Genomic DNA, 68,621 nt, shown 5'->3' on the forward strand with positions numbered 1-68,621 from the left:
TCTTCTCCCCCCAAATAAAAGCAAAAGGTTGAACGACATCTGACCGATTTCAGCATCTTATCTCGTCCTTGGGATCGTAACGAAACCTCCCCCGACACTGGATTGGGACACGTGGTTTAACAGTGGCACGGGGGAGGGAGGAGACGCCTCCACGCACCCCTTCCCCACCTCGTATGGGTACCACTCTGGGGACTGCCAGTCCTGACCCCTGTGGCCCTGACCGCTGTCGCCCTGACCCCTGTGACCCCTTCCTGTATGTGGAAGCCCTGGCATCCAAGCGGCACCTTCTTTTCTTGCAGCAAAGAGAGGGAAGGCCTGCTGCGCCAGTACCTCTGGCCCCGCATCTGTACCGTCTTCCGTCTTGCTGCAGCACAGAAGATGGACAGCCAACATGCTTCACTCAGTGCTCAGGTAAGTGCGAGGTGAGCTACGGAGAGCCTGCCAGTCAGTCCCTGTGCACGGTGTCCTAGTTGGCTTTGGCTGCTGGAAGACGATAGGAGCAGAAGGCAGACCAGGGAGACCCTGAGGCCTCTCCTGGGCACCAGAGGGCAGCTGAAGCCCACCTCAGGTGGAAGGCATTCAAGCCAGCTTCCTGCAAGGAGGAAGGGCCAGGGCAAGTGTGCCACCTGCTGAATCCCCTTACAGATCCTGAAAACTCTGGACAGTGTGCTGGAGGTGCTGGTGCGTGGTGCTTCGCCGATGTCCAGCATCCAGACAGTGGAGAAAATCTTGCAGGTCAGGCATTTGCTGAGAGCAGGGCTCACGGGGTCTCTTCCTTGCCTTACGCTAAGGAGACGTGACCTTCTGGAGCGTGCACGCCCCAGCCCAGAGCCAAAGCAATGGAAGGAGTCCGCGTGTCCTTGCCAGGCCCCCCTGCTCTGGCAGCTGGCACTGCTGAGCCGCTGCCCTCACCACCCACCCCATTCAACGCTCTCCTCCCAGATCGCAGCAGGGCGGAGATCTGCTGCGATGTGGCCATGGTGCAAGGGGAGACCAGCCCTGAAGCGCTCTTCCTGTGGCCTCCCCGTGGGCCGTAGCCCAGCCTCCGTGGTGCAGGGCCCCCTGGAGGTTCCTGCCCTCCTGGAGAGACGTGTGGCCGTTTTTGGAGGAGCGCGTGGAAAGGGGCAGAGGTGGCTGCGGGGGCAGGAGCTGGCTACCTGCCTGACTGCAGCACGTCACCAACTGTCAGCAACGGTCCGCGAGGTCACGAGGCGGCCAGACCCCGTTCCAGGCCTCCCTCCTGAGCGGGGGAAGCCTTGGCGGCACGTTGCGTAAACCCCGCCAAGCGCTTGGCAGAGCCACCGCTCCGGGAGCTGCTGTCGTATCCCAAGGCAGACCAGCATTTTTTCCCTTCTCAGGCCCTGCTGCCCTTCACGGCATCCCAGGAAGTGGCTAGGCGACGGAGGGCTGTGGGGAGGATTGTCAGCCTGAGCCAGTTCTTGAGGCCCTCTGCGATGCTGGAGGTAAGGGGCCTGCGGTGTGTAAGGCGACCTCTTGGCACCCCTTGCCCCTTCCTGCTGCCCCAGAGTAGCCGGTAGCTCTGGGCTCCCTGCGAGAGAAGCCCGGGCGCAGGGCAGGGGATTCAGCAGGGCTCAGCCCTGGGCAGGGTCTTTGCGCCTCTCTCTGGGAGCTGCTCTCTCCCATGCCTTTTCTCTCGGGAGCCAGCTCCGTCCCAGGGCATGGGAGGAAGCATTTTGCAGGCTGGGCTCCGGCAGCCCTCCCTGCCTCCCTCCCCTGGGTTGCTGCCCAGCTGCTTCAGTGTTGAGGGCCTGTGGGGCTCTCAGGCCCTTCCCCTCCCCACTGCCACTGCCTGCTCCTGGCCCCTTCCCCAGCCCACTGGCCCCTTCCCCAGCTGCAGCCCCGCAGGCCCTCCCTTCCCGTGCCACGGAGAGCTGGGCAGGGCAGTGCCAGGCCTTGGGACAGACTGCCAGCAGGATCTGGCAGGAGGAGAGGGCGCATGGCTGCAGCCTTGTGTGGAGATGGGGAGTCCCACAGGTGCGGAAGGAGGGCTCCGTCAGCTGAATGTGGTGTGAAGGACCAGCAGACCCAGGGTCTCAAGCCTCCTTCAGGCACCCCAGTCCCGCGGGCTCACGGGGAAGGAAGGCAAAACCTTTCCAGGGCTCCCTTCACGGGGAGGCAGCACGCTCCTCGCCTTGAGGCAGCTGCCGCAGGCTGGGTCTCCACAGGGTGCAGCGCAGGGCAGAGCCCTCCAGAGCTCTGGCTCACGCAGCACTCAGCCCGGGGCCCGCTCTCGGTGGTTAGTGCTTTTGTCCCATCTGATGCAGCTGGGTCCTGCTACTGCTCCTTCCTCTCTCCCACAGGCCTTGTGCCTCAGAAAAGGCAACCCCTTCGTCTTCAGTGAGATGCCTCTGCCATTCCTGGGGCAGGTGATGGGGTACCTCACCCTGTCCTGTGCCGAGCAGGACGAGGAGATCAGCCGCGGGGCTGTGGAGGCACTGCGTCCCTACCGCGCATTCATTCTGCTGCGATGGGGTAAGAGATGCTGGGGCGGGCTGGGGCCTTCCACCCACAAGGGCCCAGGCAAGGCGCCGCACCGCCTCGGCCCGCCTCCTCTGCTAGAGGAAGGAGCAGCAAACTCCTCCAGGGCTGGAGCAGGGGAGCAGCCGTGCCACGCCAAGCCTGGGACCCACGCAGCCCGCCTCGGAGGTCGGCGTGGGGCCCGTCCCAAGAACCCTTGGGCTGGAGAGCCTGCGGCAGCAACATCCTGGGGCTCCTCTCCTCCTCCCAGGCAGAAAGCCAGACCGAGCTCTCCTGCCCTTCCCCCCTGCAAATGGGCCCACTGCCACCCCGGTATGTCTCTGGCTCCCCACAGAACGGGCAGCCAGGCACAGAGCTCTCCTTGATGCCCGTGCCTGCTGTCTCCAGCTCTCCGTGGTTCCTGCCGCTCACTGTGTGTTTTCCCTCCTGCCCAGCCCACCAGGCAGCACGTCAGGCTCCCAAGCCAGGAGTGGATCGGGAATGCATTAGCACCTTCTTGTCCAAGAAGCCCACTGACGAGTGGATGGTAACAAGCTCCTCCCTTGCTGGGAGTCTTGGCCACGAGGCTGGCCAGAGACTCTGACGAACCAGCCCATCAGCCACTGGGGGGGGGGCACGGCCTCTTCCCCAGCCGATCAGGCTGCAGGGTCCCGCCACCTCTGCGCAGGGAGTAGCCAAAGGCTTTAACCCAGCATCAGTGCAGCAGCTCCGGCTGTCCTGGCCACCGGCCAGCTCTGGTTGCCAGCAGCAGGAGCGCACCGTGACCCCGCCCCCAGGCCCCCCCTCCTTCAGCCCACAGGGCAGCTGCCTCTCCACACCCCGCCTGGCTGCGATCACCCCAGACCAGCCCCTGCTGCCCGCACTTGTCCTGCAGCAGGGGGCCAGCGCTGTCCCGGGCTTCTCACTCCAGAGCCATCCCCGCTGCTCAGCCGTGCCCCGCCACCAGGGCACTCAGTGCGACACCTCTTCCCTCCCTCTCTCCCTCAGACATTTGGGAGCTTCCTCCTCCCGACTGAGAGGGGCGACTTCATCCACACGGTCTTGAGAGGCATGCTGCACCCAAGGGTCTCGGACACCCAGATGGTTGCCAACGTGCTGGAGGCAGTCTTGAGAGAGCCGTCCTCGGAGCTGACCAAGGTAGGCAGCGTGCAGCCGGATTGCCCCGGGTGCGTGCGACTGTTCTCCCCGCCCCAAGTCCAGGGCTTGGCAGCACCCAACGGGCGGCCTTTGAGGCCAGCCAAGAGCAACGGGAGGGAAGCAGTTCCTGGTGGCAGCTGGGGCCGTGGCTGCGCTCCACCCCACTCCACCCCCCTGCCTCCACCAGGTGTGCGGGATCGTGCAGACCATCCATGGGCTGCTGGCAGGTGTCAGCCAGACCCCGCTCTCCGACATCCTGAGGAGGACCTTTCTCCAAGTGGCCCAGTTGTACCCTCAGAGGGTGACCATTGGCCTGCTGCAGGCTTCCCAGCGCTGTGACAGGTACGTGGCCCGTCAGCCTCGGGGGCAGCTCAGGACCTCCAGGGCCTGCCCAGGCAGAAGGGGTGGTGGCCGAGGTGGCCCCACTGACAGCGTGCTCTGGCTCTGCAGCAGTGCCAGTGCCATGTGGAACATGTTGGCCTCCAAGCCCTGCCAGCTGGACGACGTGCTGAAGACGCTGCTGCTGGTCCAGCGGAAAGCCACCCGGCGGGGCAGCTACATGGGACAATGCAGCTGCTACTGTTTCCTGACTGTGAGCGTCTGGATGAGGCGTGCTCCACCCGGCCCGCGCCTGTGCATCCCTCTCCAGCCCCTCCTCCACTCTCCATCTGCCCCCAAACCCGGACCTCCCCAGGGACGCCTGGGCCAGGGGCCTCAGGGCCACAGCCAGGCAGGGCAGCGCATGCTGCTCGGCCCCGCGGCTCGCAGGCAGGCAGCCTGCCCCTGCCCCTGCCCTGCTGCCCTCAGCGGTCTTCCTCCCTCCCCGCCACCTCCTCCTGCCTGCTCGGCAGCTGGGAAGCCCGGGGCAGGGCGGCAGCCCAGCCAGAGCAGGCTGCGGGGCCGGGGAGGGGGAGCCCAGGGCAGCTGGCAGGGCCCACGGGGCCGGCTGGGCTGTTCCCTCTGGACCGGGTGGGCTCCAGGCCAGGCAGCTGGGCCAGGCTTTGCTCTGGCATCTCCCTCAGCTCAGCGCAGCCCCTGACCACCCCTGCCCCCAGCCCCGGGCAGCGCCACAGGGACAGCTCTGCAGTGACAGCGGTTCCTGGGTGTTTTCTGCAGTTAGCCAGTGCCATGCATCAGATCTTCCTGGTGCCCAGCAGCCGATGCTGTGTGCAGTTACTTTTAGAGGAGCTCTTCATGGCAGTGGTCTTCCAGATCTCCTTCGGCTTGAAGGGCCCGGAGCAGAAGTGGTGCAGGCATCCTCCAGTCTGCTCCCTCAGGTGCTCTGTCCCTGCTCCCTGCCTTCTGCCCTGGGCCCAGAGCCGGGGCCAGGGCTCCACCTGTGACCACGCTTTGCTCTGCATGCAGGAGCGCCGTGAGCACCATGCAAGCTCTGTTCCATTGCCTGGGCGGTGCCTCCCTGGATGAAGACATCAGGAGGCAGGGTGCCTGGGACATGGTCAGGAGCTCCGAGACCTACCACACCGGTATTGCCGTGCTGACTAGGTGAGAGCTTCGTTGGTCGTCCTTGTCTCCCCCGGCGTTTCTTTCCTGGGGCAGAAGGTGGAGGCGGCCAAGAACTACAGACAAAGAAAGTGAAAATACCCCCTTAGAAAATGGCCCAAAGAGAAACATTTGATTCTCCTTCTCTTCCACCAGACAAGGGTGAGAAATATTATGTCATTCATCTACTGTAACTCATTTATAGTGCAGATTCATTAATCTGAACTTCTCAGGACACAATGAGAGACTCAGACAAGAGCAATTTCCTTTTTTTCTTGCAAATCCTTCATCTGTGTTTTGTCAATTAACTTGTCATTTATGAACGTATTTATGCAGAGGGCCAAAGACAGAGGAACACGCCCAGCTAGGTGGACCTATTAAATTTCAAAATTAAATGTTCTTCATTTTCATGGCTTCTCTATTCTGCTCCGTTCAAGCTAGCAGCAAGTATGCCGTAACTGCTATTTGACCTGCTAATTGCTTTGTTAAAAACTGGATTAATAATCAGCTCATGAATATCAGTCTGTCAAAGATGGAACGTCTCCTCTGTCGGTCTTTTAAAAGAGAAGACAACACAAGGCCTCTCCAGAACAGAAGTTGCAGCTTCTGAATAAGAGGAAAAGATGCATAGTTAGTGTTACTGAAAAACTCAAAATGATTCAGCCAGCTTTTTAGCTAAGAACACTTGCATTGGCTTAAGAAACCGGAAAGTGCATATTTCAAATATAAAATTAAGATGGTCTGCATATTTCCTGCGGTCAAATATTTTTCCTGAGGGATGAAAGGAATACTTTTTTCACTGTTATCATCTTGCTTAGTACAGAGGAATAGATTTTAAATCTGAACCACTAAGTTCTTGCCAAGGGTTCTTAAGGGAGGAGATACGCAGTTAGCCACAAAACCCAAAGAAACCAGAAAAGCCCTGCTGCAGTTGACTGCTGTGGTCTACTTCATCTGCCTCTACACAGATCTCCTGTGGTCTTGGTTCACCACTCACGTGTGGTGATGGTGCGCTCCATACAAACTTCCGCCACATGGGTCATGTGCATTGGACTTGGTCTGAATCTTTGGATAACTGCTCATTGTCCAGGTCATTATAAATCACCTCCAGCACAGCTAATTCCCTCAGGCACTGGATACCTCTCTCCATGGTGGTCCACTTGCCTGCGTGACATGTAACATCCTCCTTGAGGCTGAGGGCTTTTTCCCCTTTTTCAATCGCTTTGTCAATGCCCCCTTCCCTGGAAAGGGATCCCAGCTGCTTGGCTTCCCTACCCTCTAATTCCAGGCTACTGGCCCCATTATCCCAGCATCGGAGCAGCCAGGTGATGATGGGCTCTCCTGGACGATGACCGAAATCTTTTTGCGTATCTCGCAGCTCTCTCAGGGACAGAGATCAGGTGGTTACCATCTCATTTATGGGTTCTGCCTCTTCCTCCGCCTGTTCTCTTGATGGCCCTGGCTCATCGTCAGCCCTTACTAAACGAGCTGATTTCCTTGTGTATTTTGTCTTCTGTATAGGGGCAAGTGATACTGGCACGGGTTGGTTCTCTGGTTCAGCCGCAGCGCCTGTCACAGGGGCTGGGGGCTGGTGCAGCCACGGGGGCCGGCGCGGGGGCTGGCGCAGCCGCAGTGCCTGTGGCAGGGGCTGGCACAGCCACGGGGGCCGTCATTTTGTCGTCCGATCCAAAGACCTTCTCTTTCCCTTGAGGGTACTGAATACTGTTGAATAGGGCTCGGGCTCGGTAGGCATGGGCCAGGCCCCAGCACGTTGCAGTGATCTGTGTCTCTCTGGAGTTGCCAGGGTGACAACATACATTTTCCAAATACTTTACTAGTTTTTCAGGATTCTGCACGTGTTAGGGGGTGCAGTTCCAAAACACTGGAGGTGCCCATTGTCCTAGGTACTTGCCCATACGCTGCCACACACCCTGCCACTCCTAACTATCCAGACTTGGAGGAGATCTCTGGATGATATTCTTAAGCTGCTTATCAACCTTAGATAAAACCAAAACAAAATTCCCAAGAACTACCAATGGATATATCTTAACTACCCAACGATGCCCCAGATAATGAAAAGGTGTTGTAATGAAGGACGAAACATCATAGAAGAAAGCAACAAAGGTGCCATTCTGTATTTGCTCCAAAAAAAAACTCTCAGAAGAAGAGGTATAATTGCTAATTGTCTCCAGGAGGTGGTACCTGAAGTACAGTAGTGGCTTCACTACAGAACCCAAATACCAGATAGCACTCCAGGTCAGTGTTTTAATAACCAATCTTCCAGGCAAAACATCACTCATTATAGCAAAGCACAGCAAACTGAAAAAACCCACACCAATCTTCAACGTGCACAGCAAAAACAAGAGCATGGTACAGATCAGGTAGACTAGTACCGAAACAGATGAATCAGTATTACGACTGATAACTGCTAACAGATACAAATTACTTAATACACTCTAGTTAATCTGTTATTATCTCAAACCCTTCGTGCCCCACGTTGGGCGCCAAAAAGGACTGTCGTGGTTTAACCCCAGCTGGCAACTAAGCACCACGCAGCCGCTCGCTCACTCCCCCACTGGTGGATGGGCTGGGGGAGAGAATCGGAAGGGCAAGAGGGGAAAACTCGTGGGTTGAGATAAGAACAGTTTAAGAACTAAAGTAAAATAAAAATAGAACAGTAGTAATAGTAATAACAACAATAATAATAAAACCAAGGAATAATAGTACAACAGTAATACAAAGCAAGCAACTGATGCCCAGCATGTCCCCCAAGCAGCGATCGTTGTGTCCCCCCCCCGCCCTGGCCAACTCCCCCCGCTCATATACTGAGCATGATGCCATACCGTATGGAATAGCCCCTTGGCCAGTCTGGGTCAGCTGTCCTGGCTGTGCCCCCTCCCAGCTTCTTGTGCACCCTGCAGAGCATGGGAAGCTGGAAAGTCCTTGCCCAGTGTGAGCACCACTTAGCAACTACTTAGCACTACTCAGCAAGAACCAGAACATGGACATTGTTCTCATCTTAGACCCCAAACACAGCCCCATACTGGCTACCAAAAAGAAAATTAACTCTCTCCCAACTGAAACCAGGACAGTATCCCCCCCTTATTCCATAACATTTACGTCATGCCCAGGTCCCACGTTATCCAACACTTCCTCATTAATCATCACCCCCTTCCTTTCCTTTGATACAATACACGGGTATCATTCCCTTAGTCTATATGCTATCCCTCTAGAACGTTTGTTGAGTTCATTTAGTTTATGACTTTGGGATTCATCTGTCATAACGGTCTTTCTGGGCAGGAGGGGTAGCGTGTGGTGTTGGATTGTAGCATGCTGAAGCCAGTTCTAATTCTATCACCTCTGCACTTTGCTTGGTTTCCTCAGAGTTCATTCTTCATTAATTTGGGTGATTCTTACTGTATACTGTTGATATGTCATAGAGTAATCAGAGAAGTGATGACATACAGTATTATATAGCAACAAACATTATATAATTCAGTTCATTGGCTATTTTCACCCAAAACCAAGTCTCCTTGAGGTACACACCAGACTTCCCCATCCTCCCGCATCACCCACCAAGCGCACCCAGGTCCTTGAGCAAAAACAATCCCATGAATGCATTTACCTTTGCCTAAGGCAGGAGTAACCCAGACTGTCTTCCCCAGTTCTGATTGGGCAGGGCCAGCTCGATTGGCAGATCCCCTGGTGTTGACTAACCAGGTGGCCTTTGCTAAATGTGTATCCCAGTGTTTGAATGTCCCACCGCCCATTGCTCTCAGTGTAGTCTTTAACAGTCCATTGTATCGTTCTATTTGCCCGGAGGCTGGTGCATGATAGGGGATGTGATATACCCACTCAATGCCATGCTTTTTGGCCCAGGTGTCTGTGAGGCTGTTTCAGAAATGAGTTCCGTTATCTGACTCAGTTCTTTCTGGGGTGCCATGTCACCACAGGACTTGCTTTTCAAGACCCAGGATAGTGTTCCGGGCAGTGGCATGGGGCATGGGATATGTTTCCAGCCATCCGATGGTTGCTTCCACCATTGTAAGCACATGGCGCTTGCCTTGGCGGGTTTGTGGGAGTGTGATATAATCAATTTGCCAGGCCTCCCCATATTTATATTTCAACCATCGTGCTCCATACCAGAGAGGCTTGAACCGCTTGGCTTGCTTGATTGCAGCGCATGTTTCGCATTCATGGATAACCTGTCCAATAGTGTCCATGGTCAAATCCACCCCTCGATCACGAGCCCATCTATATGTTGCATCTCTTCCTTGATGGCCTGAGGTGTCATGGGCCCATCAAGCTAGAAATAATTCACCCTTATGTTGCCCGTCCAGATCCACCTGAGCCACTTCAATCTTAGCAGCCTGATCCACCTGCTGATTGGTTTGATGTTCTTCACTGGCCCGACTCTTGGGTACGTGAGCATCTACGTGATATACTTTTACAACCAGGTTCTCTATCTGGGCGGCAATATCTTGCCACAATGCAGCAGCCCAGATGGGTTTGCCTCTGCGCAGCCAATTGCTCTGCTTCCATTGCCGTAACCACCCCCACAGGGCACTTGCCACCATCCATGCGTCAGTATAGAGATAGAGCGTTGGCCACTTTTCTCGTTCAGCAATATCTAAAGCCAGCTGGATGGCTTCCACCTCTGCAAACTGACTCGATTCACCTTCTCCTTCAGCAGTTTTTGCAACTTGTCGTACAGGACTCCATACGGCGGCTTTCCACCTCCAAGCTGGAAAGTCCTTGCCCAGTGTGAGCGCCACTTAGCAACTACTTAGCACTACTCAGCAAGAACCAGAACATGGACATTGTTCTCATCCTAGACCCCAAACACAGCCCCATACCGGCTACCAAGAAGAAAATTAACTCTCTCCCAACTGAAACCAGGACAGGTTCTCACGCGGGTGGGGGGTTCAATCAACTTTGCACGGTCAGCTTCTCCTGGATCCTGCCTGTTACTCATGTGCTCTTCATTCTCCACCCCAAGAGCATCATGTCTGTTACGTAGGGGCACTTTACGGGGAGGGGGGGAAGGTTCTTCCTTCTGCCCACAGAAGAGACAAAGGTCCAGTCTCCTTCATCTCGGGAGTTCCTGGGGTCCGTCAGCTCGAGGTTGAATTCAGGCTAACCTTCCCCTTGCGCAGCCTTAAGGCAGGGCTGTCGCTCAGCCCGGGACAGCGCGCAACACCACGGAGCTATCTCCCGCTCACGTTCCCAGATACTGCGCTGCCTGTTGAGCTCCTCTTGTAACATAGCTACTTGTTTGAAGAGTTCTTCTAGCTGGGCACGCTTGCAGCTATGAGATCCACCGCTGCCTTCAGAGGCTCCACGGCAGAGCTGGGAACACTCTGAGGGACATGGCCCACAGTGGGCCCATCCCGGAGCAGAGCGAACAGGCACGGAGGAAGGAGCTGCGGCAGAGAACAGTGAGGAACAAGGAGCGGCAGAGAGAGAGCATGGTGGCCCAACCCCAGCCAGCAGTGCCACTGGCCCCTCGCAAGGGGACAGAGTGACCCACAGCCATAACGAGGGGCCTGGAGACAGGGAAGGAGGTGGAGGGGTGTCCGCTATGACCCTCTTGTTCACCCCAATCAGGCTTCACTGGTATCCACGAGCACCTAATCTGTTTATTCTGTGATGACTATCTCACAAACAAGCTTTGTTAGGTACATATTGTTAGCAAAAAACCCAGGAAAACTGTAATAAAGAACAGAAACAGGAAAACGTGGCTTCCTAGAATACCTTACAGCCTTGTTTCATTTTTTAATTGAGAAGGAAGCACTACAGTTTTATTTCCACTTTCTTTTGAATGGCTGTTGCAGAGGAGAACAAAGTCAAACTAGGCAGGTGATGTAAGCAAAAATAATATTTATTCTAATCAAAAGTATGTGGTACTCGGACGAGCATTAGTAAACCACAGGTGCAGGACGCCAACGGGAATTTAATGCTACTCAGCCGACTTAAGAATTCTTAAGCTTCGAACGATGACTCAAAATGCACAATCGCTCACCCAATAAGGCGAGGGCTCTCAACTTTGAGGAGTTACCGTGGGCGGCGTCCCGACCCAAGGGGAGAGTCTCCCGCTGCTCCGAAGAGAAGTGACTCCATTTGCCCCCCAGCAGGACTCCGTTTCTACCCTGGTTGAGTCTCACCTGTGGTCATATATGGCCATGTCCGTCCCCTCTGGCCAAAGGCTCGATCTACCCGTGACTGTGTATGGGACAACAGTCACAATAGGGCAGTAAGGGCGCGAAAAGTAAGGGCGAAAGGCGTGAAAAGTAACAAAGGCCCCGTCTTTCTCAGGGCGGCTGCAGCTGCCACAGTTGCCAGGTCCAAATCCACTCTTTTTGACTCAAAAATGTATGAAAAGAGACACACTGTGGAGGCAGATTAGGGATCACTTTCAGGCTTTCAGAAGTAACGGGACAAGGGGCAAGGGTTTTGAACTAAAGGAGGGTAGATTTAGATGAGATAGAAGGGAGAAATTCTTTACCGTGAGGGTGATGAGACATGAGAACAGGTTGCCCAGAGAAGCTGTGGATGTCCCATCCCTGGAAACGTTCAAGGGCAGGTTGGACGGGGCTCTGAGCGACCTGATCTAGTTGAAGATGTCCCTGCCCGTGGCAGGGATCGGCACATATTTCTGTGGGTGGTGGGCAGGGTGCAAGAGGAAGCCCATCGACCTCACAGCCAGGTTTCAGGCCTGCAGCCAAACGGCGAGCGCCAGAGCCAGGGAGTCCCACCTGCGGCGGGGGAAGCGCACAGAGGGACTGGAGGCTGCGGCCAGAGCCAGTGGCGGGTCAACTCTCCTGGGAGAGCCCGGGTCACGGTGGGGGGCAGGACAACACAATGCCCCTCCCGGATGGGGTGCCGGGTAACAATAGGGCCCTTTGTGACCTACCCCTGTGGCAGCTAGTGATACCAAGCGCCGGCGCGGCAGCCCCGCAGTGTCCAGGACTCTCATGAGGAAAGGACATGAGCCGTGTACCTCGTGCAAGAGCCCCTGCGCGCAGGGCACGTGTTTCCCTGCAACCCAGGGTCCACCACAGCCCCAGAGTCAGGGGGTGTCCGCAACGCTCCACCGTCCGCACCAGGTAAGAATGTGGGGCTGGGGCTGAGCCAGCGCCATAGGGACCCCAGGGGACCTGGGCCCAGCAGGCGGGCCCTTCCAGAAGGGGCTGGGGGCAGGAGACCCAGGGCCTGGGGGCGGGGGGGTGGGTAGGGACTACCCATGGGAAAACGGCATCCTGCAGGAGATCCCCGGGTCCCTGCCCAGCTCCTCCGCCCCACCACCTCCCTGTGGGGCCGCTTGCCGTGGGCTGCCTCCTCCCCAGCCACACTCCTTCCCTCTGTCCTGCAGGGCGGCGAGTGGTTCCCCCCGCAGGAGCCATGCACCCCGACCGGCAGAGGACGAAAGGGCTGGGGTGGCTGCTGAGGACCATCAGCGCTCAGAAAGCCCCAGGCAATGTGAGGACTTGGGCTCTGCCAGCCCCATCACACAAGCGGAGGAGGACAAGAGCCCCGGCAGCCCTGCCACGAGTGGGTATCGACAGGACCCCAGGGGACCACCTCCTGCCTCGGGGCACAGAGCAGGGCAGGGAGAGGCAGCTGGGCTGGCAGGAGGCAGCAGTGCTGCAGGGCCGGGACCTTTCCCGCCCTGCTGCCAGCGGCATCCTGGGGGAGACAGGGCATCAGCACCCTGGCCCAGGGCTTGCCGTGTGCAGGGCAGCGGGCGCAGGGCTGGAGAGACAGCCCCTCTCTTCCCTCTACCTCCTGCCCCTGCCCACAGCTCTCCCTGCTCTTGTTCTTAATCAGGTGCAGCTGCCTCTGCCTCCAGCTGCCAGCTGGAGGGCGAGGAGAAGGAAGCCCATGACTACTGCTTGGCCTTTCTCAACAGCACCAAAAGGGTAACTGCAGATTTTGTCAGCAAGGCTCTGCCTGCAGCTCCCAGCTGGGTGCTGCCACATCTGCTGCCTGCTCACGGGCTCGTGGAGGGCTGCTGGCAGTGCAGAGCCGCTCCCCTCCCGGCCCCCTGCGCCACCACTGCAGCCCCTTGGGCCCCTGCTCCCTGCTGGCTCTGCCTCTGCCCCCTCACCCTCCCTCTCTGTCTCTCTTCTCCCTGACTGTCAGGACGAGGCCTCGAAGCTGGGGTTTCTGGCCTCCATCTGCACGCTCTGCAGAGCCTGGCTGCAGGGCAGGTTCCTGACGGGTTTCAGATCAGCCTGTGAGCTGGTGGAGGAAATGGAGGTGAGGGGACCCCCAAGCGGGGCTAAGGGAGCGGGGCAAAGCTGGCCGAGCACCGGCCCAGCAGTAGGGACAGCACCTGGGCCTCTGGGCACGGGGGGAGGGTGAGACGGGCCTCTGTGGGAACGGCCCTGCCTGCTGTGGGGCCACTGCAGGTCTGGCAAGGGGCCGCTCTGGGTGCCCATGCTGGCCTGGGGGCAGCGGGGCTCTGCCTGCCCTACAGACTGGTGCCGGGCACCGGCAGCTCCCGTGCCCCATCCCGGCTATGCTCTCCCTCTCCAGGTACAACAGCAAAGGAGCCCCATCACAGCATGGACGCCATGATGTGGCAGCAAGCCGTGCTTGCCGTCATTGCAATGAGGTACCTGCCCCAGACCCTGGCCAGGCCAGGGCCTCCCCACAGCGTGGGCCTGATGGCGGCAGGCATCTCCTATCGTGGCAGGACCCTGGCGGCACTGTCTTTGGGCCTCTGCTCTCCCTCACGCTGGGCCCATCGGTGGCCCAGCAGATGGGAGGGCAGAGGGTGCTCTGGGGCTCCCCGGTGCCTCTTGGCTTTTCCTCTGAAGGGAGAGGCAGGAGACGGAAAGGGGTTTGGGCTCCACTGGCCAGGACTGCCCTCTGTCCCTGGCTCAGTGGCACGGGGGAGGGAGGAGACGCCTCCACGCACCCCTTCCCCACCTCGTATGGGTACCACCCTGGGGACTGCCAGTCCTGACCCCTGTGGCCCCGACCGCTGTCGCCCTGACCCCTGTGACCCCTTCCTGTATGTGGAAGCCCTGGCATCCAAGTGGCACCTTCTTTTCTTGCAGCGAAGAGAGGGAAGGCCTGCTGCGCCAGTACCTCTGGCCCCGCATCTATACCGTCTTCCGTCTTGCTGCAGCACAGAAGATGGACAGCCAACATGCTTCACTCAGTGCTCAGGTAAGTGCGAGGTGAGCTACGGAGAGCCTGCCAGTCAGTCCCTGTGCACGGTGTCCTAGTTGGCTTTGGCTGCTGGAAGACGATAGGAGCAGAAGGCAGACCAGGGAGACCCTGAGGCCTCTCCTGGGCACCAGAGGGCAGCTGAAGCCCACCTCAGGTGGAAGGCATTCAAGCCAGCTTCCTGCAAGGAGGAAGGGCCAGGGCAAGTGTGCCACCTGCTGAATCCCCTTACAGATCCTGAAAACTCTGGACAGTGTGCTGGAGGTGCTGGTGCGTGGTGCTTCGCCGATGTCCAGCATCCAGACAGTGGAGAAAATCTTGCAGGTCAGGCATTTGCTGAGAGCAGGGCCCACGGGGTCTCTTCCTTGCCTTACGCTTAGGAGACGTGACCTTCTGGAGCATGCACGCCCCAGCCCAGAGCCAAAGCAATGGAAGGAGTCCGCGTGTCCTTGCCAGGCCCCCTTGCTCTGGCAGCTGGCACTGCTGAGCCGCTGCCCTCACCACCCACCCCATTCAACGCTCTCCTCCCAGATCGCAGCAGGGCGGAGATCTGCTGCGATGTGGCCATGGTGCAAGGGGAGACCAGCCCTGAAGCGCTCTTCCTGTGGCCTCCCCGTGGGCCGTAGCCCAGCCTCCATGGTGCAGGGCCCCCTGGAGGTTCCTGCCCTCCTGGAGAGACGTGTGGCCGTTTTTGGAGGAGCGCGTGGAAAGGGGTAGAGGTGGCTGCGGGGGCAGGAGCTGGCTACCTGCCTGACTGCAGCACGTCACCAACTGTCAGCAACGGTCCGCGAGGTCACGAGGCGGCCAGACCCCGTTCCAGGCCTCCCTCCTGAGCGGGGGAAGCCTTGGCGGCACGTTGCGTAAACCCCGCCAAGCGCTTGGCAGAGCCACCGCTCCGGGAGCTGCTGTCGTATCCCAAGGCAGACCAGCATTTTTTCCCTTCTCAGGCCCTGCTGCCCTTCACGGCATCCCAGGAAGTGGCTAGGCGACGGAGGGCTGTGGGGAGGATTGTCAGCCTGAGCCAGTTCTTGAGGCCCTCTGCGATGCTGGAGGTAAGGGGCCTGCGGTGTGTAAGGCGACCTCTTGGCACCCCTTGCCCCTTCCTGCTGCCCCAGAGTAGCCGGTAGCTCTGGGCTCCCTGCGAGAGAAGCCCGGGCGCAGGGCAGGGGATTCAGCAGGGCTCAGCCCTGGGCAGGGTCTTTGCGCCTCTCTCTGGGAGCTGCTCTCTCCCATGCCTTTTCTCTCGGGAGCCAGCTCCGTCCCAGGGCATGGGAGGAAGCATTTTGCAGGCTGGGCTCCGGCAGCCCTCCCTGCCTCCCTCCCCTGGGTTGCTGCCCAGCTGCTTCAGTGTTGAGGGCCTGTGGGGCTCTCAGGCCCTTCCCCTCCCCACTGCCACTGCCTGCTCCTGGCCCCTTCCCCAGCCCACTGGCCCCTTCCCCAGCTGCAGCCCCGCAGGCCCTCCCTTCCCGTGCCACGGAGAGCTGGGCAGGGCAGTGCCAGGCCTTGGGACAGACTGCCAGCAGGATCTGGCAGGAGGAGAGGGCGCATGGCTGCAGCCTTGTGTGGAGATGGGGAGTCCCACAGGTGCGGAAGGAGGGCTCCGTCAGCTGAATGTGGGTGTGAAGGACCAGCAGACCCAGGGTCTCAAGCCTCCTTCAGGCACCCCAGTCCCGCGGGCTCACGGGGAAGGAAGGCAAAACCTTTCCAGGGCTCCCTTCACGGGGAGGCAGCATGCTCCTCGCCTTGAGGCAGCTGCCACAGGCTGGGTCTCCACAGGGTGCAGCGCAGGGCAGAGCCCTCCAGAGCTCTGGCTCACGCAGCACTCAGCCCGGGGCCCGCTCTCGGTGGTTAGTGCTTTTGTCCCATCTGATGCAGCTGGGTCCTGCTACTGCTCCTTCCTCTCTCCCACAGGCCTTGTGCCTCAGAAAAGGCAACCCCTTCGTCTTCAGTGAGATGCCTCTGCCATTCCTGGGGCAGGTGATGGGGTACCTCACCCTGTCCTGTGCCGAGCAGGACGAGGAGATCAGCCGCGGGGCTGTGGAGGCACTGCGTCCCTACCGCGCATTCATTCTGCTGCGATGGGGTAAGAGATGCTGGGGCGGGCTGGGGCCTTCCACCCACAAGGGCCCAGGCAAGGCGCCGCACCGCTCGGCCCGCCTCCTCTGCTAGAGGAAGGAGCAGCAAACTCCTCCAGGGCTGGAGCAGGGGAGCAGCCGTGCCACGCCAAGCCTGGGACCCACGCAGCCCGCCTCGGAGGTCGGCGTGGGGCCCGTCCCAAGAACCCTTGGGCTGGAGAGCCTGCGGCAGCAACATCCTGGGGCTCCTCTCCTCCTCCCAGGCAGAAAGCCAGACCGAGCTCTCCTGCCCTTCCCCCCTGCAAATGGGCCCACTGCCACCCCGGCATGTCTCTGGCTCCCCACAGAACGGGCAGCCAGGCACAGAGCTCTCCTTGATGCCCGTGCCTGCTGTCTCCAGCTCTCCGTGGTTCCTGCCGCTCACTGTGTGTTTTCCCTCCTGCCCAGCCCACCAGGCAGCACGTCAGGCTCCCAAGCCAGGAGTGGATCGGGAATGCATTAGCACCTTCTTGTCCAAGAAGCCCACTGACGAGTGGATGGTAACAAGCTCCTCCCTTGCTGGGAGTCTTGGCCACGAGGCTGGCCAGAGACTCTGACGAACCAGCCCATCAGCCACTGGGGGGGGGGGGGCACGGCCTCTTCCCCAGCCGATCAGGCTGCAGGGTCCCGCCACCTCTGCGCAGGGAGTAGCCAAAGGCTTTAACCCAGCATCAGTGCAGCAGCTCCGGCTGTCCTGGCCACCGGCCAGCTCTGGTTGCCAGCAGCAGGAGCGCACCGTGACCCCGCCCCCAGGCCCCCCCTCCTTCAGCCCACAGGGCAGCTGCCTCTCCACACCCCGCCTGGCTGCGATCACCCCAGACCAGCCCCTGCTGCCCGCACTTGTCCTGCAGCAGGGGGCCAGCGCTGTCCCGGGCTTCTCACTCCAGAGCCATCCCCGCTGCTCAGCCGTGCCCCGCCACCAGGGCACTCAGTGCGACACCTCTTCCCTCCCTCTCTCCCTCAGACATTTGGGAGCTTCCTCCTCCCGACTGAGAGGGGCGACTTCATCCACACGGTCTTGAGAGGCATGCTGCACCCAAGGGTCTCGGACACCCAGATGGTTGCCAACGTGCTGGAGGCAGTCTTGAGAGAGCCGTCCTCGGAGCTGACCAAGGTAGGCAGCGTGCAGCCGGATTGCCCCGGGTGCGTGCGACTGTTCTCCCCGCCCCAAGTCCAGGGCTTGGCAGCACCCAACGGGCGGCCTTTGAGGCCAGCCAAGAGCAACGGGAGGGAAGCAGTTCCTGGTGGCAGCTGGGGCCGTGGCTGCGCTCCACCCCCCTCCACCCCCTGCCTCCACCAGGTGTGCGGGATCGTGCAGACCATCCATGGGCTGCTGGCAGGTGTCAGCCAGACCCCGCTCTCCGACATCCTGAGGAGGACCTTTCTCCAAGTGGCCCAGTTGTACCCTCAGAGGGTGACCATTGGCCTGCTGCAGGCTTCCCAGCGCTGTGACAGGTACGTGGCCCGTCAGCCTCGGGGGCAGCTCAGGACCTCCAGGGCCTGCCCAGGCAGAAGGGGTGGTGGCCGAGGTGGCCCCACTGACAGCGTGCTCTGGCTCTGCAGCAGTGCCAGTGCCATGTGGAACATGTTGGCCTCCAAGCCCTGCCAGCTGGACGACGTGCTGAAGACGCTGCTGCTGGTCCAGCGGAAAGCCACCCGGCGGGGCAGCTACATGGGACAATGCAGCTGCTACTGTTTCCTGACTGTGAGCGTCTGGATGAGGCGTGCTCCACCCGGCCCGCGCCTGTGCATCCCTCTCCAGCCCCTCCTCCACTCTCCATCTGCCCCCAAACCCGGACCTCCCCAGGGACGCCTGGGCCAGGGGCCTCAGGGCCACAGCCAGGCAGGGCAGCGCATGCTGCTCGGCCCCGCGGCTCGCAGGCAGGCAGCCTGCCCCTGCCCCTGCCCTGCTGCCCTCAGCGGTCTTCCTCCCTCCCCGCCACCTCCTCCTGCCTGCTCGGCAGCTGGGAAGCCCGGGGCAGGGCGGCAGCCCAGCCAGAGCAGGCTGCGGGGCCGGGGAGGGGAGCCCAGGGCAGCTGGCAGGGCCCACGGGGCCGGCTGGGCTGTTCCCTCTGGACCGGGTGGGCTCCAGGCCAGGCAGCTGGGCCAGGCTTTGCTCTGGCATCTCCCTCAGCTCAGCGCAGCCCCTGACCACCCCTGCCCCCAGCCCCGGGCAGCGCCACAGGGACAGCTCTGCAGTGACAGTGGTTCCTGGGTGTTTTCTGCAGTTAGCCAGTGCCATGCATCAGATCTTCCTGGTGCCCAGCAGCCGATGCTGTGTGCAGTTACTTTTAGAGGAGCTCTTCATGGCAGTGGTCTTCCAGATCTCCTTCGGCTTGAAGGGCCCGGAGCAGAAGTGGTGCAGGCATCCTCCAGTCTGCTCCCTCAGGTGCTCTGTCCCTGCTCCCTGCCTTCTGCCCTGGGCCCAGAGCCGGGGCCAGGGCTCCACCTGTGACCACGCTTTGCTCTGCATGCAGGAGCGCCGTGAGCACCATGCAAGCTCTGTTCCATTGCCTGGGCGGTGCCTCCCTGGATGAAGACATCAGGAGGCAGGGTGCCTGGGACATGGTCAGGAGCTCCGAGACCTACCACACCGGTATCGCCGTGCTGACTAGGTGAGAGCTTCGTTGGTCGTCCTTGTCTCCCCCGGCGTTTCTTTCCTGGGGCAGAAGGGCCCCCCGCACCATCCCCTTCCGGCTGGGCGGTGGGGCGCAAGCAGCCAACGCAAGGCACAAATGCGGCCTTGCCCCACGTGGCCTGGCCTGCGGGGTAATGGCTGGGGCTGGCAGCGCGGTGCCAGACAGGTCTGCCCGCCCAGCTCGGTGCCACCAATGCCGCCTTCCCCCACACAGGGTGCTGCGGCGTGAAGTACCGGACTGCTGCACTGCCGTGTCTGAGCAGGCGGTCATAGCCCTCCTCCAGAGACAGGCCTACCAGCAGATCGGCGCCATGACCGTCTTTGTCGAGGTGGGCCTGGTGGCAAGCGCTGCCTGTCTGAGGGCAGGTGGGGGGAAGCTGGGCTGCGTGCATGAGGCAGAGGGCAGAGGGGAGGCGGCGAGGGCCCTCTGGGGGCCCTGCTGCCTCCCACCTGGGCTGCGACCAGCCCTGCTGCCTTGCCCCGACCCTTCCGGGAGCTCTGCTGGCTGTGCCAGGCTCTCACTCTGCTGCCGGGTGTTTTTCAGCTCCTGGACTCCACCGACTTTGAGCATGTCAGTGGCCCTGTCCTGCGCCTCCTCCAGTTCCACCTGCACAGCGAGAGCTTGGTGCTGCGCAGGATGGCGGTCACAAGCCTCGTCACACTGTCTGGGAGACCTGAGTGGGTGAGCAGGGGCAGCCACGCACAGTGAGGGCATGCGCCTGGGGCTGGGCTGCAGGCAGTGGTGCGCGCAGCGGCTTGCTCGGGCTTTGCCAGGAATCGGGAGTGGCAGGGACAATGCCCACTGCTCCCGCTGCCCTGTTCAGCAGCCCCTGAGCGCTTCAGGCCAGGCCGTGGGCTGCGCTGCACACAGAGAGATCCCTGCCCAGCCAGCGCTGAACCCTCTACATGCAGAGTGGTTTTACTGGTGCAGTCCTCGATTGCGTCACAAAATGAAATCGCCTGTTTCACGTAGGCAGCGACTCTGCAAGACCTGCTGCCAGAGGTCATGCAGCGACTGCAGGATGATGACTGCGACGTCAGGATGGCGGCCCTGGCTGTCCTCGGCAACACGCTCTGCCTGGTGGACAGGCAGAGGGCTGTCCCCATCGCCCTGCAGCTGGTCAAGATGCTCCCGCCACTCTTTGAAAACGTAAGGCGGCGGGAGAGTAGAGGCTTGGTTAGCATGCCTGGGGGGGCACACGTGCGTGGCCCGGGGGTGGTGCTTCCCTCTCTCAACGTGCCCGCTGTCCCGTGAGTTCTCCTCCCTGCAGAGGGAGAGCCACAAGCATTCGTCTCCTCCCCGGGGGCTTGGGGGAGCCAGGACTGAGGTCCTCCCCTCTTCCTTCTCTCCTCCTAGGAGTCCACCTCCGTGCGAGAGCGCTCCATCTTCCTCTGCCGAGATGCGATGCAGGTTGCAGTCAGCACCCACAAAGAGCAGATGAGAAAGGACATGGAGAAGAGCCTGGTGCCCCTCTTCTTCCACCTGCATGACGAGGACCACAGCGTGGCTCAGGTGGGGATTTCTAAGCCCTTTGAATGTGCCTCAACTGGGGCCCAACCTCCGCAGTCCCTGAGCAGGACTCAGAGCCCCTCCCAGCCTGCAGCCACAGAGCTGGCAGCAGCTGAGAAGGTGGGCAGGGACATTGCCTACACCTGCCCTGCCTGATCCAGCAGAGCTCAGCAGCAGTGCGCGGCCACAAAGACCTAAGCACTGCAGCCTCCATGGGCTTCCCAGCGGCGCCGGCAGGTGTCTGAGGCCAGGGTTTGGACCCCCAACCCTTGTCCCCATCCTGCTCTGCCCAGGGACCCCCATGTCCTGTCCCCTAGGCAGTGGTGCCATCTCCCAGTCTCTGCTGCTCTTGCAGGCCTCTCGGCAAGCCCTCCTCAGAGCTGCCAAGCTCCTGAAGCGGAGGCAGCTCAGGAAGCTGCTGGAGACAGAGCAGATGTGGAGGGTCGGCGAGTGCCTGGTAAGGATGGTGCCGAAGCCCCACACCCAGCCTGGCGAAGCCCTTCTCCCACAATGCCCAGCGCGTGGGGCTAGCCGCTGTGCCCCTGCCCACTGCGCGGCCTGCCTGCACCGCACACAGGCTCCCTTCCCCCCCCCCTAGAGCCCAGGGGTGCTGACAGAGCCCCAGCCCAGCTGGGCCTTGGCAGCAGGGTGGCACCGCAGCACCCCGGGGAGCACCCTGCCCTCTGCTCCCTCCAAACCCCGGCACCAGCCAGCCACTGGCTGGGCGTCCTGGGTGTCCAGGCAGGGGAGGCCAGTCCTGAGCACAGGGGGAGGGTCTGCGCCAACCCTGTCCCCTTGTGCTCTCTCCAGCTCATGGAGGACAGCAGAAGAGTGGAGGCGTACCTGCAGCAGAGCCTGCTGTACCTGCAGAGCGTACAGGAGCCCTTGCGCGTGGCGGCCGTCAGGTTCATTGGTGAGCCACAACCCCGCCGGGTGTCCCTCCCTGCCCCGCAGCAGCTTAGGCCCAGCCACGGCTGCTGCCGAATCTACCAGGCAGCTGCAGAGCCCTGACTGCCCCCATGCCCTGCCGCCCTGTCCCACCCCTGCCTGTGCAGGGTGGGCTGGTGGGAGCCTTGCTACGTCCCTCGCAGCCTTCTTGGGCTTCACGCTCAGGGGACTGCCCTGGGCTCAGCCTTGCCCAAGGGGAGAAGGGAGCACAGCCAGGCCCGCGGAGCCGGTGGGGGGGAGCTGGGCAGCTGGGGCGGGCAGGCCAGCGGGATCTGTGACGGGCTGTGTGTGCCTAGGGCTCGCCAGGCAGCAGCTGAGGGATATGCACCAGGAGAAGTTCCAGCTCTTCTACAAGGGTGAGTGAGGGCAGCAGGGTGTCTGCGGGAGCTGGCGGGGAGGAGGAGAGAGCGTGGGTGGGGAGCTCCAATCCCTGTCCTGGCCGGGGAGGGCTCTGGTCCCTGCGTGGGTGAGGGGCGGTGTGGGCAGAGCAGAGAGAGGTTGCAGGGGCATGTGGGGCATTGGTGGGCAGCACCTTCCGGCTGATCCCGGTGCCCCTGCCTCCCTCCTGGCTGTGGGAAGAGCTGGGAGGGCAGGAGTGGCCCTGGCCGGAGGGGCTCCTGAGGTCCCCGCAGATCCGGGCTCTGACCTGGGCTCTGTTCCTTTCCATCCCAGCCCTTCAAGACAAGGTGAACGACAGCAGCCTCTTGGTCTCTTCCCTGGCGGTGCAAACCCTGATGATCCTGGGCACTGTAATGAAAAAGCCTCCCTCCGGATTCCGCCTGCAAGCACTGTGCTATCGGCTCCGGAGGGCATGGAGGAAGAGGAACCCTGCCCCGGGAGACAGCTGGCTGTGCTGCTGGAGCTGTGCGCAGAGCTGATCCTGGGGTGCCCCGCACACTGGCACCACCTGAGCAGCTGTACCTGCCCCCTTGCCTGCAGCCTGGGGCCATGCAGGACACACTACACCCTGCGCCATGGCCCCATGGCTCCCGTGGGTGTGCTGGCTGCAAAGCCCAAAGCAGCTGCCAAGTGCCGTGGCAGGGCAGCGAGAGGAACGCTATGGATGGCGATCCAGGAAGGAAACGGGCATCCTGCAGGCTGGAAGCAGAGGCCTTAGCACAGCTGGCCTGCCTGTGTCTCCCAGCCATTGATAAAAAGACCGTGGAACTTCACGCGCCGTTTGAGCTCTTCTTCCCCATCCCGCACTGCCCTGCTGCCCCTCAGATGCCCGTAGGCTACCTACTCTGCCAGGCCCCACACGAGGCCCTGTGGAGCCCTGCTGCTCCCCAAGGGAACCCTGCCAGGCCCCGCCACGCACCCCCCAGACAGCTGTAGGGACCGCATCGGGTCCCGCCTGTGCCCCTGGGGAGCCCTGCTGTCCCCCGGGCCCCCACAAGAGCCCCAGGAGGACCCGCTCATGGCCCTGTGGAGCCTTGCTCTTCCCCAGACAGCTGGCGGGGCTCTGCTGGGACCCGTGTGGAGCCCTGGGTAGCCATGCTGCTCCCCAGGCCCTTGCAGCAGCCCTATAATGCCTTCCATAGGGCTCTGCAAGGCCCCGGAGAGCTCCTGGGCCTCTCTGGAGGAGCTCATTGGCCCTGCACATGCCCCTGAGAGGGCTGTCAGAGGTGCTGGCTTTCTCTGGAGGGCAGCAGGGCCCTGCCCGGGCCCCAGCCAAGCCTGGCAGCCATGTGCAGCTATGAAATCGGCCATGTCAGAGCCCATTGCTTCTCCACCTTCTGCTGACCAGAGCAGCAGTTCCTCCCCCAGGCACGTACAGGGTGCTGGGCGGTGTGGAGAGCGGACCCCATCAGTCAGGGAGTGGGCAGGGGCACAGGTCCCCCACACCAAATGGAGCCATAGTCAGCCCATTGGGTCAGCGTGTGGCCCACCATGACAAGGCCTCTCAATGTCACACGCCACCTCACTGCCCATTGTCCCTGGGATGGGACGGGGACCCCCAGGGGGATGGGATCGGGATACTCAGGGAGACAGGGACGGCACCCCACAGGGTCAGACCGGTGAAAATATACCCAGGTGCCATGAGCACTCCCAAGTTGCAGCTCAGAGAAAGCCAACTGTCCCCAAAACACCATCTCAAGAAGGCACGGCAAGCAGAGCTGGCAAACATCAACAGGCTAGCAATTGTCCACAATGCTTACATTGCAGGTGCAGGCCCAGCTGCTTTGCCACTATTCCTGGGCATTCTCATCTGCTTAAAAAGCTTAGCTTTTCAACTATTCTTAAAATTACTATGAAGCTCAGCTTTGCCAGAATTTAGGAAATACTCGGTGCTGGAAGCTCAGGGCAATGTAGTTCCATTCCTTTCATTGCTGTGTTTTGGTGTTTCTCTTAAGGTGAGTAATACTCAAATGTGATGAGCACTTGACAGGCAGCGAGCTTGCTGCTCAACCCCAGGAGCGTTTTTGCCCAGGCACCTAGACAATCAGTGACAAGTGGTGTCCCTCAGGGGTCCGTACTGGGGCCAGTGCTGTTTAATGTCTTCATCAATGACACACACAGCAGGATCAAATGCACCCTCAGCAAGTTTGGAGATGACACCAAGCTGAGCGGTGCAGCTGACACATCTGAGGGATGGGATGCCATCCAGAGGGACCTGGACAGGCTGGAGAGGTGGGTCTGTGTGAACCTCATGAGGTTCAACAAGGCCAAGTGCAAGGTCCTGCACCTGGGTCGGGGCAACCCCCAGTATCAATACAGGCTGGGGGATGAAGGGATTGAGAGCAGCCCTGAGGAGAAGGACTTGGGGGTAGCTGATAGACGAAAAGCTGGGCATGACCCAGCAATGAGTTCTCACAGCCCAGAAAGCCAACCGTACCCTGGGCTGCATCCAAAGCAGCGTGGCCAGCAGGTAGAGGGAGGGGATCCTGCCCCTCTACTCTGCTCTGGTGAGACCCCACCTGGAGCCCTGCGTCCAGCTCTGGGGTCCTCAGCACAGGAAGGACGTGGACCTGTTGGAGTGGGGCCAGAGGAGGCCACAGAAATGATCAGAGGGATGGAGCACCTCTGCTGTGAGGAAAGGCTGAGAGAGCTGGGGTTGTTCAGCCTGGAGACGAGAAGGCTGCGGGGAGACCTGACTGCAGCCTTTCAATACTTAAAGGGGGCCTACAAGAAAGATGGGGATAGTCTTTTTAGCAAGGCCTGCTGCGATAGGACAAGGGGTAATGGTTTTTAAGTAAAGGCGAGTAGATTTAGACTGAACACAAGGAAAAAAATTTTCACAGTGAGGGCGGTGAAACACTGGCACAGGTTGCCCAGAGAGGTGGTAGATGCCCCATCCTTGGAAACATTCAAGGCCAGGCTGGATGGGGCTGTGAGCAACCTGATCTGGTTGAAGATGTCCCTGCCCATTGCAGGGGGTTGGACTAGATGACCTTTAAAGGTCCCTTCCATCCCAAAGCATTCTATGATGATTCCATGATGAATGTTAGCACACATGTCTGCGGCGTATGGCAGAAGTGAGATGTTCAGAGATGGTTAGGCCTGTTGCCTGTTTTCCCAAGTGCACGGGGCCTGGCTGGGACGCAGTTCATTTTCTTTCTCACAGCTCCTATGGCGCTGTGGTTTAGACTTTTGACCAAAACAGTGCTGGTCACACACTGATGTTTTCGCTGCTGCTGAGCAGTGTTTGCACAGCTTCAAGGCCTTCTCTGTGCCTCACTCTTTATTCAGGATAGATGTAATCCCCCTGGGAGGATTTCAAAGGAGAGGCAGTTGATCCAAATAGATGTAGAAATAAGATGTTCCACCAGTCTTTTTCTTTTTTTCTTTTTTTGCTTGTGGTGGAGACATCTGGTACGCGGAAAGGTAAAAGGCCTGACAGGGGAACAGCCGGCGCAGCAAAGGCAGACCTTCAACACCAGCCTTAACAGAGCAAACCCTGCGTTTCTGCTCGCCGCCTCCACCTGCCCCAGGCTGCTCCAAGTTGGAGCGGGGCCGCGGCCGGGCAGGGGCCGTCTGGTGCCGGAGCAGGGGGGCCCCGGGGCAGCGCTGGGGACGGCGGCCGCAACGGCCGCAGGTCACGGGAGGGCGGGCCCGCGGAGCTTGCTGGGAGGCGTAGTCTCCCCGGGCGGCCATCTTGTGCTTGGCGCAGGCGCGGCGGGTCGGGTCCCACGCCAGTCCCCGTCGGCCGTGGGAGGCGGCGAGCTTCCCGATGGGAGCGCGCGCTGCTTCCCGTCTCTGTCGGGACCGGGCGCGGGCGAGGCCGTCCCTGTCAGCAGCGAGACGGCAGCGGAGACCTTCCCGCCATGGCGGCGCCCACGCCCCCAGCTCCGTCTCGACCTCCCTCCCGTCATGCACGGCGCGTCCCCGCCTGTTCCGCTCCGGCCCTGCGCAGCGATTGGCCCCTGGAGCGTCCTGGCCGGCAGCGGCCGCCGCGGCGGGGAGATTTGAACGGTAACGGCCGCGCCGCGAGGCGGCTGCCGAGTCGGTGAGTGCTGCCCGACGGTGCCCGCGCCGGTTGCCGTCAGAGGCCAGAGGCTTCTCGCCGGTCCCCCGGCGGCAGGGCCCTGGGGAGGCCGGGGGCGCGGTTGGCGCCTCTCGCCGGGCAGCCCGGGCGGGCCCTGGCCCTGGCGGCGGGCGCCGGACGCCAGACGGGCCCGCAGCAGAGCTGGGCTGCGGTCAGCGGGGAGCAGCACCCGGAGCCGCCGCTTCCCCCGCGAAAGGCGGAGACCTTGGGTCTGGGTCGTGGCCCTGTGGAGGAAGCTGGCGCGGGGGCGTTGCTGCCGCTTCTGCTAAGCGGTCGCTCGCTCTCGCCGCTAGGCCTCAGCGAGGAGCCCCTGAAAGACGCGAGCGTTTTGTGCCCTTAGCCTGCGGGCGTCCCGGCTTACTCGTCCAGGGAATTTGCTGCGAGGTGTGCAGCACTTGGCCATGAAAACACTGCAGCTGCAGCAAATGTAGTGTCGGTTTCCAGGAGTCCGCTCCGAGTGGAAAAGAAGGAACACTGGCTACACTTTCTCCTTGCAGGTGCTGAGAAAAACTGCAAGATCCCCGTTCCTTTCAGAATGGCTGTAGGTGACTATGAGGAAATTCTCAAGTACTATGAATTACATGAAACAATTGGAACAGGTAGGCTTAATCTGTGGATGAAAACAGGTGTGTGCAGTCTGTCTAACCACTTTAGTATTTATCTGAGCGTAGATTAACTGTTACTGCAGAGTCTGTAGGTCATGTTTCAAGCGTGTGTTTTGGGGGGCAGAACTCTGAAAATGTCATTGGAAGTTGGTAGCAGTGATGGCACCGCACGCTGCGCATGCTGCCTACTCTGGCATAACCGTGAGATTAGAGGCAAGAAAGCATGTCATCACACTGAGCTTTAAACGTCTCTTTTTCAAATTCTAGGTGGGTTTGCAAAGGTAAAACTTGCGCGACATCTTCTCACTGGCGAAAAAGTTGCAATAAAAATCATGGACAAACTTGCTCTAGGGGTAAGCCAAAAGATAGTTAAAAGCTGGTAGCACTTCCTGCTGTTCTTGTGGAGTTTTCAGGAGCACAGGGGCGTGACATGTCGAAATGCTGCCTCCTTGTCCTGTTGGCTATTGATGGATGCTCTAGATTTGAAAGAATTTTAACAGAAGACCACAAATCTTGTGCACTGTTGTGGAGCCGGCAGCATTCTCTGGCTGTGGAATTGAGGAAGTTAAAGATTATCACAGTAATTCAAACAGAATGCTGATGAGAATGCTAGCTATTTTACATTGGCCCCTTGGGGGTTTGCCAGAATTGTAGGGGAGTAATGGCAGAGCTGTTGCTGGATTGAATGTGAACAGTTGAATTGTATGCTGTCGTATATGTGCTGTGAAATTTTGTGTTGCACAATAGTCTGATGTTTACTGTGATGTACAGTCTGTCAAAGCAGTTGGCATTTTCATAGCTTGCTGTTGTGGCCTCTTAGGATGACTTGCCTCGTGTTAAAATAGAAATCGATGCCATGAAGAACTTAAGTCACCAGCATATTTGCCAGTTGTATCACGTGATAGAGACATCCAAGAAAATATTCATGGTCTTAGAGGTAAGAAATGGTGTTTCCGCCATGGCGAAGGTTCCTGCTTTTAGCCGTAGCAGTAGATGATAACAGAGTTCAAATGAAACAATTCTTAAAAAGTTATCTCAGTGATGGTGTTCAAGATGCTTTAGTTTGAAAATGAAGCTGGTAATATGTTCTATGTTCTCTTTTCTTGTAAAAGCCGCTCTTTACTGTTTACAAGAGGTGAAATAGCTTTAACTCCCACTTTGTGCTTCAATTATTTTAAAATGGTATCAGCGGGATAGGCGGGACCCTGGAACTCCTGCGTAATTGTCACCTCCTGGGCAATCTGTGTTGCCTGTGTTGTTAGTGTGATGTAGCCATTGCAATGCATCGGGCATGAGTCAGACTTCTGGCAGCGACAGGTTAACGGTAGGTTAACGGTAGGTTAACAGTTGGACTCGATGATCTTAAGGGTCTTTTCCAACCTTGACGATTCTATGATTCTATGATTCTCAGCTTGTCTGGTCTGCTGCTGTGCTGACCTAGGGCACACCTGGGGCACTTGGGCACTGCTGTGCTAAAGGAGAGGGAATGGAAGAGTGTCCTCTAGTTGCTGTCTGGTGCTCTTGTTGTTGTTTAGATTTCACTACTGTATTCTAAATGTATTCTCTTTTTCCTGTCTTCATGCAGTACTGTCCTGGAGGAGAGCTGTTTGATTACATAATTTCCAAGGACCGCCTTTCAGAAGAGGAAGCGCGTGTATTTTTTCGGCAGATTGTTTCAGCAATTGCTTACGTTCACAGTCGGGGATATGCCCACAGGGATCTCAAACCAGTAAGCTTGAATAGTAGTCAGATTTGCATAAACAATAATGAACACTCACTTTTATTTCTCCATTAGGAGCAGGAGTAAGTTATACCTTTGCCATTCTCCTGTGCTTAGAGCTCTTTATCTAATGTCTTCTGAAAGAGCATTATTTCTACTTGCTGTTGCATTCCTCAGCTGAGCTGGATGTGGCTGTAACTGAGGAAGGAGCTTCCTCTGAAAGAGAAGCAGAACAATGTGCTCCAGCTGGGAGTGGAGCAGAGACATGGGTCTGACTTTGAATGTTGCTTAGGTGTTTTCGTGATCCCCTTTATTCCAGGTTGTACCCAGAGAAAGTCTTTAGGGTGCTGCTCTGCTATGTAAACCATTCTGTTTTCACGCCCAAAGGAAAAAGTTGACACTGATAGCTTAAACAAGTGGTGGCTAGACAGAGGGTGTAGGGGGAGATGCATGCTACTGGACCCATCCTGTGGCTTTGCTGTCATTGTGGAGTTTAAGCATCGGTTTAGGGCATGGAAGACTTGAGTCCATTTCTTCTTGAAGGGGTTAGAAATCTGCATTTTTAGAGATGCTGACATCTCTGAGAAAAGGAAACTCTTAGTGCACAAGCGTTTTCCTAGACAGTTCATAAAGTCTTTGTCTCCAAAGAACTTCTCCTCAGATGAAGCATCGTATGTACCTTTTGGAGGGAGTTGGCTTGTAGCTGGAGAGCGGACGGATTCATAGGATTGTGTGACAGCTTGGCTAGAGAGTGACTTCTAGAGGCTTCTTCTTGAACCTCCAGCTCAAAGCAGTGTCAGACCAAGCTTCCTGGGGTTCTGTCCAGTCACATCTTGGACCCCTCCCAAGGATGAGGCAGTGCAGTCTCTCTGGGCAACCTGTTCAGCTCTTCCTTGTCCTTATGAGGAGGAAGGTTTTTCCTTGTTTCCAGTCTGAACGTCTCTTGATGGCTGTTGTTTGTTGTTATCCCACTGTGCACTGCTGTGAAGAGACTAGGTCTGTCTTCGTGCCCTCCTTGTAGGTATTAAAAGGCTGCCATGAGGTCTCCACTGGAGCTTTCTCATCTACAGGCTGAACAAACGTCTTTCCCCCAGCCTCTCCTCATTGAGCAAGCGCTCCTGCCCCCTGAGCAGACTGGTGGCCATCCACTGAGCATTGATGTCTTTCCTGTGCTGGGGAGGGCAGAAACTAGATGCGCTACTCTAGCTGTGCACAACAGAGGACTAAGTCACTTCCCCTAGTCTACTAGCTGTGCTACGTTTAATATGGTCCATGATATTGCTGGCCGCCTTTTCTGCTAGAGCAGGCTGCTGCTTCGTGGTCAGCTTGCTGTCTATCAGCCGCTCCCCAGGCCCTTCTCAGCAGACAGGAACTAGTATTCTCCATCTGGAACGTGGGATATATTCATTAGCAACCGATCACAATCTCCAGAGGAGAGCTTTAGGTAAATTCTAGCTGCTAATGACAAGAAGAATAAGATGAAAGAAAATGTGGTTCCTTGGATACATAGGTTATAGAAGCATTCATTACCACTTTCTCTTTTACCAGGAAAATTTGCTGATTGACGGTGAGCATAATTTGAAGCTGATAGACTTTGGACTTTGTGCAAAGCCAAAGGTAAGGGTATCAGTTGCTTTCACAGAGTAGAACTAAATCAGCTGCTGCACGCACATAAAAAATGCGTGTTTGACTTCAGAGTGCAATGCAGAGACTTGCCCAAAGACCCTAAATTCAAGCTATTTGCATAGTTGTCATCCAATCACTAAGGACTTGGTAGGGCCCTAACTGTGTGAGAGAGCAGTTAACTGCATGTTATGACCGGACTGTTAGATTGTTTTCACTTCTTATACTTCACCTTTTATCCTAATCTAAGGCAGAGATTCTCTTATATGTATAGCAGCTGCTGTCACATATAAAGGCCTGTAATATAAAGCTTATGTTGGTGTGCATTTTTCCCTAATAAGTTTCAATGGTGTCTGACTTTTTTCAAAAGATTTGTATGTATGTGGAGATTGTGGATTGAATCAAATAGTTTATTCTAGTTACATTTACAAATCCTCTGGCTCCATATGGTTGTACTGAGTTGTTTCCTGAGTTTAAAATTGGTTTCTGGGAGACCTTTCTATTTGTCAGCTTAACGTGCAAGGTGGGTGCTGTTAAGAAACAATTTAATGGGGAGAAGGTCTTACTGATCCAAAGACAGCTACTTGTCCTCAGATCGTTTTACTTGACTCAAGTTAGAGCATCTTGCAGGCAATCAAGACTATTAGACCATCATCTTGGTGGTATAATGTCATCTTATTCTGATCTGCTTAGAACAAAGCCCAGACAAAGTCATAATGTGGTTTTAATAAGGAAGTATTTTTAGTGGTTCTTCATCAAGTTATTGCATTAAATATTGGTGTAAATAACCAGCTAGCCTCATGCCCAGTAGCTCTTGGATCACTTCTTCCCAAGTTCCATCTATCTTCTCTTCACAGTCACAAAGGGAAATACTCTTATCAGAGGAGGAGCTGTGGAAAAGACTGCTAGGATAATAGATGAATGAGCAGCTTGGGATCTGAACGTTTGTAGGATACTCATGGTCTTAGACAATTTTTGCCTTGTGAAGCCATATATTGCACCAAAGCAAAACATCAAGGTGAATGTAGATGCACAGCAGAGGAGAACAAAGCCTCTGAGGCCTCTAATATGTCACTGCTAGAAGACTTAAGCTATGTTAAAGCCAATGCTTCTGTGTGATCTGTTTTCTGTGTTGTTCTAGGGTGGCCTTGATTACCATCTGAACACGTGCTGTGGAAGCCCAGCTTATGCAGCACCAGAGCTGATTCAGGGCAAAGCATATATTGGCTCAGAGGTATGTAGCACAGTTTTGGGCTAGGGTTTTTTTTTTTTTCTCCCCTCTGTATATTTAAAGGTGGTGAGGTTCAGATATGCTCACTGGGTTTCTCGTGAATACTGCTGGACAACATTGCCTAGGTAGTTCTCAGAAGCTGTGTGACTATCCTCAACCGTCACAGCCTGGAATAGCATATAGTGCCCTTGGCCACAGATCATGTAGCTGCGTAGTTTGTCTATGACTACTCCTTCACTACCTCCATTTGTTGCTCCCTATTTTAGCGTGCTATGAAACAGGAACTTAAACACCTTCTTTCTACTGCATGTTCTTTCAAGCAACGATTTGTTCTGTTAATTATCCAACTCTTATTGCAAGTTTTTGTGCAGTCTCAGGATCTTGTGTGCTTTACCAGGCCTGTCTTTAACTTGAAATTCATGTATGAAAACTTGCTGTCTTTGTACTGTGCAGCGTAGTAAAATTTGAGAGAAGAAAAAATGTGGAGTTTATCTAGCTTTGATTCCATGTCTGGAACATTAGGACCTGCTATTTGCCTCTGTGAATCCGTCCAAAATGCTGTGATTGCAATCTCCTCAAACTTCCTAAATTGCTGTGCTGTTGGATGAAGGCGGTCTTTTTTCCTTTTATGTACCTTTGCACCACTGTCCTTGGCCTCTAACTCCTGCTTGCCTTTCTTTTTTTCTTTTGTTTTCCATGACATCCAGTGCTTTTCCAGCCACCTTTTTCTTTATGGTCAAAGTGGGAATGGGTATGAGGCAGTATGAGGCAGGTGTTTTTTTCATGCCTATACAAATACAGAAGAAGCAGTAGGGCTTTAAAGTTGATTGTAACTGTGCTGACAGCTGTTGTAATCAGTAATATGTTACTGTACTAAATCCCTTGTGGTGAGTTTGATTTCATTTTTGCCAGTGAAATCCTTGTAGATTGACAGTAATGCAGCAGTTTGGTGACCTAAGGAGAGGATATTGGTTTTAGTGCTCTAGCGTGAGTGAATTGAAAATTGAATTTGTGTTGTGTGCTTTCACTTGGAATATAAGAGTTCTGTCCAGAATTTAGGAGCCTACTTTTCATGAGTTGTATGTGGACTTTGCCAAAGGGGCACAATATTACCTGTCTCTAACCCATTTTAGATCGATCAGGTTCATGAACTTCCACTCTTTTTTTTTAGGCAGATATTTGGAGCATGGGAGTATTGCTGTATGCTCTACTGTGTGGCTTTCTCCCCTTTGATGATGACAACGTCATGGCTGTCTACAGGAAGATAATGGTAGGTATTGATGGTGCTAGAATACACTAGGAACAGACGCTGCTAAGCATTAAGAGAGACCTTTGCTTTTCTGATGGCAGAACCTGTTGAGCTGTGCCTAGGGCAAAAAGGCCTATCTGCTGAATTTTGTTACACTTTGCTACTTTTCCTATCAATATTTTGTGGATTTGTTTCCATCTTCAATTGGCCTTTGCAGTACTCCAGCTCGGTCCTATAATACGATAGGAAATTGAGTTTCAGGAGAAGCGTCTTCTTGCTGGTGGGCTGGATTTTTGTATCTGAGCCTTTATCTGGCTTCTTCCTGCATTGGATGGAATAGAATTGCAAATGTCATTTGATTTACCAAAAATAATGTTCTTAAATGTCAGCTATTCTCATGTCTAGGAAAAGCAGGATTCTGCATCTGCTGTTATGCTCTCCTCCTCCAAAATGAGGAGGAAATGTAAGACACCATAATCGACAGAAAAAGTTGAATAAGTAGTAAGTAACAGAATTCAGTAATTGGTTCCGTTTCCCTGTAAACTCCTCCTGATGCAGCTAAACAGCTGCTGTTCCACATCATGCACACACCTCTACCAACCCTTTCTAAGCTGCCATAAAATTTATGTTGATAAAGCTTCCAGTAAGCAAGTGGGGTGAGGAGTAGCTGTGTTGGTTTCCTCTACCTCTTTGTCCTTCTTTCACCCAGAGTCTGATACGTCTAAAAAAAAAAACCCAAAAAAGTCCTTGAAACTGTCGAAAGACTACTCTGGTAGGAGGCAACTGACAGCTGATGTAAACAGGGAGTGTTTTTGGGGTGCGTAACAATCTATAAAAACTCTAAAAAAGTGCAGGATTAGTTCATCAAGCTCAGCTTGAGTCGTTGTAAAGAACCTAAAAAAAGAAAAATAAAAGGAAACAACAGCTAACCGATCCAAAGAGATTGTGTAAAAGTGCTGATATTCAGATGAGTCACTATTAAAATGATATGACTTTCGTACTTGAATAATCATAGAATATCTCAAGTTGGAAGGGACCCATAAGGGTCATCAAGTCCAACTTCCTGCTCCTTGCAGGACTACCTAAAACTAAGCCATGTCACTAAGAGTGTCATCCAGGTAACGTTAGCAAGCACTTGCAATTTCTCTGTAAAATTGCTATAAAGGAGAATCGGACTTGAGCTACGTTCCCCTCTCTGCTTGTGGTGTGAACTGTGTTGTCTACCCGTAAGGTCAGTATATATTGAGAACTTGTCCATTTATAAGCATACTTCTGTAGGATGCTAGAAAATCCTTTATGCTGGGCATTATGCCAAGATGCAGAACCTGGTAAATGCTGAAGGTATTCATTCTCTTAAACTTGTCAATAGTTGAAAAGGGAACAAAGGGCTTAGATGTGGAACAGAGATCTTAAGATTATCAAAGATGATTTCTGCATGGTTGTAGCTGTCTAACATGCACAGGAACTAGGAGCCGAGTTGTTTGGACTGACAGAATGTTGGCCGGAGAAACTTGTTCAAGTGAACTGAGACGACCAAGTTTTAAAACTGAGTCTGGGTGCAGTTGAAAACCGATAATGTCACAGGTGTCAAGATGCAGGCTTGCTATTTCCACTCTGAATTTGTTTTAAATTTATGTGGTTGTGAACTGAAAATTGCTTGAAATAAGGATGCTTATGCACTGTTGTGGAATTTAATTTCACACATTATAGATCCTGAAATTTATTGTAATCTCAACTCAGAACTATTGTTCCAAGTCCGTGTAATAATCTGCTGTTTGAATCTAATTAGGATCGTATGACTTACGTGCAATGTTTCTTTCCCTGGAATAGTTTCACATCTTTTCATCTGGGAATACTTGAAAAAATGCCTTTACTTTTTGAATGAAAAATCAAGCATGTGATGTAGCTTCTGTAAAAAAAAAAAAAAACACCTAATTTCTGGTGTGATCTTATGCATCTCTTGCAAGCTACTTACCTTCCAGCATTGCCCTCAGTCAAGTGGGCACTAATTTTGTTTTTCCTTGTCTCATGTTCGGTAGCAATATATCAAAAACAAAATGCAGATTGTACGTGTTGCTTGCCTTGGCTTAGTTTTAGAGTAAAGCTGCATTGTGAAACAGCCTACAAACTACTTATAAATAGCTCATTAGTAGTGTCTGAAAAGGTGTAACTTAAATTCTTTAACCTGCGACGTCAAAGCAATACATACTCTGCTTAGAAATGTATGTTGTGTATAATACCAACTGTTTTGTCGTCGAGGTATTTGTTTGTAGAAATAAAGCTGCCTTGATAAATTGATTGTTATGTTATTTCACAATGGCTGTTTACGGATTTTTATTTAGTTTTTTTCTCCATTTTCATTGAGAAGTAAGTGATCCTTGATGATGAATTTAGTTTGGTTTTTAGCTACTGTTGTTGTACCTCAAATCTGAAAGCCATTTTCAATTTTCTTCTAAACAAGAATTAAAAAAAAAAACCACCAGTAAATCCTTTGATTGAAAGAAACTTACCTGTTAGATCTGCAACCTTTGTCCTGTCTGCGGTATGAGTAGAGATCAAAACTCTAGCGTTAGATGTAACCTATTCAAAAAAGAATAGCTAAATGTTGAGAATGGTTTATTTTTAGTGTCTGAAAAGTAGTGATTTCAATGAATATTCGCATTTCAAAGTGCTAGTGTCAGTCATTCATAGTCCAACATGTTTGCACTTCTAAAACTTCAGTATCAAGTTGATATGATGAAACAGCGCAATAGATAAGGAGCAGGTTAGCTGCATACGTGGACTGAGATGGAAGTGTCACACAAACTGAGTGGGTGAAAACTGCAGCTGATAATTCAAACACAGCAGTTTTCCTTACTAATACGGCTGGGGTTTAGTACTACCATTAAATTTATTCAGGTCATACTTAAAGCTAAGTCTGCATGTGCCTGCTGTTCTTCCCTTTTGACCGAATACAGACGTCACTATCATCCGAGTAATTTAGCAGTTCCTTTGGAGCTAGCTGTTCAAGGTTCATTCTAAATCCTCTTTTTTTCTGCAGAGGGGAAAATACAGTATTCCAAAGTGGCTCTCTCCTAGCAGTACGCTTCTACTTAACCAAATGCTGCAGGTAATGGTATTGCTTCTATTCAATAGGTCTTAAAGTACTATTGCATAGGTCAAAACATTACATCGATGAAATACTTTAAAAATATTCAGTGTTTAAACAAGAAGTTTAATTCTTACCAATTTTTGAAGAAATTATTAATATTGCCTTCTGCTGAAAATTCTTTGAGAAAAATTATTAGCTATAGAAATAATTAAGTAAAGTTTTTAAATGATTAAACAAATTCTTCAAGCAGCCTGCATTTGGTTGTTCTTAATTGTGCTGTATAAATAAGAGCTGTTTTATACATGAAGCTAAACATACAGAATATGCATTTGGGCTACATCTAAGCAATCTAGCCAATGCTAAATATTCCTGGAGCATTTATTGTAATGGTAGGTTCTACAACTGCTCTTCACAGCTCACATGTTTGATCTTCCTTTTGGTGAAGCTACAAAACAGTATGGGTTTCCATTTGAGCTTCTAACCCCCCTAAAATTCTGACTAAAAGAGAAATTGTTTCTTCAGGTCTTCTCCATGATTTAAGTATCAGCTTGATTTTTTTGTTGCTCACTAGGTGGACCCAAAGAAGCGGATTACAGTTAAACATCTACTAAGTCACCCTTGGCTCACGCAAGGTTATTCTGATGCTGTTCAGTGGCAAAGTAAATACCCAGTAAGTATGCTTGTCAGATGACTACTAAAGTATTTAATGTAATCTTTACGGGCTCCACTACCGCCCTCACAGTATGGCGGTGTGAAGACATTTCTCCAAAGATAAACTTGGAGATGGCCATTGTTCCTTTCTGAGTCGTCTTGCTGTCAAAATGTTAGTACTGTCTCTCGATTTCTATTGAGGAGGAATTTCAAATGTGTTTTTGTTGTATTCTGCAGCTGGTGCTTAATTTGTGGAATAACTGACTTGTTATCAAAATGTGAAGTATTTCCACATACGAATGAGCCGTTGATTGTCCAGGTTGCTTGGTCAATACTTCATTTAAGGTGCAAAACGCAAATGTTCTTGAGAGCATGTTAGACATGGTTATGGTTTATCTTGTATCTAGTCCTCACTGAAAATTGCTAGTTTGAATAAAAATTTGACCTCACTGAGAGTATGTCAATCCTGTTTCTCTATTGCTTGTTTTACTTGTTTGAGAAACTAAGGTAGTATGAAGGGGAAAAAACCCAAAATAATCTTGCTGTCAGTAGTAGGTACTGAGGGGAAGTGCCTGCCTCTTTGCAGCTAATGCCTCCCTTTGGCCACTGGATGCCACTGTTTCTCTAGATAAAGAACAGCTTTCCTGTGCTTGCAGCATCAGTTCTAACTGGCTCTAGAAAAGATGTGCATGCCTGATAGCTATGAATATTTAAGGAGAGATCAAAGTGTAGCTTCCATTCTAATAAAAATCTCATCTGCTGTCAGGCTTTCTTATTTGAATTCACAACCTCTCACCAAGGAGGGGCCAGACTGTGAAGTTGTTGAACTTGTATGACTTTTTCAGTCTGTTCCCTACAATGTTTAGCTATTATGCTAACTATGTAAAATACAAGGTCTAAAGTCATGGTTGATCATACACTCAGCCCACTGGGTTTCATGACAGTGTCACAGTCGGATATAGACCCTCATATAGAGTCGGATATAGAGCCCCTATAGAGTCAGATATATAAAGCCTCATGCTTCAATATCAGTCATGTTCTTGCAGCTAGGACGTCTTGATGAAGACTGTGTAACAGAGCTTTCCGTGTTTCATAAACAGAGCAGGGAGAGCATATCAGAATTAATATCAGAGGTAAGAAGTCTATATCGGTGATTTACAGTAATTAAACACTGCAATACAGCAAATAAACTTACTGTATTAACAGATGCTCAGTTATTCTCAAGTATGAAATTTTCAATGCTTTTCAGAATTAAGGAGCTCCTGCAGGACTCCAGAATCTAGCTGTAGCCTATAACTACAGTTCTGAAGTTCAAATTTGGTTTTTTTACCTTTTTCCTCCTTTAATTGTGCTCATGATGTTTCCTAAACCTTGCTGTTATTTCCCTCCATGGTAAAATCCTTCTGGATCCTTTAAAGTCAAAATAGACTTACGGAAATTTATAGTTGAACAACAGATACCCTTTGCTGGGTTAACTCTTTGCTTTGAAATGGTTCAATAAGTAAGGGGGGGGGAGAGTAAGAGAAAAACACCAGAGCATCACCCAGACTATAAAATATATTTTTGGGAGTTACTATACAGGGTTTTTTAAAAAAGTGAGTATGTTTAGTCACTTTTGAATACAAATGACAAAAGTTGAACTGACTACTTCTAGAAGACTTGTACAAATGTTAGCAGTGACATTGCAAGCTGTAGAAGAGACTTAAAACATGATACCAACTCCTGCTTTAACCTGAATCTGCAAATTCTCTCTTGAAATTGAATTTTTTGCTGCTTTACATATGGTAGCAGTGACATAATTCTTTGCTTTGGAAAAACTGTTAGGGTTTCCACGTAACTGTAGGAGAAACAGACTTTTAAAATGTGTGTGGTACTTAAGGTGGATTTGTGGAGTTAATGCTGCTTGTTCTTCAGGTATAGGAAACAATCAGAATAATCTGTCTACACAGGGAAAAGTCCTTCCAAATAGGTTTGTGGCGTTTGCATAGTGCTTTACTGGAGGACTTCTAATCCCTTACAACTAATTCAAACTAATTGTACTATGCTGTAAACCTGTCAAGCATTGTACCCATCTTCCTCACACAAGCAGAGCTGCTGAAAGTCATGCAAAAGGGTGGTGCTGCTCGTGGGGGAAGAAAGTGAGGGGGAAGACTTCAAAAAAAATTGACTCTGGTTGAAATATTGGCTAAACTAAATTAATAGCTTTGCCATTCACTTCAGTAGATGGATTCTGTCCCCAGCATTAGTTTTTACTGTAGTGAGTGTACCATGAACTAATTTGCAAAGAACAACAACCATAGCCTGTTGCTTGATCTCAAACACAGTGTGAATCAACTGAAGTCTGAAGTTACACTTAGGTGATCAAACATTAGGGATGCGCATCAGGTAGAAAAACTTGCGGAAACGCAGAAATTTTCAGAAGGCTGAGCTTGCTTTGTACTTACAGTGTTTCCAAAGAGGAGATTAAAATAGTCTTTTTCCCCTCCCCCCGCAGTGGAAATATGACCAAATGTCAGCAACATATCTCTTGCTTCAATCCAAGAAGGCTCGTGGCAAGCGTGTTCGCTTAAGGGTTCCGTGTCTAACAGGACATGCCAGTACAATGCAATCAGTGGGCCTCGAGGTAAGTTTTTGAATTCAACAGGACAACATACTGATTAAAATGCTGCTCTGCATTAACAAAGCTCTGCCTGGGAAAACAGACTGGTGCCCTAAACACGAGGAAGAGAGCATGTGTGCAGTCAGCCAAAGTCTTGGTCATTAAACAGTTCAGTCTCCTCATTAGCATGTTTCAGCAAGTTGGGCTGCTTCTACAAATTGGCATTACTGGAATAACTATCTGGGAGGACATAGTGCATTATGAGTACCACACAGAATCTCCCCTTGGCCACTCAAGGAAACGTACTGAAATTGCCCATTGTCTGGCGTATTTGATCATTCCAGGTTTTCTTCTGTGATGCCTACCTTCTTGCTGCACTCTTTCGCATTAGTCTTTAAATATTTTTGGACCTTGCTAGTTGCATTTAGCATGGCTTAGTAAGGAAAGTCTTCTGAAACATCCTGGCATGTCATCTGGGCAGCCTACTTTGAGATGACACAGACACTACATGAGCTGACAGTCAAAGGGGAGAGACCCATTCCTTCCTCATTGGTTTCCTTTTAAAACACAGTCCCAGAGAGGATTCTGTTTATTTTGAATAAAGGAAACATGTTGTTGATGTTTTTCTGATTAATTGGATTCTCAAGCAGTTTTGTATATCTTACGGTAATTTCTGTTCTTGTGGTTTGGTAGCAAAGTGCCAACAGGGCACTTCAGAACTTGTCTAAAGTTGTTAAATTGCTTGCAATATCATATATAATATGCAGCTATATGGGATGTCGGTGATACTAGTCTATGACAAACTCAAAAGCGTTCAGTAAAATTGTGACTTCCTACTAGCCATTCCCCCTTGAACTGTAGACATCTGTGTAAAATTGTTAACTAGAGATCTGAATATGCTATTCTCTGCATAGAGACAAGCACTCAGAATAAATACTTTCTTATGCATCTGATTCAATTGCATGTGAATAATTTCAGTTCACTTATACAACTGCTTTGAAACGCAGATGAGAATTCTAAGATTACCAGTGCTGCGTAACAGATCATGAATCACAAATCTTGCTGAATATGCATAATGTGATTTCCATGATCATGGTGGGTTAGTCTTCTACACTCAGATGATTTTAAGGTGGAGGTTCTCTAGGTTCATTAGCGCTGATGCTGTGAAGTTATTTCATCTCTAGTGGTGTCCTAGGTAAATTGATCTGGCTAATGCTACTATTTAACATATGCATTATGCCTTCACAGGTGATTGTGAAAATCGTGTCTACACAACACAATAATCCATTAGTTCTTCTACAGCACTTAGGACACATTTAACTTATCTGTGTGTAGATACTGTGAGTGAATAGCAGGTGAATTTGCTGGAATACCCAACTAGCAAAGTTTTCTAGCTAGAGCTGGTCTAATGTGAAGTCAACCAAGCAAACAGAACCTTTAACTTAGCCAGTTTCTGAATTTGGTGGCACAAGCTTGTACATAATACTGCTTTATTTCAAGCAGTTTGATGTAGAAGGATATTCCAAAAAATTCACCATGACATGAAATTCTTCTGGAACATGGTAGACAAGGAATCCTGTTCAGGCATTCATACTGTAATGGAACGTGATTTCAGCTACAATATCTGGCTGTTAGCTTCTTGGCTGTAGTTAGCAGCCCTCTGGTAAGGGCTTTTTAGTAAGTCCTCATAGTAGGTCTGGTAGCATACCAGGCAACTCTGTTTCTATTCCAGTAGTAATGAGAGATCTGATCATTGCAATATCCTTGATCATAGGCCAAGAGAAACTTACCTGCCAGCAGAACATAGCTTCCTAAAATGGTACCCATTCCCACTGAGGACTGATAATTTAGAATAATTGTACGCAATTTCACTGAAGTGGTATGAAACAAGCCCTTGCAAAGGGTTTTCTGAAAATAACAAAAGGTGTTAGAAACTAAGGATAATGTGATATACATCTGATTTTATGTGGTGTGAGCCATGAAGGCTAGCAATCTTGGCTGAAGTTATGAATCCTGTGATTTAATAAATGACAACTTTTCTCGGGGCTAAGAATTCGACGAAGGCTTCTGAATGCTAGTTCAAGTACTGTTGCAGATTCCATAATCGCATGTTTTGGATGTAATGTGTTTACCTTCATCCAGACCCCTTTCAGACTTAACTCTATTCTTTTCTTGGGTTCTTTCCAGCTTATTATTTGGCTTTTGGTAAAAAGAACTTGTGGTCCAAGTCTTGAAATCAAAGGCAGGTATTTTTTGTGAGTTGCTTCTCTTTTTGACACAGGTCATGAAAGATGACTTGGTAATGGTGCTTTGAGAATAATTTCACATCTGCTTTTGATACAAATGACAAATCCCCAATGACAATATGAAAGTCATATTGTAAAACTTAGGTCACTGGCATGGGAACTTCTATTAGCTGTTAACCATAATTAGGAACTTAGAAAGAAATAAGGTTTAGATTTTAATGACACTTTTCTGATGAAATCTTCCTTTTAATAGTGCAGTGGAATCTCAACGGAATCTTTCTTTTCAGTCTGAAAAAACTATGACCTATGAAGATGTGCCAGACTGCAGTGAGGTGCCGCATGCATTTGGATCCATGGAGTTCTCTGATGCAGCTTCACTGTTTGAAGAATCTCCATTAGAAGAATTTGTTCTAAATACTTGCAGAAAAAAGCAGGTGTTTGAAGAATAAATACTAGTTGTTTTTTTAAATATATATACTATTCTTAATTAAAAAAATCTTACTGTTATTATACATAAAACCTATTACATATTTAAATATTTGGTGGACCGTGGCCACGGGGAGTTACAAAGCAAGTAAAGAAATGTTTTAAACATACAGCTGAACATAAACTGTGGCTTGTTCTCTCTGTAAGTCATGATTCATTTGATGAGAACTTGAGCTTTGACATTTGCTTTGCATAAAAATAGCATATAAAGAGTGAGTAAATGAGGCAATGAGGATTTTAAAACTGATGGGAAAACAATGGAAAAACAAAACAAAGGTACAGCAAACAAGATCTTGGAGCTAGGTTATAGCTGGACAGGTCTTTGAAGAAGTTAAGCCTGTCTGTATTGGACAAGAAAAATCCAATGAAGAAATTAAAATTACACAATTAAACCAAATGAAAATTCTTAGCTGCATTTAGATCAGCTGGTGAGGAATAGTATTAAACGTGCAAGCTGAAAAATTTAGAAGAGTCAATAAGGAAATGGCAAGTGACTTGATATGTTTATTAGCAAGTTATAGAGGGAATCAGAGGTATTGAAGAGTTTTTAACTATTTTGCTCAATAGGCAAGCATTGTATGGTACTTTGAAGCAGCTTAAATTTTAGAATTTTCTTGTCTGTAACATTCCTGAATGTGATCAGAATACAGCAAAGGATGTCTTTTTTTTTTTTTTTTTTTGTTACACCTCTCATAGCATTCAAAGCATGATGCTCAACTGGATGATACGGAATTCACACTGTCAACTCCAGTGACAAGAAAAGTGGCATCAAAGAAGCATGAAAACAAAGAGAATGTTGATACAGAGTCAGCCTTAAGAAATGAAATGCCCTTTGCGCTTCCTGCTCCAAAGACTCCTTTAGCAAAGAGCCAGATTGAGGCGCAAGTACAAGCCATACCCTTTCAGGCACCTGCCTTCAAAGGTACAGTGAATGTAACTAATGAAAACTTTGAACATACACGCTGCTTAGGAATTATTGTAAATTAAAATATGAACACAGTACTTGTGTATCCAACGCATCTGTTTCTGGAAGACTTAACTTCTTTTGCCATATTCACCAGCGTGGTTCTTCTAATACATCTGGTAAGCTGCTGCAAGAGGTTTAGCCACACATCAGGGCATGTTACTTGTATGTTAATTACAGAAGTCATTGCTGCTTACGGTATCGCATGTGCATGCTGTTTGGCACACTGACATGGAGCTAAGTGCTGTGTTCCTAAAACTTGCATCTGGTTCCACTTTTCCATGAAGGCTGAGAACACAATTTCCTCAACACTGTTTTTAATTTGTTACTACCTTGAGTGAAAATAAAGGTATATTTTTAGTCAAGTTTGCTTTTATGCTTCTTCTAAGAGAAATCTAACTTCTGGATTTCTCATGGTAGCGTATCAGCATTTTCACAATAACAGTCCAGTGTGGCAGTGAACATACTTCTGTGAACAATGTATAGATCTTACAGTTTTGTGATAGACCACAGAAATCCGTCTAAATTATGTCAGCTTTTCTGAGTTACCAGAAATTTCTGTCCTTAGCCTGTCTATTTCATTCTTATGAAAAATGATGGATCCTGTATGTAGCATTCTCTTCAACCATTAACATACAAGTTTTGGTGTTGATACTGTAAATGCTAACTCTGTCCTTCAAATGCCAAGGACTTCTTATAATAGGACACTCTTCTGTTCCGGATGCTAAGGAACATTGTTCAGAAATAGTAAGTCTTTGCAGGCTGATTCAAGTTATGAGGGATCTTGGACATACTGTTGTTCAGTTACATCCTTTGGAAAGAATTTAAGGAAGTGCACTACAAAGACTAGTTGTTGATGAGTTTGATTTTTTGTCTTAAGATTGTATGCAGTAACTTGTGAAGTTTGACTTCATGGTAAGTTTAAAAAGCAAAAGTAGATACTCTTTCTGAAATAGGAAATGCAGAAACACTGTTTCCTCATTTTAGAGAGAGATTTCTGAGGATTAAACAATGAAAAGCTAATTCTTTGTTTCATTGAAAGATCTTTGATTCAGGAGAGGTAGTATTAATACTTTCTTAGAGATAGAAAAGTGGAAGTATCCATTGGAAATTTTGTGATCATCATTGTCTGGGGCCAGGTGCAATTCTGTAGAGAGCTGAAACTTTGAACATTGAAGTTGGGTTTAAATGTAACGACTCGTTTCCTGACTGTTTCACTTGGTGTTTGCTACTGTACATTCAAAATGATGCTCTGCAGAACTCTGTCAATGTGTGGGTAGTAGAACTTTTTAGGCTGTTACGTAGTGTGTATTATTAAACATGGCTATATAAACTCACTCCCTTCATATAAGGGAAATACCTTGGTGAAGAACGCAACTATTTGACACAGTGAATTGCTTAGTATTTATTCTGGGACCAGTGGCAGAGCAAGAAGGCAATTCTAATCTTCTTCCTTTCCAAATTTCTAATATGGAACTGCATTGGTCGCTCTAAGGCTTGACTTGTAGAGAGCCCTGGGGAAATCAGTCGCAGTTTTTCTTTGTAGAGTAGGCGTAGTATTGTTGTTATATTAAAAACGTATTTTATCAGTCTGAAGATACAGACCTGAGATAGAAAAGGGGGCTGGTTTTAGAAATAAATTATTAAATCATGAGAAATCCTTGCTGAAGAAAAGAAAATCCTTTCTACAAAAACATACCTGCTTTGGCTTGGATGCTTTCTTTCAGAGAGCCAGTTTGCTACAGTCACCCCAATTAAGAAACCCACAAACCCAACAAACACAGATGAATTGACAGCAGCTGAGGTTCTTCCCGAAAGAAGGTAAATGTCCGGTTATTTATGTACACTTCTGATTAGAGAAGGACTACCTTAATCCATGAACTGCCTAGGAAGCCTTGTTACAACAGCAAGCTGTTATTTCCATTCTCTTGGTAAAAACCTTCCTAAAACCTCTTTCTACATTCACTAGAAAACACTGAAGGCTGAGAAAAGTTTTAAAACTACGTTATTAAATTATCTTCAGAATATATTCCTATTTTCCATAATGTAAGTTCCTTCTTATTCAAGTTCACCAGAGGGCTGCAGTTTCTATATACATCTCTGGGTTTAAATCTCAACTGACTTAACTGACAAACTCTGATAATACACTGCACTTGCTTTGGTTTTCTTCATTCTGTCAGGTCTGGTAATAATATTTTAGTGACGTATCTGAAATAAGTAATTTCTAAACACTGAGGAAAAATAACTATTAATTTGTTCATCTAACAGATGTCATTCAGTGGAATTAGATCTCAACCTAGCTCATGTGGATAGCAACCAAAAGAAGAGAAAAGCTAAAATATTCGGAAGTCTTGAAAGAGGCCTAGATAAAGTGATCACAATGCTTACGCCAAGCAAAAAGAAACGGTCCACTAGAGATCGTCCAAGGAAACTTAAGGTATGGTTGCTGGAAAAATCTTACATGAAAAGAAGTATAATTACTGAAAACATCAGATACCTTTAGAAATGGTTATGTGAAAACTTCTGTGATCTGACTTGCCTGCATCCTACAATAAAGTGCAGTTGATCTTACTGCATCTCTGTTAACCTGATAACGTCCCAGTTATCGCCAAGAGATGTCGTGTTAGTCTGTGCTCAGGCAAGTCACCAGCAGATCAAGGGAGGAGTTTGGCCATTGCTTTTTATATCCCATCTAAACCAAATATGAGGGAAGAGGGATGGTTTTAAAGGAACCCTAGCTGAAAATTTTTAATCATGTTATTTGTATAGAGATACTTCTAGCTCTTCCACTAAAAAAAAAAATAAATAAATTTTATAACATTCCTGGCTTAGGATGCTGTAGTCCAGGAGTGATATGTCTGTTCCAAGGTAGTCTTTACATGTCAAGAGAACCTGAGATTAAACTTAAAGCCTAAATAACTACACCTCATGAAATAATTTCTGACACTCTCAGCATAATTTTGATTTTTAAAGTTTTGATGTCACTGTATCTGAGCCAGCTGGCTACTTATTCTTTAAGTAGCCATAGAAAAAGCAGTTCCTCAGATAATGCATTGCACAGAGCCCTTTAAAATTACATTAATAATTTGTAACTACCAAAGTTGACTCATGAGGTTAATATTAGCTTTGTAGGATACACATCAAATGACATTGGCATAATACTAGTGTAGTGAACAGAAGTGTATACATCACTCAAAAGCAACTAATATACTTCAAAAGTTATAAAAGGAGGAATTTATACTTGAATATAGATAACATGTTTGAAAAACATGGTTAACATGAAAGAGGCAAGGCTGTTACAGTTCTGTAGAAATAAGTGATGTATACCTTCAGCTGACTGGCTCCTGCAACTGCAGCTGTTAGGACACCTACTGTACAGTAAGAGCTGTCTATCAGTAAAAGGACCACTTCATGTTTTGTGGCCTGTGTAAATGGAATTCAGCTACTGTATTCCAGTTGGAAGCTTTTCTGAGAGGCACTTGTCAGAGGCAAGGTGGCAGTCTTACAAGTTCAGGGCATATGTTGGGCTACAAACCTGGCCAACTCATTGGACAGGAGTCCAGACTGCACAAATAATTCAGGAACCTGAGCAATTGGAAACAAAAGCTGGATCTTCTGTCTCTGAAAGCTTTTATCCTTCTGCATCAGTTTCCGTTGTCCGTAGTGTATGCAAAATCACTGATGCATGTCTAGGGACACTGGAGTACAATAGGAGAAGATAGAGCTTTATTTCTCAGTGTTACAGCAGTTATGGCACGGAGTTGCATATGTTTTAGGCTGAATAAGAACTGTAAGAACCAGTCTTTTACTCTGACTTTGCATCCTCAACCTACATTCATTTCTCAAGCTATTTTATGATCTTGTATTCTCTCATCTGCTGCTGTGACTTCAGAAGTTAGAGCATTTGTGGCATGTTACAGTTGGCATATGCTTTCTCTCATTATGTATGGGTGTCTGAAAGTTGTTGAAGTCACTTATTGGACAAGGGATGTAAAACCCCTGTAACAGTAAACTTACGAGTAGTAAGTTACCTTTTTTCTTTAAACATGGTGATGCTTTAGTCCTAGAAAAGCTGCACGGTGCCATGACTGTTTCTTGATATTGCAAGTGCTCAGGCTCAGCTAGGCAACACACTATAGGCAATCTCCCAACTGTGGAGTGTGCAGTAGGGTGCTCTAAGCACAGTCATGTGGCTATCTTCTGTTGTCCTCTAGGAACTGACTCTGGCTACATACAAGAGTTCTATAGCCTCTGTGCTGCCCTGGCCCATCACTGCCACTTTGGATTTTATGACGGATTATAGTTTAGACATGCTTTGATATTAATTGACCAGCAGTTGTTTAGTGTTCCTGTTGCTACTACAATGTCTTAATTATGATAATATAGGGAAGTTGAAGCATTTGTCACTATGGTTAGCTGTTCTGAAGCTTTCTTTATGAAAACTTTACATAATGTCTTCAGAAAGATTTTTTTTTTTTTTCCCCCTTGACTTTTTTTTAATGAGCTGACTACTTTTAGGCACACTATAATGTTACCACCACTCAGCTACTGAATCCAGACCAAGTGTTGAATGAAATAATCACTGTTCTTTCAAAGAAGCATGTGGAATATGTTCAGAAGAGGTAAGTGTAAAGTATGATTACTTCAACTTGTATTTGTCTAAATAGTCAGTACTCCAATCCTTGATAAAGCGATGTAAACTTTACTTTCTCAGCCTCACATTGTAAAATACAATCATTTTATAGAAAGTGTACAGAGCACTAAATGAATGTGTGCAGTAAAACTTGTCCACACAATGCAAAACAATGTTAAGTGAGTTCTAATAGAGCTCTTTGATATGAAGATATGAACCAACAATAGTGAGGTAGCTTTTAGAGGCTGATGTGAATTTTGTCTTGTGAAATTGTAAATACAAAAGGTTTGTTAGGGTACACATGACCAAATCAGACAATTTGGGGAGATAATGTGGATACCTTTTAGCCCTCATTCTTGGCAGTTAAGAGACTTTAGCATTTAGCCAAGAGATCAGTATGTTTTAAAAGCTGCACAGAATCCACACACCTTTGTGTGGATTATTTTAACTTGTAGGATTTGTATTTTAATTTGTAGGATTTACTAACTAGACTAAGGTATTGAGATTAGGATTGGTTCCTCGTTCTGATCAAAGCCTAATGTCTCTTTCCTAATTTCTGAATGCATGAAAGAAATGTTGTGCTCACTTATGAATACCCATTTTCTAAAGTTCCTGAATATTTAAATGATAGGCATTTCAGAATGTCAGAGTATACTTCAGCCTCTGATGCATTTCCAAGCTCAAAATCTGGAAGGATACTGAATTGCACAGAAGCACCTTCTCCCATTGTAGTCATTTAAACTTCACGTTAATTTTTTCCACTTTTCACACCAGCTGAGCTTTAACCAGCCTCTCAGCAGCAGTGTCATTGCAGAGAGGAGAGTGGTCTTGTCTATGAAAAATGCAGGAACACCCTTCATCCTTCCAGCTCTGTACTCTTGAGAACAGGGGTCTGTGGCTAGCAGTGATTCCTGCAGCTGCGTAGGGCATTGCCCATGTTCCAACATGTAGCACCATAACGATAGTGTTCTGGGACTGAAGTATTCAAAGCTCTGGTTGTTTCCTGATTATTCTGAATAGCAATGGGATAATTTCTGTAAAGTACTTCTATTAATTTCAAATTGCATTGCAAAACAAACATTAAACAGTTCAATGATTATTCCTGTTTTTCCTTTGTTTTGTACAGTTATACCCTGAAATGTCAAACACGGTCAGATTTTGGCAAAGTAACTATGGAATTTGAGTTAGAAGTGTGTCAACTCAATAAACCTGGAGTAGTGGGTATCCGGCGCCAACGGCTTAAAGGTGATGCCTGGGTCTACAAGAGACTGGTGGAAGACATCTTATCTAGCTGCCAAGTGTGACCGGCATGTGCTGAGAAAGCATCAGTTTTGTACTGAGGCTTTAATCATAATGTTTTAGAAAGATCTGTTCAGAAAAGTAATTCTTTGTCACATTCACAAATCTGTCATCTTTCTTGGGTTTTTAACCATGCCTCTTTGTACATATGCTTTCTGTATGTTTCTTTTACTATCACATTTGTAATAAATGTTCTGCAACTGCAACTCTTCTGAAATAAAATTCTGTAAGCTGTAATATATTCTTGCATATTTTTCACATATGTGGGTTAAAGAAGTATTGGTGTTTGTATGCTGAAGCATATTTTGGTATGTCTTCAGTTATCAAGTACATGTGGTACAGAAATAGCAATTTGCATAATTCTCTTCTTGTCTCTGCTTAAGTAGGATTTATTGAGATCATTAACTAAGTCACAGCTGTGGCTCCCAGAGTTACGCTATATGCTCAATGTTGTACAAAATAGGACTGTCTTCAATAAATGTGAAGAGTGCTAGGATTTAAACTATGATCCCATATAAAACATTACTGTATCTCATTACTAAGCCTCAGTGATGCTTAACAAGTCTATGTACTTTCTGATGCTCTTGTGTTAAGTGATCATCAGATCGTTGTGTTAAGAACAATAGCACCTTTGAACTGTTGTGAATGGAGAAGGCATTTGTAACCCTGGCTGTCTACAAGGAGTTCAGAGTGACATCTTTAACAGTACTAGTCCAGAACTTAAGCACTAGAAATGAAATTTGAAATATGCAGAACTAGTAAGTACACATGAGTTGGTTGGGGTGTTAGGGTATCACCTTAGAAAAAGGTATGTGTCTCCCAAGCACTTGTGTTGTCTGTCGTGTAGCGGTATTTATGCCTTTAGCCTTGCTTCAGTAGCAACCATACCAGGATAAATCCAAGCAGCAGCAGTGGGAAGACACATATTGAAGCCTTTATCTGTGCAAAGATGTTCAGTAATATCTAGACAAGTTGACAATGTGCTGCAGATTTTTCTTAATGTACATGAAGGCAACTGCGGCATATGCCATATGTAAATGCCATGTTATTGCCCCTTAACTAAAGCCTGAGGCTCACCCATTGAAGGGTTGGGTAGGTGGATAGTAGGTAGGTTGCTGTTGGAAACTTCCAGCATAGCCTTGAGATACGGCTGCTAACTAAAACTATCCATTTCCTATCCCTGACCCTTAATGCAGTAACGAGAAGGATTTCTTTGTGAAAGCAGTTACTGACCAAGATAGAGGTGTCCATAATTTTTTTTTTTTTCCCAATGCCAAGTTGTCCCTTTGCTGCTCTTTAGATAGGTAAAGGAATAGGGACATTTTTAGTGAATTTCAAGAAAAGGTAGAAAAGTTTGCAGGGGTATGTGGAAGGAGAGAGCTGCTGCTCCTTTAAGCATTTCTGGTCGATAACCTTTTTAGATGCAGAAGGGGATAATAAGAAAAGGGGGAAAACATGAAGAACATGCAATGACACAAACCTGACCAACAGATGGTAAGAGAGGCAGTAATGAGAAACAGATCTGGTTGGTCACAATAATTAAGGGTGTGTGGAATGTGGTTTGTGGTTTTTCCAATGTTCACTTTGGAAAGGTTATCTGATTGAGGACCTTGTCAAATGGGATACCAAGGAAAAGGGGGAAGTCAGAAGTAAAAAATAGAGGGATGCAAACCTGACAGACAGAAAATCAACAAGCAAACCCAGTCAGTTGCAGTAGTGGATGGGCTCTCAAGGAACTGCCACAACCTGAGGCTTTGCAACTGGCGAGGCTGGAAGCCCGAGGGTCCAGGGTGTTGGAGGGGGTCAGTGGGACCGTGCCAACTGATGGGGTGATGTGCAGAGGTCACAGCCCAGTGCCTGGTGCCAGCTGCTGGGTGGGCGACTGTCTCTGTCCTCTGCAAACTGGATATGCATGGGGTATTTGTGTGTATTCACCGGCAAACATCAAGCTTGGACCAGTGAGTGACTACAAGGCCCCAGGTCTGGGCAGGGGTATGAGGTGGGCGGAGGGTCCATGCTGGTTTTGGAGGTACCACGAGTGCGGGGTGCCCGTGGGATGTATGTGCAAGTGCTCATGTTTGCAGCGAGCACCGAGCTGTACCAGCTGGTGAGCAGGGGACCCGTGGGAGGGTCAGAGGGCTGAGGTCCAGGCAGGGGTGCTGGGGGGACAGAGAGGTCATGCTGGTGCTCAGGATACCCACAAGTGTGCATGTGCTGGAGGAAGCAGCCATGCTCTTCACACCCCTTAACTACTAATATAGAAATGTAAATTGTGATGCGCACACAGTGCGGGAGATCTTACAGTGGTTTGTGACCAGCACATGAATTAAGGGTTTGTGTTGGTAAAAGCATACCTAACCTATTGTTCTAACAAATTAGTGCCTAAAGCTTCATATCAGCACTTATTTACTTTCTGTACCTGACAGCTCTAGCTGCAATATTAGACTCCTGTTTGTTTTTTGGATGTTGAAATTTGAATCTGGTAAATATCAGTTGGAAATCAGCTAAAAATTCTGGCAGCACAACCGAGGGCTGCAGCTGATACATACCTGGAGTGCTGCAGTATTGTGCGAGCTCTGTTTTTTGCTCACTTGCTTGTTGTTTGAATACAAACTTTTCCCCAAGAATTTGGCTTCTGCCTGGAACTTGATCTGAATTGAAATAAGGGTAGAAGATGGAAGGGCTGATTGAAAGAGGCATATTGATAACAGTCTAGCTAATGAATAGCATGATATGTGTTTTAGATCACCAATCACAACTGCAAAGCCCAAGGGCTGAAGAATTGAAACATTCATTTGCTTTTGCATTCCTTGAGTTTTAATTTCAGGAATGACTACAGAAGTATCTTGAAATACCTTAACTGCCACTGTTTAGAAGCACATTCTGTGTGAATAACTATCTCCTCTCTACGGTGACAAGACTGATGTTATGAAAGGACAAACAGTAATTAAGATGTCTTGTTCCTTCCTTCTTTTTAAGCTAAAAACAACTGGGAGATAATTGATTCAAGTTGTCTTACAAGCTCTGATGTGTGAAATAAGGTTCCTCTTCATAAGCTACCGTCCTGACTTTTTTTGCTAATATTCCTTGCTATGAATGAATGACATCTAGTGATAGGAATCAGAGAATGGGCAAGAAGCAAGGTTCATTTATGCTTTTTTTGAAACCAAACTGCTGCTATGCTATCAGTAATTTTTTTTACTGAGATTGCTGGAAGTCTATTTCAGCTGATCTCAGGTGGAACTCAGAGGGAGGCAAAAACAAGGGTTAACAAATAATGGAGCTGTATGGATAATGAGAAGCATGGGTTGTGTGTCAAGCTTGTGGAAGCCTCTGCACAGAGGAACACAAGGCCAGAAGGTTTGTCTTGCTTCCCTGCATTCCGACTACTCCTCTTGCAGGCAGCCAGGTTGTATAAAGTCATGTGTATCAGTCAGTCTTGAAATCAACTGGTATGCTACACCTAGGATGCTGTCCCAACTTCATTCCCTTGGCTAGGAACCCCTTCTAGAGTCTAAACTTAATTTATGTTCACTATACATGAATGTGTTCTTGGCATTACCTCTAAGAATCATAGAATCATTTAGGTTGGAGAAGACCTTTAAGATCATCGAGTCTAACTGTAAACCTAGCACTGCCAAGTCTACCACTAAACCATGTCCCTAAGCACCACATCTACCTCCAGGGATGGGGACTCAACCACTTCCCTGGGCAGCCTGTTCCAATGTTTGACCACCCTTTCAGTGAAGAAATTTTTCCTAATGTCCAACCTAAACCTCCCCTGGCGCAGCTTGAAGCCACTTCCTCCATGACGCTACCATTTGTCCAAGTATATGAGTAACCATGACTTACCAACATGTGTTTCGTAAGACTGAATTAGCTAAGCTCTTAGGGCCTCTGCTTGGCTCTTGGTTTCATCATCCTGGTGTCAAGTACTCCCCTGGCTGATCTTGGTTTATCTTCCTTTGAAAGCAGGTGATCAAATGGTCCCTATTGGGGAGGAGTGGCTGAAGAGCTGCCTGGCGGAAAAGGACCTGGGGGTGTTGGTTGACAGCCACCTGAACATGAGCCAGCAGTGTGCTCAGGTGGCCAAGAAGGTCAACGGCATCCTGGCCTGTATCAGGAATAGTGAGGCCAGCAGGACCAGGGAGGTGACAGTGCCCCTGTACTCGGCACTGGTGAGGCCGCACCTCGAGTACTGCGTTCAGTTTTGGGCCCCTCACTCCAAGAAGGACATGGAGGTGCTGGAGCGTGTCCAGAGAAGGGCAATGAAGCTGGTGAAGGGTCTGGAGCACAAGTCTTATGAGGAGTGGCTGAGGGAGCTGGGGTTGTTTAGTCTGGAGAAGAGGAGGCTGAGGGGAGACCTTATTGCTCTCTACAACTGCCTGAAAGGAGGCTGTAGCGAGGTGGGGGTCGGTCTCTTCTCCCTAGTAACAAGTAATAGGACGAGAGGAAATGGCCTCAAGCTGCGCCAGGGGAAGTTTAGGTTGGATATTAGGAAAAACTTTTTCACCAAAAGGGTGGTCATTGGAACAAGCTGCCCAGGGAAGTGGTTGAGTCTCCATCCCTGGAGGTATTTAAAAGATGGGTAGACGTGGTGCTCAAGGACATGGTTTAGTGGTGGACTTGGCAGTGATAGGTTAACGGTTGGACTCGATGATCTTAAGGGTCTTTTCCAACCTTAATGATTCTATGATTCTTGTAAGTCCCTGTATGGACTTCATGCAATAGCAACATTCTTTGTCCTCTTTCTACCTGAACTACTGTCCCTAGTACCCCTATCACCTGCTATGGATATTCATGATCTTTCTGCTGCACATGTTCTCAGTTCCTCCCTTCTGTTCCTCTTCAGTCATCTGTAACTTAGTGCTATCAGCAAATTTCTGTAACACCTTCTATAATTTGTGTCCAGGCCACGAATAAAGATATTTAACAAGAGTAGTCCCAGACCAAAGCTTGAAAAACCTACTAGAAGCTCTCCCCCCTTCAGGAGATCACCTTTCATCTCTTTGACTGCCTTATCTCTGTAATTCACAGACTAATCCCAATCCTTCCCAGTGTAATCTATTTCCTATCTGTCACGGTATCAAGAGCCCTTTAGAAGTGCAGATCAGTTCTGCTATGTATTGTTTAGAAAACAAGTTCCCAAAGAAGGACTGCACTAGTTTTGATATTTTATCAAAACTGTGTGGCATGTTGATTTTATTTTGTGGAACAGGCAGCAGTGAACCCTTCCCGCTTTACCCCTACAGCCCATCTGTTTTCATGTTTAAATTATTTTTCCACTCAAAGTTTGATGTAAAGACCCTTTCTAAAGTCCCTGCTTTAAAATTATAACACAGAAAATATTTTTCATAGAGCATATCACCCTCTCATTGCTTTTCTTTTCCTTGCCTCTTTTCTTCAGAACTTGTCCTGCTGGAGGGTTTTGCAGAGGAGCAGGCAGGTGGATGGTTCAGGTGCATAATAGGAAACCGACAGAGAAATTGCAACTGGCTTGTGTTAAGATTAAAACAGATCTGTGTAATTTGAACAGACAAAAAATGGAATTAAATTTTGAGGAGAAAGGAAAATCAAGATATGTTTACTTATTGAAGCTAAGCTAGTTATTGAGTCTATAGAGTGAGATTTGCTATAGACATAAGACAAAGGAAAAAAAGAACAGACTTGTTTTCAGATTCGGTCAGGGTTGAGGCTATTAGTTTAATTGCTTGCTCTTTGTTTTACTTAATTAAATTCAATATACTAACTAAGGAAATTACTGTCCTGACATCTGTAATTTATGAAAAGAGTGAATAGTTGAAAAAACAAGCAGGAATGCCATATTGAAAGCTTATCACATGTCTAAATGCCACCAACCTTTGTTGGGAGAGGCAGTTTACAAAATTTTAGTTGCTTCATTATAATATATTTGGCGGTAGCTGCCAGTCCCTAAAGCTTTAGCTTCCGGGTGCTTGAGAGCCATAACAGTAAACTGGCTTCCAAAAAGCTTTGCATTATACTGCCCTGTCCCCAAAGCCTGCTTAACTCCTAGGAGATGTTTTCCACCACCTCAAAATACCTCCATACATTCACAGATGGGTCTTGCCATCTGTCCATGTGGCACATCGCACCTTCATGCAGGCACAGGCATTGCTCAGGACTGCACAGTGCTTGTTTGCGATCCACACTGATCTTCTAATGATGGTACAAGAAGAGACACCTCACTAACCAGTCTCTAGCTTGGTCTGACAGGTATGGAGGCACTTACAGACCAGATAATTGGGTGGACTGCTTTACGTTTTGAGCACAAAAGCAGGAGGGAGATCCTTTTATTTGGGAGGAAAGGCAGCCGGCACCTCTCTCTGGGCTGTGCTCAGAGGAGCAGGCTGAGGGAGGGGACTTTTCCTGTCCCTGAGCACCACTGAGGCCCCATCTGGAGCGCTGGGTGTCAGTCGGGGTGAGATCCAGATTCTTTGTGTTTCTATGAAATCCCAAATATGGTGCTGGTGAGCAAAGCTGGCAAAACACATTGTCCTGTTCTTTATTAAACTTGCCTTTCACTTCCAGAATAGCAGCACATAGCTCCAAGATCTCCAGTACCTTCTGAATTGCAAAAGCCATCCAGGTCCACATTAAGGCTGGTTTTGACTTGGTGCACAAGTACATTTTGTTTGGTCAGATCTGCGTGTTTAAGTAGACTTGAATAAAGTGACTCACTAAAAAATCTCTCTTTATTTCTGAAAACATCTTTTGCAGTGGTTAAAACTTTGACTAAGCCAGTTTTCCCAATGTCAGGGATATTGGATAGACCATAGCAGCTTATTCTGTATGTTCTAGGAGAAGAAGGGAAGATTGTACTGTTTGATAACACTGTCAGTTTGTGAACAACATATGCAGCATAATTCATACAGGGGTTTGCCAAGTTAAAAAATATATCAGGCAGACATTTATTTATTTTTGTCAGTCATCTCTGGAGAAACCATGTAGACTCAGATGCCCTGTGAACTGTTTCTTTGGTTTAATATGAGGGCTGCGCTTCGTTAGAGAAAATAGAATAATCCACTGTCATTTTTGTTTTTATCATATTAGGTTTTTGGCAGAGAATTTATTCAGTTTCCAATATATAGTTATTTATGTGCTACTAACTAGCTTTTCTGCATTCCCTAGAGAAAGCTCCATTAAAACTCTTAATGTGACACCACATATTTTTAGTAGACTAGAAAATAGTTACAATTTTAATTTAAATTGAAATGACTGTGTAATGGCTGGACAAATCATTCTCAGATCCCTAGAGCTCTTAATTGTAATTCTCCATTGTTTCTATGCATAAATTTTCTTTTCAAGTGCTCATTCTGAACTACTTACTAATTTTTTTAATGTTCTGTACTCATTTAATAGTTTTTTATGGTTAACAACTTCATGATTAAACTTTAATGTTAAATATAAATGGCGGCAACAATAAGCCTATCCAAGTGTTGGGAAAATAAAGTGTGTTTATATTTTGAGATGTCTTTAATTCAAGGAACTTCTTTTTGCAGAAGGAAAGGGAAGGAAAAAATGTCTTACTGAGAGTGATGGGCAGATTTCATTGTGTTTCCATAGCAGAGGAGCAGTAATCGTGCTTTAATGAGCAGCTCTTCTTTAGCCCTTCCTACTGTCTTGAGTCATCATGACATAAAATAAACCTTTACTCAACAACCCCCCCAAAAGCAATCGAGTAGTTCTTCTCTTGCATCACCCACGTTCTGATTCCATTTGTGCTGCCCTGAGGGACAGGGAGGAAGGACCAAGGGGCAGCTCCTGCCTCCTGGGAGATGGCGGCTGTCACAGCCTGAGACCCCCAAGGGAAGCTGTCTGCCCCTGCTTCACACGGGGTTACGTAGGTTTTAAAGTCCATCTGATACACATAAACCTGCAAAGACCTTTCCTCAGCAGTAGCTCTTGGGGTTTGAGGTATCTTCATTGATCACCGCCCTGGAGAGGCTACAGTCTGCCTTTCTCCACCCGTAGCACTATTTTTTCACCCATATAGCAAGTTTTCCTTCCAAATGCATCCCGCCCTGCAGCCTTGAGACCCTTCTCACCTGTATGACCTTCTTGTTCCTCCTCCCTGCCCTCCTCCATAAATTCTCGTTTTCTTCCAGAAGTCTTTGACCTTCTCAGTCCCTGGCATCTCCAAGATCCTTTGCCTCCCATCCAAAGCCTCCCCATGGAGTATGCTCTTGGCCTTCCTTCCCTGGCTGCTCATTACATCCCACATCCCCTCCAGGTCCTCTGCTGCTTCTCATGGATTTCAATTTCCCAGACTCCCCTTCTCCCTTGCCCAAACCCCTGGCCCAGGCTTGAGTCTTTTGAAGTAATTGCCACCTTTCCTGAAGACAATACAAACAAAGTGAGACCATAACCCCAACCACCTAGGGCAAAAACCTCAGTTTTATCTGCTGGAAGGAAGAGAATTTACTCTCTCAGATAGACTGTCAGCTTCAACAGCAAGACGAGGTTGAACCTTCAGATCATCAGAAAACATCACAATCCCAAGTGTACTGGGTTTGCATGGCAAGGTTTTGGTAGCGGGGGAGTGCTACAGAGGTGGCTTCTGTGAGAAGCTGCTAGAAGCTTCCCCTATGTCCAACAGAGCCAATGCCAGCTGGCTCCAAGATGGACATGCTGCTGGCCAAGGCTGAGCCCATCAGTGACAGTGGTAGCGCCTCTCAGATAATGTATTTAAGAAGAGGGGAAAAACTGCTGCACAACAGCAGCCAGAGGAGAGGAATGAGAATATGTGAGAGGAACAACTCTGCCAACACCAAGGTCAGTGAGGAAGGAGGGGGAGGAGGTGCTCCAGGCACCGGAACAGAGATTCCCCTGCAGCCCATGGTGAAGACCATGCTGAGGCAGGCTGTGCCCCTGCAGCCCATGGAGGTAACGGTGGAGCAGATATCCACCTGCAGCCCGTGGAGGACCCCATGCCAGAGCAGCGGGATGCCCAAGAGGGACTGTGACCCTGTGGGAAGCCCACACTGGAGCAGTCTGTTCCTGAAGGACTGCATCCTGTGGAAGGGACCCATGCTGGAGAAGCTGGTGAAGAACTGCAGCCCGTGGGAAGGAGCCATGTTGGAGAAGTTTGTGGAGGACTGTCTCCCATGGGAGGGACCCCACACTGGATCAGGGGAAGAGTGTGTGGAAGAAGGAGCAGCAGAGACAACTGACCGCAACCCCCATTCCCCATCCTACGCTGCTTGAGGGGAGGAGGTAGAGAAATCGGGAGTGAAGTTGGGCCCAGGAAGAAGGGAGGGTTGGGGGGAAGGTGTTTTAACATTTGTTTTTTGTTTCTCATGACCCTACTCTGATTTGATTGGCAATAAATTAAATCAATCTCCCCAAGTCAAGTCTGTTTTGCCTGTGACAGTAATTGGTGAGTGATCTCCCCGTCCCTATCTCAACCTATGAGCCTTTTGTTGTATTTTCTCTCCCCTGTCCAGCTAAGGAGGGGAGTGATAGAGCATCTGGCTGGGTACCTGGTGGCCAGCCAAGGTCAACCCACCACACCAAGGAAGAACTATGAGTCATAAGAAGCTGTAAAAGGAACTATGAATCACAAGAAGCTGTAAAAAGAAAACCCAATACCCCAAGATTCCCTACAGGGGACAATTCCCATTTTACACTGCTGATGCTGGGCAATATTACATCTTTATTTTGTATGCCACCATGCTCATAAAAACATGTGTGGACATCATTGCCTACCCCAGGGCAGGATGCAGCTTGCTCATATGCATGGGGGATGAACACAAGTGGAACTGGCAAGGTGAGGCACAGCACCAGGTTTGGGACTTCCAATACTGGGACATCTCTCAACCTATATCAGGCCTTTCGCTGGAGTGCAGGAGCTGGGTCTACCTGCAAAGGTCTGGCCAAAGGGAGGATGCCCTGAGTTCAGGCTCACAGAAGGTGCCTGTCTGCACAGGGCAGGGAGCTCACGGGGCTCGGGAAACACCAGGAAAGTTCTACGGACTTTCACAAGCTTGAGGAGGAGTATAGGAGCAAGCACAGAAACTGGCATGAACATGTAAAGATGCCCCTGCAGCTGAAGGAAAAGCAATATACCTTTTTTCAGAATGAGAGATGATTGAGATTTGCCTTGCAAAATGGTGCTAGCAATTGTGAAAATTCAATTTTCATTTGCAATTTGAGATTCCCCTTCAAAACTGGTTTTCCTGAAAACCTTTATCTATCTGGGAAAGGAGGAAGTAATGGAACATATTCAGCTTTGCTCCAGTAGTCATTCTTACGATTTCAGTTTCACAGGCCAGCTGGGAAAATGTAACTGAGTTGCTGGATGTGTTGGCCTTGAGTGCTAGCAAGGGGAAATTTAGCTAAGATAAAGCAAAGCTCCCAAGTGGGGAACAGTAAAGTGGCTTCCTGCTGTTGGTAGCATCATCTTCATTTTGAAACATGGAGATCTGCAGACAAATCTTCCAAACTCTCTCAGTATCAATGTGCAGTGATACTTTACAGCCTCCTAATGCAAATGTTCAGGGTAATACAGGTTTTCTTTTAATTAAAAGCTCAGCAGTTAGAAACAAATCCATTTTTAATTAATTGTGTAGTAATAGATTTTCAGTTTTGTTTAACTTATGGGATAAAAAAGAGGTTTAACATTAGGATCTGGGCTGCTTAGATAAAAACCTGTTTGGTACACACCTACATAATAAAAAAGTAAAGCAAAACAGAACACTACTACAGAGACTTACTCGGTTTTAGAGAAAAAGTCCCATGAACGGTGATTGCCAGGTGCATATGGAAAGGAAAGGGAAGTCAAACTAAGAGGGGGCCTGACAGGGTGTCAGGGTGTCCTGACCTGCTGCGGTGCAGAAGTCAGAAGAGCAGCCTCAGGTGCAGACCCCCCGAAGGACAGCAGCGTGTGTAGCGGGGCACACGGTCCGGCATGGGATGCTGGATTCAGGGGGAGCAGTGGGGACACCCCTCCTGTCCCATCATGGGAGCTTGTGCTAGACAGGGGGTTTCGGGGGGCTTCCCCCTTGCTTGGGGGCTGACAGGTGTTTTAGGAAAGGTGGGAGGAGAAAGGGGTGCCCTGCAGCTGGGAGCAGGCTCCTGCTTTTCTGCTCATTGGTGCTGTGCATGACCCTCTGCTCTCCCCCATTGCAGGCACCAGTTTGGGAGGAAAAGGCTTGTGCTGCTGCTGGAGACAGCTGGGCTGGTGAGGGTCCCCGGGGCTGGGGAGAAGGGGTGCTGCTGGCGGGTGAGCTGACCCTGGGGGCAGAGCGCTGGGAAGGGGCCAGCAGCCTCTCCGACAGTGACGATGCTTTGGGCCAACGCTACACACATGGTCCTGCCTGGGCTCAGCACCCACCCATTCAAATCGTGAGGGCTCTCTGGGTGTGTGAATTGGGAGACTGGGGAAAAGAACTGCAAATGCACTCAAGGTGCAGGTAATTTCAGTATCACCAGACCTGGAATCCTTGACCTCTAATGCTGTGAGCCCGTGGCCACCCAGCCATGCCGACGCATGGGCTGCAACCAGCAGAGCTGCCAAGAGCCAGCGTGAGGACAGGGCTCAGGCACGTGGTTATTAACCCTGAACTCATACTTGTCCCTGCTGAGCCTGGGGATGGTGGCAGCGGCAGGGGACACAGTCTGCATGCTGGTCGGTTCAGGCTCTGGTGGGACGGAAGGGAACTAGGTGATGTGGCAAGCAGTGGTGAGTGGGTTTGCAGGTCACTGGGCTTCTGTGGTGCCAGCACTCGCTCCCTGGCAGGGGTTTTCCCCGTGCCCTCCTGCAGACCAAGCCCATCCTCCCCCGGGCAGGAACTGTTCCGTGCGGCTGATCTGAGTGCTTGGTTTGCAGGTCTTCCTTCCCCATGAAAAGCTGGCCAGGAGCCACCACAGATCATTCTGGGTGGAAGCAGAACATGATTTTTCTTGACTTTGTTTTCAGGGTCAGGGGAGATGTTTTGTTCAATCTGAAGTGAAATGCATACCTTGACTTCCAGACAGATCTCCCTTTGCAAGGAGCTGATGCAGTAGCAGGGGAAGAGAAGCCATTTCAACATACCTACAGTGGATGATTTTAAAAAAAAGACAAGTCAAATCATCCTAACATTTAAAAGAAGTCCCCTCTGCAACAGAGCTCCTTGCAGACATGGACCAGCTCCGGAGGTGGCTGCGACCTCTGTGGAGGGCAGAGGGGAGGGCAAATCTCCCTCTTGGAGATGCTGCTGTGACACCTCAGGGGCCAACATGTCATGGGCTGCCAGGGATGGTGCCTCGGTCACTCGGGTTGCTTTCAAGTCTTGCATCCCTGTGTGTGTGGCTTTTTCCAATGTGCTGGGACTTTGGAATTTTGACCAGATTTCAAGCTGTATAGTCAACTTTTCTTCCTTTTTTTTTTTTTTTTTTCTGTGATTTTTCTGCAACCAGTTTATAAACTCAAGGATCGGTGGGGTAACCCCATCCCTTCTCCTGTTCCTGAGTTGGACATCTTACTAAAAATTAGGTGGCTGAGGCTCATGAGCTGTAAATCATTACTTACTGGGAGAATATTCAGATAAAATCTCAATAAAATGATTGCCATCTTGCTATACTCTTCCTTGGACATCCCATACTGGTCACAGTCAGATGGGCTGAATGTACCTGTATGGCTGCTTTTATTTTCTTCCTTTGCTGGGAGAAGTTATTCTAACTACTTTTCATGTATATAGTTTCACTTAGCAATGGTCTTAGAGAAAAAGCTAATTTCTTCTTAAAAACACAAACTCAAGAACTTTTACAATCCCCACACAAAGTGTAACAAGCGTGGCCAGTGAGTTTTTGGTGTATCAAATGGAATTGATTAAACTTGATATCAAGGATTGTGTAAGGTAGATTAATTAAATTGATTAAGTAGGGCTCAGGTGGTCATGGGCAGGTCACGATGATCTCTGGGTTGCCGCTGGCATGCTAAGGTTTATTAAAATGATAAAGTTACAAAAGGAGAAGATCCTGCTTACTATGCACAGAACAGAAAGAAAGAAAAAAAGGTTAATCAACAAATCATAATCATATAAATGAGCACAAGCTCATTCTGAAAAGCAATTACTTTTCTGGGCAATTTCATTCAACAGTGGTAGGCTGTGCTCTTGAATCATGTCTCTAGCAGAGACAAAATTAGCACCAAGATGGCCTCATTATGTCCTATCAAATGTAAACAAAATAAAAAAAATCCCTTGCAAATACATCCTGTTTGGTGATTTTCATGTATTAATACATTTCATGTTAATTTAATCATAGAATGGATCTTTAAGGATATGCCTTGTAAATGATTAGTAGAACTCCATTTAACAGCAGTGCACCAAACCTTTCCCCCAAAGGATGCCAAGCAGTATGTTGTATTTTCTGCAGTCAGCTATCTGAATATTGCTGTGGATGCAGCTTCTCTAATCTCAGCGTTGAGCCTGCTGCCAAAAGGAGCCAACCAGGATGTTGTCACATTTGAAGTTATGATGGATTTACATTTTTCATAGGATTTTTCACTTTCAACAAGAGAAAATCAGCATCTCTGCATGATCTGTCCCTTCCTGGCCGGTCAGACTATGCTGCCTCAGAGGTGTGAGAGATGCCCATCCTCCACTGTGGCCTTCACCTGACTGAGCATGAGCTGGGGAACCTTGAGGCTGGAGCTCCTCCTGGTCACCTGGGGACCACCACAGTGTGCTGGGAGACAAGGGACGACCACACGCACCTCCTGCTTCTTGGAGAGACCTCCACCTCTCTGCTGGCTGTGGTTCTCGTGAAAGCATATCTGCCACCACTGGCTCTTTTCTAACATCTCCCTGCAGCCCATGGCTTCTGATTTCTCCAGAGGCTGAGGGTGCAGCACCAGACAGCGGCATCCCATGGCCTCGCTGGGGGCCCTGGGGGGCTGAGATCAGGTCCCAGGCCACGGGCAGGGTTTGAGGTGGGCTTCAGGGGGGCTGCTTGGGGTTGTGAGTATTCTCAGGGCCTTGACACTGAGCTCTCCTATGAGCAGGACCACATGTGCTGAGATTCCTTTTCAGAGCTTTTCTCCTGTCTCTATTATATCTTGCTTTTTTCTCGCCTTTTGCCTCTTGTCTCAGCATTCCCCCTCAGAGGCGTCTCTCTCTCTCTCTCTCCTGCTGCTGCGGGAAGCCTTCGCCAGCACTGCATGCTTGTGCGAACCTTTCCACTCTCGCCAACCATCTCTCCCTTTGCACAGAGCCAGGCAGCTTCTCTGACTCTGTTTCCCTCCTGTGTGACAGCTGGAGGTTGCTGGGGCACGACTGCAAAAGCCCACAGCTGCCAGAAGGGCAGAAGTTGCAGTTTTTCTCCATGCAAATGTTTTGCAATGAGCTCTTGCTTCTAGGAACTGTATCGGTGCCAGAACCAAAAGGTAATGCAACTCCTACATCCTTTCATCCTTTGCAAACTCTTCTCCTGGACCATAATTTTTTTTTCTCTGTTTCCTTGATGTTCGCTAGGGACTGGTATGGGCTTCTCTTGGACCGCTCCTGAAATATCAGCCTTCTGAGCATTTCCTGGCACCAGGAACTGTCCCAGGTTTTAGCTCTGAAGCATGCAAAGCAGAGAGTATTTGAGCCCAGGTCTGTGGATGGAGACCCCAGCCAAGGTCTGTTTGGGAAAGGCCACTTCTCCATACATGTCGGTTGTTGGGAAACACAAACATCTGGGATCTCTCTGGGTGTGAAGGGTAGAAAAATGCTAAAGCTGCCTGTTGCACACACTGCTGGCAGTACACACATGCCAGAAGAGGAGGTCTGGTTTCTGCTCTACTTCCTGGTGGTCAGAGGGACACTTCTCAACCCCACAGCCTTGGCACGCCATGCAGACGATGGCACCAGCACCTCCTTCCTGTGGACTCCTTCCCATGGAACTGGGCCAGCTTGGCTACCATTCAGCTCTGATGGAGGAGAGAGCACATATACATGGAGCGTATATCACAACGGGCCCAGTGGCAGACAAGGCACTGACCATATACTCTCCATACAGGAGCACATACAGGTACATGCTCAGTGCGTGTTTCTCTGAGCGTGCAAACTGACACTTCTCATCCCATCCTTACAGTGTTGCGTCTCAGGTAAGACCATCTCTGTGTGGCTGGCTGCTGCAAACACAGGTTCCAGTTATTAAATCCTTCTCTAGAGATTTTTTTTAATCTGTCTAGATGTCTACGGGCTGGACAAATTGGCAGAGAGGAACCTCATGAAGTTCAACAAAGGGAAATGCCAAGTGCTGCCCCTGGGGAGGAACAACCCCAGGCACCAATATATGCTGGGGACCACCCAGCTGGAAAGCAGATGGCAGAAATAGCCCTGGGGGTCCTACTGGACACCAAGTTGACCACAGGCCAGCAAAGAAGGCCAGTGGCATCCTGGGCGGGGTGTCTCCAGATGGTCGAGCGAAGTGAGCCTTCCTCTCTATTCAGTGCTGGTGAGACACATCTGGAGTGCTGTGTCCAGTGCTGGGCCTCCCAGAACCACAAAGGTGATGAACGGACTGGAACATCTCTCCTATGAGGACAGGCGAGAGAGCTGGGACTGCTCAGCCTGGAGAAGAGAAGGCTCAGGGGGGATCTTATCCACGCATATAAATATGTGATGGAAAGAATGACGATGAGGGAGCTAGGCTTTTCTCAGTGGTGCCCAGTGACAGGACCAGAGGCAATGTGCACACATGGAAAAAACGGAGGTTTCTCCTGAACATCAGCAAACACTTTTTCCACTCTGAAGGTGACCAAGCAGTGGCCCAGGGAGGTAGTAGAGTCTCCAGCCTTGGAGATGTCCAACACTCAACTGGTCAGGGCCTCTAGGTGGCAGTGCTTGAGCTGTGGGGTTGATCTCCAGGGATCTCCTCCAACCTCCAGCATTCTGAGATCCTGCCCTGGATTTTCACGGAAAGATCAATTTAGGAAAACTTTTACATTTTTCTATAAGAGAGGCCATAACATGACGGATTTCTAAGGCAATGGAAAAATCTTGATTCAGACAGGAATGGGGCAGCTTGTGGGTGACTGAGACTGCTGACAGAAAGCATATGTGTATAATACTTGATAGCTCTATGAGAACAATGTTTTTGTCCCCAAAACAAAGTATGACCAAGTATCACAAAAAAACTGAAAATGTGGGGCAGAAACCAGGATCCACTCCATGTCTTGTGTTTCTGGACACACACACATTTGTGCTGGAAAAATGAGACTGTTGACATGTGTTATCTTTTGTTATTATGGCCCTAATTTGGAAGCTGTTCAAACGTTTTCAGTGAGGTTTGGATGGGAATTTGTTTCTATTCCCTGGTTAAGCTTGTGGAAGCAAGAGTGTCCATTTCTGTCATGATGCCATGAGCGCATTCGTTTTTCTGTCCTCAGCTCTGGTGCAACACAAATGTATGTTTGCTATTCAGAACCACTGAATCATAGAATCGTTTAGGTTGGAAAAGACCTTTGAGATCATCAAGGCCAACCGTTAACCTATCACTGCCAAGTCCACCACTAAACCATGTGCTCAAGCACCACATCTGCCTGTCTCTTAAATACCTCCAGGGATGGGGATTCAACCACTTCCCTGGGCAGCCTGTTCAAATGCTTGACACCCCTTTCAGTGAAGAAATTTTTCCTGACATCCAATCTAAACCTCCCCTGGTGCAACTTGAGGCCATTTGTTCTTGTCCTCCCACTTGTTACTTGAGACAAGAGACCAACACCCAGCTCACTACAACCTCCTTTCAGGTAGTTGTAGAGAGTGATAAGGTCTCCCCTCAGTCTCCTTTTCTCCAGGCTAAACAACTCCAGCTCCTTCAGCTGCTCCTCACAGGACTTGTGCTCTAGACCCTTCACCAGCTTTGTTGCCCTTCTTTGGACACGTTCCAGCACCTCAATGTCCTTCTTGTAGTGAGGGCCCCAAAACTGAACACAGTATTCAAGGTGCAGCCTCACCAATGCTGAGTACAGGGGGACGATCACTTCCCTCTTCCTGCTGGCCACACACAAGCCAGGATGCTATTGGCCTTCTTGACCACCTAGGCACACTGCTGGCTCATGTTCAGGCGGCTGTCAACCAACACCCCCAGGTCCTTTTCTGCCAGGCAGCTCTCCAGCCACTCCTCCCCAAGCCTGTAGCATTGCATGGGGTTATTGTGACCCAAGTGCAGGACCCAGCTAACAGGACTGCTGACAAAGGATTGAAAGTGGCTTGGTGAGCACCTCCGCCAGCTCCCTCAGTACCCTTGGGTGGATCCCTTCTGGCCCAATAGACTTGTGTGTGTCTAAGTGGTGTAGCAGGTCACTGACCATTTCCCCTTCGATTACAGGGGCTTCATTCTGCTCCCTGTTCCTGTCTTCCAGCTTAGGGGGCTGTGTACCTGGAGAACAATTGGTCTGACTATTAATGGAAAGAAGGCATTAAGTACCTCAGGCTTTTCCTCATCCTTTGTCACTATGTTTCCCCCCATATCCAAAAAAGGATGGAGATTCTCCTTAGCCCTCCTTTTGTTGCTAATGTATTTACAGAAACATCTTTTATTATCTTTCACAGCAGTATTCAGATTAAGTTCTAGTTGGGCTTTTGCACTTCTAATTTTCTCCCTGCATAACCTCATGACACCTTTGTCCTCTGCCTGCCTCTTCTTGAAAAGATCATGAACTCTCCTTTTTTTCCTGAGTTCCAGGCAAAGCTCTCTGTTCAGCCAGGCCGATCTTCTTCCCTACCAACTTGTCTTTTGGCACATGGGGACAGCCTGCTCCTGCGCCTTTAAGACTTCCTTCTTGAAGAATATCCAGCCTTCCTGGACTCCTTGGCCCTTCAGGATTGCCTCCCAAGGGACTCTGTCAATCAGGCTCCTAAACAGGCCAAAGTCTGCCCTCTGGAAGTCCAAGGTAGCAGTTCTGCTGCCCCCCCTCCTTACCTCTCCAGGAATCGAAAACTCTATCATTTCGTGATCACTGTCCCCAAGATGGCCTCCAACCATCATATCACCCACAAGTCCTTCATCGTTTGCAAACAACAGGTCCAGCGAGGTGCCTTCCCTAGCTGGCTTACTCACCAGCTGCGTCAGGAAGGTCTCTTCCACATAATCCAAGAACTTCCTAGTCTGTTTCCTCTCCACTGTATTGTATTTCCAGCAGACATCTGGTAAATTGAAGTCCCCCACAAGAACAAGGGCTAGCGATCATGAGACTTCTCCCAGATGCTTAGAGAATATTTCTTCTGCCTCTTCATCCTGGTTGGGTGCTCTATGACAGACTCCCACCATGATATCTGCCTTGTTGGCCTTCCCCCTGATTCTTACCCATACACACTCAACTCTACCATCACCAACGTTAAGCTCTAGACAATCAAAACATTCCCTAATATACAGGGCTACCCCACCACCTCTCCTTCCTTGCCTATCCCTTCTGAAGAGTTTATAGCCATCCATTGCAGCACTCCAGTTGTGCAAGTCATCCCACCATGTTTCTGTGATGGCAACAATATCATAGTTTTCCTGCTGCACAATGGCTTCCAGCTCCTACTGTTTGTTGCCCATGCTGCATGCGTTGGTGTAGATGCACTTCAGTTAGGCTGTTGATCCCACCACCTTTTGGGGGAGAGAAGCCCTAATTCGTACATGACCATTCTCAGGTGCTTCCATAATTTCTAACACATCAATAAGCCCTGCATCTTTGCTGCCGCATGGATCTCCATAGCCTGCCTCCACTGAAATGGCAGACCGAAGGACCTCGCTAGCACACCATCCCTCAAACATAGGCATGCCACCCCCAGGCTTACCTCTAGCATTTTATCCCTTTCCCCCTTCAAATCTAGTTTAAAGCACTTTCAATGAGCCTTGCTAACTCCTGTGCAAAGATCCTTTTTCCTCTTTGAGACAGGTGTATCCTGGCTGTCGCCAGCAGGCTTGGTGTCATGTAGACTGGCCCATGAGCAAAAAAACAAAACTCTGCCAGTGACACCAGGCTTGGAGCCAGGTATTGATCTGCTGGCTCTTCCTGTTTCTTCCCTCATCATTCCCTGCAACTGGAAGGATAGAGGACAACACTGCCTGTGCTTCTGATCCTTCAACCGGTCATCCTGAGGCCCAGAAGTCTCTCTTGATTGCCTTCAGACTTCTTGTTGCAACTTCATTGCTGTGTACCTGAAAAATCAATAACGTATAATAATCTGAGGGCTGTACCAGGGTAGGAAGATTTCTCTTCACATCTTTAACCCAGTTCCCTAAGAAGTGGGTCCAGTCACCACACTGAGCTTTCTGTTCCCTTCAGAAGGGAGTCTGCTATAACAATGACCCGTGTTTTTTTCTTTGTGGAAATGGTTTTGATGCAGGGATTAGGCCGACTTAACCTTGGTGACACCTCCAAGCTAGATGAACCATCATCCTCGTTACTGTTCAGTTCCACTTGCAGAGCCTCGTACCTCTTATGCAAGGGCATCTGGGAAAGTGGGGCAGTCACAGAGGAGACGCGCCTGCAGCGCCGGGCAGGAACTTGTCACCATTGGCTCCTACCCCTTAAGTCACTGCGTTCAGCCAGGTGGAGAGATGATTGACAGGGATAGTCCATATTATGCATCTTGCCTGCCTGTTGGGCCTGTCCCAGGGCAGGTAGGGTGTGATTCCAGTAGTCTATCTCTCTCTCAGATTCCCTGGTACTCTTCAACCTACTCCCAGAGCTCTGTCACTAAGTGGAGGACCTCCTCTCCCTGGGCACACCTCCCAGAGGTGTGCTCACTGCTGCCCTCCTGTACTGGCGTAGGAGTAGGGCACACCCTGCAGCCTGGCACCTGGGTGGCAATGTGTTCCCACCGGAGCTCTGTCTGGGAAGCTGTGTCAGTCATGGTGGGTGCAGAGCTTAGAGAGGCCATGGCTTTCTGCCGGGTAGATACCATTGCTCCCTGGTTGAGCTGGCAGAGCTTCAGTGCCCTTCCTGCGTGCCCTGCCGCACAAACTGCTGGGGCACGCCCTTGCTGACGCATCGTGCCCTGTGAGCTGTGCTCCTGGTTGCTAGCGCTGCCCCGGGGGTTCTTTTACAGGTGGGAGAGCTTGGCCGCTGTTGCTCCTGGCCCTGCCCAGGTCTTGTCAGCTGCTGCTGCACGACCTATGGGCTCCTGGCGGGTCTCTCAGCTCCCCCTGAGGTTCCCCTGGTTCAGGAAATCCCCCGCATGCACCGCGCTAGAGCACCTCATTGCCAATTGTACTGGCACCAGAGCTG

At 49.7% G+C, this 68,621-nt stretch overlaps 4 protein-coding genes across 11 annotated transcripts in view; all 4 read left to right on the top strand.

Moving 5' to 3' along the window:
* The window catches only part of LOC148055327 (uncharacterized), a 5,730-nt gene extending 184 nt beyond the window's left edge, over nucleotides 1-5,546 (top strand). The window contains exons 2-11 of one of the 7 annotated variants that reach the window (XM_087761521.1): nucleotides 300-411; nucleotides 646-735; nucleotides 1,359-1,463; nucleotides 2,322-2,811; nucleotides 2,934-3,025; nucleotides 3,487-3,636; nucleotides 3,824-3,978; nucleotides 4,087-4,228; nucleotides 4,753-4,913; nucleotides 5,002-5,546. In XM_087761521.1, the coding sequence (XP_087617647.1) occupies nucleotides 379-411; nucleotides 646-735; nucleotides 1,359-1,463; nucleotides 2,322-2,811; nucleotides 2,934-3,025; nucleotides 3,487-3,636; nucleotides 3,824-3,978; nucleotides 4,087-4,228; nucleotides 4,753-4,913; nucleotides 5,002-5,143 (1,560 nt within the window). In that variant the 5' untranslated portion in view covers nucleotides 300-378 and the 3' untranslated portion in view covers nucleotides 5,144-5,546. The other 6 variants (XM_087761522.1, XM_087761517.1, XM_087761519.1 and 3 more) reach the window with 6 other exon arrangements.
* A 3,984-nt stretch (nucleotides 5,547-9,530) lies between these two features.
* On the top strand, nucleotides 9,531-13,716 carry LOC148055328 (uncharacterized). The gene is made up of 7 exons (XM_087761367.1): nucleotides 9,531-9,556; nucleotides 9,916-10,052; nucleotides 11,914-11,947; nucleotides 12,509-12,687; nucleotides 12,964-13,055; nucleotides 13,279-13,395; nucleotides 13,675-13,716. The coding sequence occupies exons 1-7, from the start codon at nucleotides 9,531-9,533 to the stop codon at nucleotides 13,714-13,716; spliced, it is 627 nt and encodes a 208-aa protein (XP_087617493.1).
* A 578-nt stretch (nucleotides 13,717-14,294) lies between these two features.
* Nucleotides 14,295-22,603, top strand: LOC148055329 (maestro heat-like repeat family member 5). Its single transcript, XM_087761510.1, has 18 exons — nucleotides 14,295-14,313; nucleotides 14,548-14,637; nucleotides 15,261-15,365; nucleotides 16,225-16,396; nucleotides 16,836-16,927; nucleotides 17,392-17,541; nucleotides 17,728-17,882; nucleotides 17,991-18,132; nucleotides 18,656-18,816; nucleotides 18,905-19,042; nucleotides 19,280-19,394; nucleotides 19,610-19,747; nucleotides 20,039-20,215; nucleotides 20,423-20,578; nucleotides 20,931-21,032; nucleotides 21,386-21,488; nucleotides 21,820-21,879; nucleotides 22,196-22,603. Exons 2-18 carry the CDS (start codon nucleotides 14,602-14,604, stop codon nucleotides 22,399-22,401), a joined length of 2,208 nt encoding a protein of 735 aa, XP_087617636.1. The 5' UTR covers nucleotides 14,295-14,313; nucleotides 14,548-14,601; the 3' UTR covers nucleotides 22,402-22,603.
* A 3,106-nt stretch (nucleotides 22,604-25,709) lies between these two features.
* MELK (maternal embryonic leucine zipper kinase) lies at nucleotides 25,710-49,238 on the top strand. Of its 2 annotated transcripts, none has more exons than XM_087761447.1 (18): nucleotides 25,710-25,936; nucleotides 26,507-26,608; nucleotides 26,882-26,967; nucleotides 27,435-27,551; nucleotides 28,200-28,343; nucleotides 29,883-29,951; nucleotides 31,099-31,191; nucleotides 32,360-32,458; nucleotides 35,478-35,546; nucleotides 36,100-36,198; nucleotides 37,226-37,312; nucleotides 38,674-38,802; nucleotides 41,312-41,458; nucleotides 42,207-42,432; nucleotides 44,202-44,295; nucleotides 44,743-44,911; nucleotides 46,993-47,096; nucleotides 48,234-49,238. In XM_087761447.1, the coding sequence occupies exons 1-18, from the start codon at nucleotides 25,789-25,791 to the stop codon at nucleotides 48,409-48,411; spliced, it is 2,160 nt and encodes a 719-aa protein (XP_087617573.1). In that variant the 5' UTR covers nucleotides 25,710-25,788; the 3' UTR covers nucleotides 48,412-49,238. The 2 variants fall into 2 exon arrangements, with proteins under 2 accessions (XP_087617573.1, XP_087617574.1); XM_087761448.1 differs by having other exon boundaries at nucleotides 25,874-25,970.
* Nucleotides 49,239-68,621: the final 19,383 nt, after the last annotated feature.

Source organism: Nipponia nippon, unplaced genomic scaffold (genome assembly GCF_047370975.1).
Source record: "Nipponia nippon isolate SJK-2023a ecotype South Korea unplaced genomic scaffold, ASM4737097v1 scaffold_24, whole genome shotgun sequence".
Classification (NCBI taxonomy): Eukaryota; Metazoa; Chordata; class Aves; order Pelecaniformes; family Threskiornithidae; genus Nipponia; species Nipponia nippon.

Excerpts from the sequence above, each read along its gene's own strand:
- LOC148055329 (XM_087761510.1), top strand. The coding sequence starts at position 14,602 with ATGTCCAGCATCCAGACAGTGGAGAAAATCTTGCAG. Across the intron at positions 15,366-16,224 it reads GGCCCTCTGCGATGCTGGAG|GCCTTGTGCCTCAGAAAAGG; the intron begins GTAAGGGGCCTG and ends TCTCTCCCACAG. Across the intron at positions 18,817-18,904 it reads CCTCCAGTCTGCTCCCTCAG|GAGCGCCGTGAGCACCATGC; the intron begins GTGCTCTGTCCC and ends CTCTGCATGCAG.
- MELK (XM_087761447.1), top strand. The coding sequence starts at position 25,789 with ATGGCGGCGCCCACGCCCCCAGCTCCGTCTCGACCTCCCTCCCGTCAT. Across the intron at positions 36,199-37,225 it reads AGTGGCAAAGTAAATACCCA|CTAGGACGTCTTGATGAAGA; the intron begins GTAAGTATGCTT and ends ATGTTCTTGCAG. Across the intron at positions 41,459-42,206 it reads ATACTTGCAGAAAAAAGCAG|CATTCAAAGCATGATGCTCA; the intron begins GTGTTTGAAGAA and ends CACCTCTCATAG.
- LOC148055328 (XM_087761367.1), top strand. The coding sequence starts at position 9,531 with ATGTTCTTCACTGGCCCGACTCTTGG. Across the intron at positions 9,557-9,915 it reads TTCACTGGCCCGACTCTTGG|CAACTACTTAGCACTACTCA; the intron begins GTACGTGAGCAT and ends AGCGCCACTTAG. Across the intron at positions 11,948-12,508 it reads GCGGCCAGAGCCAGTGGCGG|GGCGGCGAGTGGTTCCCCCC; the intron begins GTCAACTCTCCT and ends TCTGTCCTGCAG.